Source organism: Podarcis vaucheri (assembly GCF_965113315.1).
Source record: "Podarcis vaucheri genome assembly, chromosome: 9".
NCBI lineage: Eukaryota > Metazoa > Chordata > Lepidosauria > Squamata > Lacertidae > Podarcis > Podarcis vaucheri.
The window spans coordinates 62484107-62540814 of NC_138767.1; the positions used below are offsets into that span (position 1 = coordinate 62484107).

Sequence of the window (56708 nt, forward strand, 5' to 3'; positions counted from 1 at the left end):
GATGGAAAAAGTTACTAGAAGTTAATGACAAAGGCAAACTCAGTTTGGAAACATATGATAGTATATGGGCAGATAGAACTGGAGAAGTGCTTTTGTGCTTAGACCGAAGTGGTGAATTTATTTGGATTCCTGGCAAGGCTGGCCCTTTCTTCCCCCCAAAAAATCACTGTATAGCAGAAAAGTATGCAGAAGCTTTTGTGAGTCCTTCCATTTGTCTATTAAGCTAAAAGAAATTATCTCACTTATTAAATACTGCTGAGAAATGTGAAGGATCTGAAGCTGCTGGTTTGAAGATAATTTACAGTAAGGATCTGGATGCTTTCTGCCTTTATCTGCCCATTTCAAATTGTGAGGGAGAAAGAGGATTCTCCAAGTTGTCTTTAATTACAGTCAACAATGCTGTATCTGTTCTCTGTACAGAACGCTATCTTACAAGAGAAATGTCTTTTGATAATCTCTTATCAGAATTTGCCGGCAAGAAAAGTAGAGAAGAAAGCAGATACAACTTTTACAATAATCTGAATGTAGTTAGCTACTGGATGCAAACATTGTCTTTAGCTTTATTGATGTTTATATTAGTTGATAAAACATGAAAGGAGAATCCCATATGCAGGATGCAATAAGCGCTACACATCATAAGAGATTTTTTTTTTAAAAAAATTGTCTGTGAATTTTAGCAACATAAAATCAACATACTGCTTCCGGTGCAAAATACCAATTTTTAGAAATGATTATATGCACATACTTTTCAGGGGAGAAAATGACATTTGTCAATAAGTTGGGTAGATGAGGACTCAAGCAAACAATCTGCCCTTGGACCTTTTTTTTTTTTAAAAAAAGGTCATGTTTAACAAAATGATAGCTCATTATTCAATAGGATTAATGGAAGGCACCATCCTCGCTAGTAAGTTTGGTTTTCTGAATAGCCTCGTCTAAACCAGAGACTGGACTTCTACCATAAATAATCCACTGGTTTGGCATATGACAGCAGCACTCCACTTTGAGGCAGCAAACACTATTGCTGTGTCTACAGTAGTGATAAATCACAATTTTCCACAAAGACCCTGAAGTCAATAGTAATGGCAGAGTAGCATGTGGAAATTGGTGGACTTCACTACTTGGCAGCCACAAACACTTACTGATGTTGCGAATTGTCAGTGTGCTTATTTTGCACACATTCATGCCTTAATTGAATTTTCAGACAGCACATTTTGCATTTCATTGTTTGACCCCACTGTCAACCTTTTCTGTCATCTAAACACCATCACATATCTGATGAAGTAGTATATAGTCCATTAAAGCTTATGCTATAATAAATTTGTCAATCTTTACAGTGCCGCTGTCATTTCTGCAGCAACAAACTAGCACGGCTACCCTTCTAAAAAGCACTTACACATTGGAGATTGCCACTGGGGAGAAGCAGCAGTAGAAAGCTTGGACCAGACCAGGAAGTGCAGACAATCTCATGATGCATTCTGCACAATGGCTGTCATACAAGCATGAATGGGTGCTATCATTGATTCATGCTGGCCTCTGAATGAATCAGCAATCTAAATGACGAGGTTGTGACTTTGTATCTATGAAAGAAGCACTGTCATTAGTTCATGATTCCGTTAAGGCATGAAAACGTATGTTACATTTAAGCTACGTGAAACTGTTGATATGGGAAAAGTGCCGTTGAACTTAAATAAGGGGATGCTGCCTCACCTTCATGCATGCAGAGAACAGCTACCCTACTAGGTGCTGAATCCCCAGACTACTTAGTTTGGAGTGTAACAAACTGTGCCTCAGTTCTTTACACTGATTTTGGATCAGGAGACTTCATTCTGGCACCCTGGGCAAATAGGCCAGTGCAAATGTTTCAAAATGGGATGCAGGTTAGTACAGCAATATCCCAAAATAAAGTTCAACCAATAAAACAGAAATAAACACGTTTTACCTTAAATTAATACAAAGAATATGACAGTTTCCACCCCTATTATGAAACTGTATGTTTAAATAGGTTTACCTAAATACAAGAGTATTACTCATTCTGCATGTGCAAAATTGCATTTAGTGTCTTTTAAAGGCATCAGACATATTTTTGAACTGTAAACACAACCAAGAGATTATTAGGCTGATGGTTCTTTTAAATGCAAAGTGGTCATTGTAGTGTTTTTGAACAGTCATTCTGGAGATGAGAGATCTGGAGAACTGGAAGCAATAACTGGAAAGCATCTTGTATGTAAGTGGTGCTGTTACAACCCTAAGGAGGAAAGAAAATGTATGTTAATATTGCAGTGTGTTTCATATTGCAGTGCCTTTCAACCCCACTTATCTTGAAATCAGTGCAGCCTGCTTCCAGCTTGGCGGGGAGATACATGCATTATGCACTGCCGCAGGAAGCACATAATATGATGATGCCATAAACATGTCCAAATGGGAAATCTAATCTGGATGAGGCTCCAAAACACAAGCACACAGTTATTTGAACATGTGTACATGTGTATGTGACATTACGTATTTGCTTAAGGAACACTGGCATTTGCTGCAAAATAATTGGGTTGGTTTTCTTCTTCAGAAAACAGTGTGAGGGAAATGGTATGGATGAAGACTGTGGTTTGTGGCTCAGGAAATTCCAACGATTTCTCCGCAATGTCACAGTCCGAATCCAAATTCCTTTCCCAGAGCAAGTAATATCTGTGGAGGAGAACACTTGTGGGCACGACTCCTCTCTCGTGCCCATTTTCGGGATATGAGAGAGTTCAATCTGGTTAATCCTTCCTCCCCCTGTGCCACAGCTCTGATACAAATCCCTACCCCACACCAGCAGGGGCATTTTGAAGAAGAAAAGTATGCTGAGAGTGCTGTTCAACTAACTGTTATTCAGACTTGATCAACTGAAATTAATGAACACGATAACCTAAGTTTCAATAATTTCAGTGTGGCTACTTATCGAGTAACACTTAGTTGAATAAAGGTAAAGGGACCCCTGACCATTAGGTCCAGTCATGGCCGACTCTGGGGTTGTGGCGCTCATCTCGCTTTACTGGCCGAGGGAGCCGGCGTACAGCTTCCGGGTCATGTGGCCAGCATGACTAAGCCGCTTCTGGCGAACTAGAGCAGCGCACGGAAATGCCGTTTACCTTTCCACTGGAGCAGTACCTATTTATTTACTTGCACTTTGCTGTGCTTTTGAACTGCTAGGTTGGCAGGAGCAGGGACTGAGCAACGGGAGCTCACCCAATTGAACCGCCAACCTTCTGCTTGGCAAGTCCTAGGCTCTGTGGTTTAACCCACAGCACCAACCGCGTCCCCACTTAGTTGAATACCACCCTTTAATTACTAGGAATGCTGCCCATCTGAATAATAAACTCCTGAGTCACAGACAGACAAAAAAAAAAAAAGCCTTCAAAACAGAGCACAGAAAGTAGGTACGAAGGATTGTCTTGCTTTCTATATATATATTTATAAAAACTTTAAGAAAACTAGCCAATCCTACCCAAGAATTTGCAGATACATGTCCTACATTGTAGACACTCCTGAAGTTGACACAGGAGCGGCTGATGGCCATTTCCTAGCAACAACCAATAGTGAATTACAGCCGGGGAATACAATATATATATATATATATATATATATATATATATATATATATATATATGCTTTCGTAGATTTTCACGGGTACAGGAATGCAGGTTTTGGTGTCTTCGGGTGTCTCTTACACGGGAAGACACCCGAAGACACCAAAACCTGCATATATATATATATATATATATATATATATATATGCTTTCGTAGATTTTCACGGGTACAGGAATGCAGGTTTTGGTGTCTTCGGGTGTCTTCCCGTGTAAGAGTCGGGGTGTCTGTGCGACGTTTCGACGAGGTCTCACTCGTCATCTTCAGGCTGGTGCTTTCGGCTTCTTGTTACTGGAACAAGAAGCCGAAAGCACCAGCCTGAAGATGACGAGTGAGACCTCGTCGAAACGTCGCACAGACACCCCGACTCTTACACGGGAAGACACCCGAAGACACCAAAACCTGCATATATATATATATATATATATATATATATGCAGGTTTTGGTGTCTTCGGGTGTCTTCCCGTGTAAGAGTCGGGGTGTCTGTGCGACGTTTCGACGAGGTCTCACTCGTCATCTTCAGACCTCGTCGAAACGTCGCACAGACACCCCGACTCTTACACGGGAAGACACCCGAAGACACCAAAACCTGCATTCCTGTACCCGTGAAAATCTACGAAAGCAAATATATATATATATATATATATATAATGGAAACTTTAGTTTGGCTCTGTTTGGATCTTTTGGCAATGGAAATGCCGGTTATCTGCTGTCAGAATTCTGAGAGTACCAACATTTGTAGGGACCATAGTTTTCTAGAGGCAAAATAATGCAAAAGGCCCATACAATGCAATCATTGTTTCACATGGAATTTCAAATTCCTTTGCATACCACTCTGAAATTTATTTCTAGAAGAATATTGATATATAAATTTTAACATGAATAAATAGGCACAGCCTACTGAGAACCTTGTCTATGCAAGCTCCATTGAACTGAATGGCACATCCGCCAGCATTCATCTTAGTTCAGAGATTATATTTATTGATTTATGCGCAGCAGAAACTTTATTAAGGTGCAGAGTCTATTCCTAGGCATTTTTTTTTGGAATGGAAAGCAAAGCTACCTTACTGAACTAACTGTAAATTGTCCAGCAAGTTCTTTCCAATGCATTATGGTAAGCGGTAGGAAGAAGCGTTTCACCCGTGTCTTACAAATGTTCCTAGACAAAGCAGCACGGCTGTTATGGCTAAGCTCTCACAGATGAGTGATTAAAGCACAATGACACTGTTTATGAAATGGCACGGAATTACAGTGATAACCATTACTTTTTATGGTTCTTCATAGGGACATAAATGTATGCTAGCTTCATTTGAAAAAGACAGCAAAGTGGTTCCTTATGTAAAATAGCGGCACACTTACCTCTAATAGTACGCTGTTGACCATTGGGTTAAGGACTTCGGCTTTTTTGTCACTCTGCTCAGATGAAAACAGAGGCAAGGTTTAATGCTAGGGATACATCGAGAAAGTGGTAATAAAACATTTCTTTGCTTTAGTAATACATTTGTTTTGAAGAGTGAGATTCTGAAGGTGCTGGCTTACTGTATAGACAAAATATGCACATGTTCAGTGTCAAATACAAAATACCATTTTCATTGATGCAAAAATACAGAAAGGGCAATTTTTTTTAAAGACTAGACAAAAATATGCTAGAGGCTTTGTGAAGACAGTGGAACAAGTCCGAGGAATTCAGTCTTGCTTAAATCATGGCGATATTCAGCAATCTCAACTGGTTTTCAACACAACCAACTTTCTTTGGATCCCAGAAAGCGAGCTGTATTTATTTTTCCAATGGTGAGGTTGTGGGTAGAAATTGCTTCATCAGCCTCTTCCCCACTCTTCTTCTCTGGCCCACTGCTGGTAGTCTCCCTCCTTTAAATCCAGCAGTGGGGCAATAGTGTTCACCTGACCTCCTGATAGCTGAGTGGCTGCTGCTAACCAGGAAGGAGAGAGGCAAAACAGCAGGGAGGCTGATGTGATGAAAATGCACCAAGAGGAGCGTAGGATTAGCTCTGGTAGGACCGCTTCAATTTCCCTTCATTCGTACCCCATGCTACCCCAAACCACCACCCACCACTGTTCGAATCTCCACAATGGTTTCTTGTTCACTCCCAGATCCAACACAAGTTCCTTGTCCTTACTTTCAAAAGATGTGGCCTCATCCTGTTGCTACCTCTTGTGCTGGGCACTGCCTTCCAGAACACCTACCTGGTGACATCTGCCTCCCTTCAAATCTACCTTGTCCATGATGGAACACCCTGTGGAATGCCATCCCATCAGATGTCAAGGAGATAAAGAACTACACAACTCTTTGAAGACATCTTAAGGCAGTCCTGATTCAGGAAGTTTTTAATGTTTGATGTTATATTAAGTTTTTATATGTGTTGGAAGCCGCCCAGAGTGGCTGGGGCAACCCAGCTGGATGGGTGGGGTATAAATAATAAAGTTATTATTAAAATATTATTATAAAGTCTTATTTTTCATCCACTACTGAAACTAAGGCTAAATATGTGTGAATGGAACACATATTCTTTTTATTTACATTCCCACCAGTTCTTTCCCCCTTTATTTATTGTTTTCCCTAGTCAAATTTTAAGCCCCTCAGGGTTCAGATATATCTTTTTACCATTATTCTATAAAGCACTATGCACAGCAAGTGTTAAGCAAACATTATTATTATTACTACTGCTGCTGTTGTGATGATTATTACTAAAAATAATGCCAGCCCCAAAGAGATTGTAAAAAGAGATGGGGGGGAGCCCTGAAATAATAAAAACAACAATACTGTTTCAAAGTCAGTAATTAAAAAAACCACTACCCATCCCCTTGTTTATTTCAGCATATACAAGCCCCTGAAACATAAAGAAATGATTGCCTGTTAAACAATATTGATTTATATAATCAATAGTTAGTGCAAACACTGTGAAGGAGATCTATAGCGATAAAGAATAAAAATATTTATTGTTTCTCAATAACTGCTGTCATGAAGTGAGAAGGACAGAGTTACAATGTGGTTATTAAATGACTGCATTGTTTAGCAGTTGTGTGGAGATGCTATTAATCTGGGGAGCCTCATCTGCTCTAAATCTACATAATGACTAGTTTATATGGTCCTCTTGCAGCTATTCCTTGGCCTTGCTATCTGACTTAAAATTAGTTCAGTAAGAGCAATCACATCTGTAAACAACCACCGCCAACAGTTTTGGCCTCAGTTGTATACAGGGCCTTCCCTACCATTGGGCCACCGCAAGCAGCAAATGCTGGGGATCAGGGAGTGGTGGTGAGATGTTGAAGGACAGAGGAGTGTTTGCCATGTGAACTGCCCACCACCTTCTAAGCCAGCCTTCTGCTCTCAGATGCAGTAAATGCTGCTGCCCCATTGCCAGTGTTGAAGTACTATAGCTGCAACTCTGGTTGCTATATACAGGTGAAACTCGAAAAATTAGAATATCGTGGAAAAGTTCATTTATTTCAGTAATTCGGCTTAAAAGGTGAAACTAATATTCCACCTAAACATTAGAAGATTCCACCTAAACATTAGGAAGAACTTCCTGAAAGTAAGAGCTGTTCGACAGTGGAATTTGCTGCCAAGGAGTGTGGTGGAGTCTCCTTCTTTGGAGGTCTTTAAGCAGAGGCTTGACAACCATATGTCAGGAGTGCTCTGATGGTGTTTCCTGCTTGGCAGGGGGTTGGACTCGATGGCCCTTGTGGTCTCTTCCAACTCTATGATTCTATGATTCTATATATGAGATAGACTCATGACATGCAAAGTGAGATATGTAAAACCTTTATTTGTTATCATTGTGATGATCATGGCGTACAGCTGATGAAAACCCCAAATTAACCAACTCAGAAAATTAGAATATTCAATGAAATCAGCAAAACAAAGACTGCAAATAGAGCAATATTGGACCTCTGAGAAGTAGAAGCATGCATATGCTCAGTACTTGGTTTGGGCCCCTTTTGCATCAATTACTGCCTCAATGCGGCATGGCATGGATGCTATCAGCCTGCAGCCTTCAGCTCTTCTGCATTGCTTGGTCTCATGCCTCTCATCTTTCTCTTGGCAATGCCCCATAGATTCTCTATGGGGTTCAGGTCAGGCGAGTTTGCTGGCCAACCAAGCACAGTAATCCCATAGGTATTGAACCAGGTATTGGTACTTTTGGCAGTGTGGGCAGGTGCCAAAGTCCTGCTGGAAAATGAAGTCAGCATCCCCATAAAGCTCGTCTGTGGAAGGAAGCTTGAAGTGCTCCAAAATCTCATGGGAGACGGCTGCGTTGACCCTGGACTTAATGAAGCACAGTGGACCAACACCAGCTGATGACATGGCTCCCAAATCAACACAGACTGTGGAAACTTCACACTGGACTTCAAGCATCTGGCATTGTGTGCCTCCCCATTCTTCCTCCAGACTCTGGGTCCTTGGTTTCCAAATGAGATGCAAAAACTGCTCTCATCAGACAAGAGATTTGGGGAGCCATGTCATCAGCTGGTGTTGGTCCACTGTGCTTGGACAATGGGGCAGCAGCTTTTACTGCTTTTCCACGATATTCTAATTTTTCGAGTTTCACTTGTATAGAATAGGAGAGATGCCATCCTGTCCTTTGCAGTCCCAGCTGTATGTCTGGTTATGAATGTGGTAACGGCATTAATTTCAACGTGACCAAGGTGGATCTCTACTCACTTTGCGTTAAAATTCAAATACTGATATCTAAGTACAAAATATATGTACACCTGTAAAATGTGCATCACTTGGTGTCTTTCAGAGGGCTAGTAAACATACGCTCTAACTAGAGAGGAAATTTCACATTAAAAGGCACATTCACATCAGAAAGAAGTTGCCCAACTTCCAGGGCTAAAGCTTTTGCTGCTCAGCACCAACTTCCAGTCTGGTAGCATAGCTATATATGGACTTGTTTGCTATGAACACATAGCAAGTCAGAGCTGAATCTCTTTTAAATTATGTGCTTAAATCAAGCAAAACTGTTGAAGTGCAGAGGCACCAAGGTCAAAACTAAAAGTCATGTAAGATGCCTAGTTCTGAAGTTGGATCAGATTAATATTTCACGCTGGATTTTTGGGTTTGATATAAATATTTATCAAGACTGCCTCGGAGAAATATGATAAAACACGGGGAGAAAATGCAGAAATAGACAAATTCCTGTAACTTGCCACCAGCATCAATTATTCAGAGTGAAAGCAATATGATTAAATTATGTTATTTTAAAAGAAACTCTGAAAAGATGCTTGCTGATGCAAGGAAGATGAAAATGGCTCACAGGAGTCTTGTTTAAAATTCCACCATCAAACAAAAATGAAGCATGTTGAAATTCTGCACTGGAATTACTATTTTTTAAACAAAAGTTTCCCTGCTTCGCTTTTCATCTTTTTGAGAGATGGTCCCTTTCAAGCACTAATATGTTTGAAATCGTGTTGATAGTCCAGACTTGATCTTTAGTTGCAGTCTTGGAAGTTTGCATTTCTCAGGGTCCGTCCCGCCCCCCGCTCCCCCCCCCCCCCGTTCCAGAAGAACCTGCTCTTTTTTCAATCCACTCCCTGGGCTCACCTTCTCGTTTTGTCCCATAATATCTATCACAATCTAGGGCTCATTCACACTTCGCTTGCCCAGCACCTAGAGACCACAGAAAATGAAGACCTAGAACTTGGGCAAAAATAGTAGAGGACATAGTTAAAATAGATCCCCAAGTATTTTTATGCTTATGGCTCTGTGGTGAAATTCAATAATCAATGGAAATAGGATTTCTGTGTACCTACTTTCTGGTTCTCTCACTCAACCAAGGAATAAGACTTCAAGACAAAGTGACTTGTAAATAAATAAAAATGCATAATAACTTACCCCAACTGAAGTTAAGAAATCAGCAAAATTTTTCGACAGGGAAGAAACTTCATTACACATTGTACTTGTTAAACTGTTAAAGAAACAAAGGAAATATCACTAATACATTTATTTCACTACAGCACAGATGAATTAACTGCTACTGCTGTAATCAATATATGCACCATGTTACATCTCTATAAGAGTATTGTACTGTCAAGGGCATACCAACATAAGCATGTTTATTGCTACTGAAACAATAGCGGTAACAGCAACATCATTTATGCAGTAGGAGAAATGTTATATTGAGTGTAAAAGACTGAAAATTTCTGCAATGGTACACAAGAGTTGCTTGCAGAAACTTCCAGATGCAATCCCTGCAATCTCCAGATAGGACTGGGAAACATCCCAGTCTGAAACTCTTGTGATCCACTGCCAGTCACTCTAGACCAGGGTTTTCCAAACTTGGGTCTCCAGCTGTTTTTGGACTACAACTCCCATCATCCTTGGCTAGCAAGACCAGTGGTCATTGGTGATGGGAATTGTAGTCCAAAAAGCAGCTGGAGACCCAAGTTTGGGAAACACTGCTCTAGACAACACTTAGCTAAACACACACACACACACACACACACACACACACACACACAGGTTTAACTTGGTACAAGGCCGTTTCCTTTGTTCTTAGATTTGAAATGAATGGCAGCTGTAATGAATATAGGGATTGCTCGTGCGTAAGTTGCTGCCACTCCTGGCTATGTTGCCTTGTTAAACCTTTTCTGTCTGGACAGCCCTTCACTTCGTGGCTGCCTCAGTCGCTAGCAGAATCCGTCAGTGGGCGTTTCTTAAACCTTTTCCAGCATAAAAGCTGTTTGATGCCAAGTCTCCTCCTACTCTCCCTGCGCGGAAGTCTTCTGCGCAGGGAGGGTGTGGGTAGCGGAGGACCCGTGCTCTCCCCGCTGGTGTCCGGCGAGGAGTCCTGGAGCCCTCTCGCCGATTCCCCCATCTGCCCCCCTTTATCCCTGGTGTTGCGCTGATTTCCTTCCCCAGCTGATGAGCTGCCTCTCTCCCTGCTGGGTCCTTCTCCAGCATCACTTGGGAGCCTTCCCTCTGCCTCTAGCTCCGATGTCAGTTCCCTGACAGCAGCTTATGTAAGAAGGCATTCTAGGGGCATTCTCATACTGCTATGACAATGCAAGGATGTAGATAAATAGACACTACTGCGGCGGGAAGGTAAACAGAGTTTTCGTGTGCTCTGAATTCCATCATCCCATAGTCACCTTGGACTGGATTTAACCATCTAGTACACTGAAAAGCGAAACTCTTTGAAGGAGGTTAGAAGAGCCTCTTAACAGAATTTTGAGCATCTAAGCAATTTCAGTTCCTAGGATTCTATTAGGTTTCCTGGTCAATCTAAAGATACTCTTTTGAGTATCTTCCCTGATGAGACTAATAAATCTATTACCAAACGGCTGGCAAAAACAGCTGAATGTTGCCACATCTCTGTCCTGATATGATTGTTAGTTTCTAGATTGTTGGTGTTAATAATTAACAATTGAGTCATTTCATGATGTGATTTGGTATTTTATAGTTTTTGTACTTTCTATTACCGTATTTTTCGCCCTATAGGACGCACTTTCCCCCCTCCAAAAATGATGGGGAAATGTGTGTGCGTCCTATGGGGCGAATGCAGACTTTCGCTGAAGCCTGAAGAGCGAGAGGGCTCAGTGCGCACCGACCCCTCTTGCTCTCCAGGCTTCGCGCAGCTCTCCGCAAGCCGTGGCAGCCCACGCTGGGCTCCCACGGCTTGCGGAGAGTTGCCTGCATGCTGAAGCCTGGGCGCGCTGAGCTCAGCACACCCAGACTTCGCGCAGCTCTTGGCAAGGCGCGGGAGCCCGGCGCTGGGCTCCCATGGCTTGCGGAGAGTTGCCTGTTCTGGGGGCTGGGGTCGGGGGAAGCTCGGGCTTCCCCCGCCCCAGCCCCGTGCCTGGGGGGGAAATAATATTTTTTTCCTTTATTTCCCCCCAAAAAAACTAGGTGCGCCTTATGGGACAGTGCGTCTTATAGGGCGAAAAATACGGTGGTTACTACTTTCTAACAAACACTTGATTAATTCCTAGGATTGTTTGCATTTCCTGACATCTGGCAGATCCAAGGACCTGGGTACGTGATTTAGAGATGTGCTGCACCAGCAGAAATGTGTTTAAAATAGGATTTTCCACCTGCAACACCTGCAAAACTCCTCCACTGATGATACAGTAGTGGAAGTATTCTTGCAGCAGAAAGACAAAACAATACTGAATGTCATCTTCTGCAAGGAGCATCATTCAATAAGCACTGCACACACATTGAAAGAATCAGAATGACAATATATTCACTTTGTTAGAACTTTTGCTTGATCCAAGGCAGGCTTCTCAACTTCTTGTCCATGAAGGATTAATTCTGCTAATTTGTGGAGCTGTTCGATACAACGGGCTGTTACCTCAGCAAGGCTTTCAATAGACAACATGTAAATTTCCTGGAAAGAAAAACAAAAGGCTCAGGATGATGAATTGCATTGTTCAACGAAGAAAAGGAGGAGGAGAGAAGGTAGTGGTGGGAAATACCATTGGAAAGGTGAAGTCAGATCCTACCTTGGTTTGCAGAATTTCCATGTGTATGCATTTTAGAAAGGTCCAACTACCACTGTTCGGTGCAGCCTTCCCTAACCTGGTGCCCTCCAGAAGTTTTGGACTACTACTTCATTCACCCCAGTCAGAACAGCTTGTAGGACCTGCAGTCCAAAACATCTGGAAGGGACATTTCAAACGGATCTGCATGTGCCTTGCAATATGAATATGCACAGGACACACACCCCTTATCTGTATGTGCATTAAGTCTGCTATGTGCATGAATCTTCCTTGCTGATTTGTGGAAAACGTATTTTAATCCCAATTACTTAAGTCCATAATAGGCACAGTATTTCAAGCGAAATGTGATGCATGTGACCCAGCTGATTTGAAATCATATTCAGATGGGACAGAGACAGTTTTCATTCCTGGAAATAGTCAAACTATGTATCACACAGATACAACTTAATCAGCTCAAGTCAGTACTATGGTTACTTATGTGTAATAACAAAATATGATGATAGGCAGACAAACTGAAATCTGCTCACCTCTACAGTTTTGTTCTTTGTTTCTTCTGTGTCTCCAGATTCACCTGTTTGAGGCTTTTCTTCACCTTCTTGGTTCGCTTCATCTACTTTTGTTTTCTCTTCTCTGTTCTCTTCCATTTTTTCTGTAGATTCGGGGAGTCTAGCTTCTTCCAGGTAATCATAAGCTTTCTTTCTAGCCTGCAAAAGAATCAGAACAAAAGAGAATCTAGCATGAAGAATGACATGCTCTTTCAATATGCATTAGAATGACATATTTTGAGTACTGTGTGAAAGAGGCTGCCTGATTTTTTTCACTGGCCAAAACCGTCTCATGGAAGCATGAAACTACGGCATCCATTGTTTTAGCAGTGCATGAATATTTCTGCAAGTGTTTGTACAAGCATTTGCAGAACAATGCTAGTGGCTATTTTCCTTCCTTCATTGTTTTGAACATCTTTCACATCCCCAAACGTCTCACCATCCTTGCCCGATTTCACCCCTTGTTATGACCTGCATAATTTTGAATAAAGAATTTGGGTTTGCTTGACTTAGGCTTTTTGGGCCTCAAACATTAGCAGCTTTATGTCACATTCCGAAGAAACAGGCTATAAGGATTCACAAACTTGAAATGTGCAATTAATATCTCTTTTTCTAAGAAATCCTATTTTCTGAATGTGAACAATATGTGGACATATTAATTACAGTGCAGGCAGATAACCTCTTTTTCCAATTATGTTTGGTTTAACTCATAATTCTTCATTACAACTCTCTCTGCTTACAGCCACCACTTTACCAAAGCTGCAATTGCACTACTGCTCTGCCTCCTAGTGTGCTACACTAGCTATTTAAAACTAGTATGCTCCCTGTGTTGGTGAAGAAGGGCAGAATCCTTTCCCCCCCAAAGGCAAACAAAGTCACCCACCTTGTTAAGTTTGTCAGGAGTGGCAGCAACATGTAATTCAAAGAGCAATTCTGTAAGCATGGTCACAAACTCATCTCCCGCATCTGCTGCAAAAGTAAAAAGGAAACAAGAAAAAACGACCCTTGAAATATTTTGATAGTTATATTCTGTTCCCAAAAAACATGAATCCTATTTTTTTTATAAAGGCATTTCTTCTTGCTCTCTTCCTTAAATCTTAGCAAATAAGTAAGTTTCCTCATCACATTATTCTACCTTCTAAGCCATTCTTCAATAGATGTAGTTTCCACTTTCCACTTGGAAGCAATTTCAGTTCTTGTCGTAAGTAATAGATTGGTTACCAGTTTTCTATTTTCCTGTCTTACAACATTTCTGATATAGCTTTATATAGAGAGAGTGGCACCAACCCAGCTATAAGCATGAGGCATTGGCTTCTTAACTGTCAGGTGCTGCTCGCACTGGGGAATAAATGGCTGCCCCAAGGCCCCCAAGATGATGTGAAAGCCCTTGAGATGACTTCTCAGTAGCAAATGAGGGGAGCACTTGCCAGTTAAGAAGCACTGCCTTGCGCCTGCCATGGGGGTTGGGCAACATCAGAATGTGCCTAGATCTAACCCATCAGTGAGTTGCTGCTGATCTGATCTATAATTCCTAGTTTTGCTATTCCTAACCCTAGAGACTGCTAATAGTTGGTACACTCTTCTACTAAGGTATGCATGTGTAAGTCTCTTTGATTTTGTGCCACATATATTCTTTATGATAATGTTTTGCCCTTTTTGAGTGGTTTTTTTTAAACAATCAGGCGGTATATGTTTTATGAAACAAACAAATAAATATTGACTTGGACACCAGTATCTTCAGTGGGAAGGTTTTTCAGAAACGTCACTTTGAGGATTGGGTCATTCATAACTGATCTAATTGTTTTTAATTAAACATGTAGACTCCTTTATCACGCATGTGCTGCACTGACAATTCTGCAGCTACCTTTCTTTCCTTCGTTGTCTTCATTTTCTGACTCTTCTGGAAGAAAGATTGCTTTAATAGCAATTAAAGCATCTTTTGTTTGTTCCAATTCCTCTCCTTCAAGGGATGTTAAATATGATTGTATCTAAAAGAAGAATAACTAGATAAATAAATAAACACACACACATACATGAGCCTGAGCATTTCAGTGTATCTGCAGCACATAATGTGCAATAAAAATGGAGCAAGACAGTTTCAGTGTCCTGTTGCACCTGTCAGCCCTATTCTGCGCTGAAAAACATTTTGTACCATACATCCAACTGCGTCTACATCATCCATGCCATTGGCCAACCTAAACTGCTGCACTAATACAACACTGTGGGACTGTCTTCAATGGCAATGTGATGCCGACTGTAGCATTACATAGCATAGTGCTGGAGTAATGGAACATGAGAAGGAGTTAATTTCCTTCGTGAGCGTAAATCAACCTATGGATGAGCTAATCACAGGTACAAGGTCCGCCAAGCCAGTTACTATGGTAACGGCTCAGTGCCCTGACTATATCTGTAAGTAACGCATTTCAGCTCAGTAGTCTGCAGTTATTCTATCTGTCTGTTAGTCAGTGTTACTGGTCCAGTGTTGTGTCTTGAATTGCTGAACTTATTTAGAGCAATAGAAATGCTTTGTACTTGTATGTATCTATATCTGCAAAAGCCTACAAGCTCCATATATCTACATCCAGAAATGTTTTACTTATTTATTGGAAGCAATGAGCACAGCTGTTAGAAATATAGGGGGAATGGAGTGTTGGTGGCTGTGGGGCACAATGTACCAGAGATGGTGTAGAAATTTCAAATATTGTAAGGCACCCTGAGCCTTCAGGCTAGGACAGGGTATAAATTCAAATGACTACATAAATAAGTGCAAACTGTTGCTCCTAAGGAGCTTGCTAGAGATAAGGTTTCAATCTTACGGGGAGATATTCTTGAGAAATATGTCCCAGAAAGCATTCCTGTTATCTTGATTTATAAAGTCAACATACTGTACCTTGGCTTCACTTTCATTAGACAGAATTTCTAGAGCTTCCAGATGAGACAGACCCTGAAACTCATCAAACAGCAGCCCATAATGTGCCGTCCTTTCAAATGTCACTTGCTGGGCCAGCCTCTGCTTCTCTTTCTCTTTGGCTTCTCGCAACAGCTGTGGAAAATTAGATCATAGCTGCTGGTTAATTGGTTGCATGGCAGATTTGACAAATTTTATCACCTTCAGTCCCAGCTCCTCTGGGCAATAAGAATAAAAATTGGAGTTAGATCTTACCAGCAGAGGTAAAATGCTTCATTGTATTACAACAGGTCTAATAAAACATTTTAAACAGTATTCTCTGTACGACTTTTGCAATTAGTGGTGATTATAGCTTGCTTCTTCTTGTTGTTTTTTTTTTTTTTAAGGGGCTTGCACTTTTTTTTGTCTGCGATTTTGCTTTCTGGTAGTTAAACTGCAGATTATTCTAGCTGTCTCTCTAGTGGATTTTGGTTTCTGTTCTTTTTTTTGAAGGGTCTGTCTGCTTGGGACAGTTGACTTTGGAGAGCAAAAATTCCAACCCTTACCCCAACTTAACAGCTGCTTACTACACTGTTTCTCTTTGTAGCCCATTCTCAGTATAATACACAACTGCATCATCAGAAGCTAGTTTGACACTTTGGGACTAAATTCTTTGGTCATATTTTGTAACATTGATTTGGAACAGCAGCAGGTACCCTCCCAACTAAAAACTCTGTTTATTTCAGCAGTTAGTTAGCTCTTGATTTTATGACGAAACATTGTTAGAATAGCTCAAAAACTATTTTGACATTGAATCAAAACACCATACAGTGGTACCTCGGGTTATATACGCTTCAGATTACAGACGTTTCAGGTTACATACGCTTCAGGTTACAGACTCCGCTAACCCAGAAATAGTACCTCGGGTTAAGAACTTTGCTTCAGGATGAGAACAGAAATTGTGCTCCAGCGGCGCGGCGCAGCAGGAGGCCCCATTAGCTAAAGTGGTGCTTCAGGTTAAGAACAGTTTCAGGTTAAGAACGGACCTCCGGAACGAATTAAGTACGTAACCAGAGGTACTACTGTATTTAAAAATACTTATTTATTTATTTCATTTTTATTTATTAGATTTATTCAAAAGGTCTCAGGGCAGTTCACAAAATAAAAATATGAGATAAGAACACAAAAAAACAGTTAAAAAACAGCAACAAAGCAACAAATCTACCATGAATTACTAAATGAAGCATGATTATAACATGCTGCATGGTCGTTCTTGAAAAAGATGCTTCACCGAAGAACACAGCAAATTAATGCCACTGAGGAAGTAAGACATGAAACTGTGTATTACATGCAAACCCCTGAAAACATATAGTGGGTCTCCATACCAGTTTTGGATATCACAGGAGACATCTATCACTTTGACTGGTGTGGAAAGTGCAAAGTTCAAATATGACAGATAGTAATATATATTGCAACCCCTTGTGTTCACACAGTGAGCTATTGCTGGGGGAGAGGAGGTCAGATAAAAGCAAAGCTGGATGGCAGCATGATGAAGAAAACATGGCGTGTTCAACACTGTTCTGGGTGAATTCCTGCCTGGCATACTTTGGTAGGTATTATTTATTACATTTGTTCGTTGTCCCAAGCAACAGCTTCTAGGCGATGCATAAATATACAGGTGTAAACAGGGCAACAGAACCGGCGCAGATTTCCCCTCTCCTCAAATGGGAGGTTTCTTTTTTTCTTAAGTGTTTAAAGGTAGCTGCACTGATTTGTTACGTAATTTATGAACAATAGTTTAGCCCACCTCTGTGGAATCATAGAACTGTAGAGCTGGAAGGGACCCTGAGGATCATCTAGTCCAACCCCCTAAGAGAAACTTGTGTGAAAATTTGCCACATAGAATATAGCCTATTGAGCAACCCTCACTCATTCCTACTGATGGTGAATAACCCTCTGGAGGTTTTTAAGCAGAGGTTGTATGGGCATCTGTCATGAGTGCTTTAGTTGAGATTCCTGCATTGCAGGGGGCTGGACTAGATGACCGATAGGATCCCTTCCAACTCTACAATTCTATGATTTTATGTGGCTCTTCGAAACTCCAAGAGCCTTCCTCTAAAAATCAAAATCACAGTCAATTATACAGTCGTCGTAATTGTCTACACCACTTTCTAACACTGCATTATTATTAAAATAGACTTATTTCACCTGGGATAAGGAAACAGTTCGTTCCATCAATGTTTTGGTTTTTTTAAATCCAGGATCACTTTCTGCAAGGACGTTCATAGTTTTCTTGCCAATGAACTCCAAAGCATCAAGGCCACCAGTTAAGACGCTCTTGCCCTGCATGAAACAGAGAAGAAATAATCTTATTTATGGACACCTTAAACACAATTATACGTAAGTAAGCAAATCCCATTAATTTTAACGGCTTTTGCTCCTAAATAAGTTTGCTTTGTGTTCCAAACACCTTTTAAGTATGTAGCTATAAAGCTATATAGGAACACTGAATCCGCAGCTCATAACTGCTCAGCCCTCTGCTTTTTCTCCCCTTGCAAATAGCAGGATTTATGACTTCATTAGTCATCTCTCATATTGAATATGGATTCCAGGTGAAAAAGTACCAGCTAAACACATTAAGTTAATTAAAAGAAAAGCATTCTGTGGAATAAAATAGAACAAGGGAGCACTAACACAGGCATGAAAAAATTATTAATATAATTTTTGTTTTAGGCAGCGGCTCGTTTTTTGTTCTTCGGTGAGAAGATCAGTAATGGAAAATAAACTTATTTGAAAGACAGCTTGCTTTCCATGACTGATCATCCCTTTCAATGCACAGGGGAGCTTTGGCCATTTTATTGGGTGACATCTCAGCTCACGTGAGACAATAGTGAGACCCATCAGAGCTGACTAATGTTTCAGTTGAACAGAGGGTACACCCTAGAACCTTTCCCCCTTCCTGAGAATCCTCTGCCATGATGTGGTGAGGCTGCATGGCAGAAAACATGACGTGGAAAGAAATTCCCTGAAGGCAAAATGTGTTAGGGAAAGCAGTGGGGAGTAAATATAGGCATTTTAAATTTCCATCTTTAAATAACGTATTTTTCACCCTATAGGACGCACTTAGTTTTTTTGGGGGGGAATAAAGAAAAAAAATTATTCCCCCCCCCTCCCAGCTGCGGCTTCAGCGCGCCAGGCAGCAGGCTGCTATTCGCAGCCTAGGGAGCCCTGCAGGAACTCCCACGGGCTCCCCAGGCTTGCTGATAGCTTCCTGAAGCCTGGAGAGCGAGAGGGGTTGGTGTGCACGACCCCTCTCGCTCTCCAAGCTTCACCGAAAGCCTGCATTTGCCCCATAGGATGCACACAGATTTCCCCTTCATTTTTGGAGGGGAAAAAGTGCGTCCTATAGGGCGAAAAATACAGTAATATTCACTGGATCACACAAGGTTCTGCAAGATATCTCCAAAGCAAGCAAGCAAACAAACAAACAAACAAATCCATAGCATTTGAGAGGGACGAGGCAACGCATGCCATCTTTGATTTTGACGGATTGGCAGCACTAAGCGTTTGGTCTGTTCACACAGAGCCAGCCTTTGTTTGGCCAATTCTGCAAGCAAGCAGACTTTGTATAATAAATTGCTTGCACTGCCCTAAGGCTGTCTTTGTTTGAGGCCGAGATGATCAATCCCATGCCTTGCATACATATAGCCTGACAAGGTGTTATAGAAACATCTGCATTATTCACAGATATGACAGCTTCTATTGCTATCAATATGGTTTGGGAGTTTGTGAATCTCTGAAGCATTTATAACACATAGTCAGTCAAAACAAAGCTCTAGCATCTGCTACTTTGGATAAGAGACTCAGATCAGGCTGAGTCCAGCTGCTTTTGGCTTTGGATATGAAACTCCAAAGTCGTCCGCAGGGTAGATTAGGGAGCTTGAATTGTCCCACAAGGGGGGGGGGGAGAACTGCCTAACAGGATTTTTTTTTGCTTTGAAGTTGGCATATCCTGCCCATAAAGCCCATGGTGTTATATTTTTTAAAATAAAAAAACAAGCAGGAAGAGTCAATTACTAGGCACGCAGATTCTCAAGGCTGTACATGCCACTTTTTGGTGAGCTGCCCATTCTATCCCTGAAGATATTAAGAGATACTTGGAATAGATTGGATTTTCATTAGGGTACGACAATCATTCATGCCATCATGGTATGCTAGGTTTCCAGGAACTTAAAATTTTCTGCCAAGTTCTCACTTATAAAATCATGCTACAAACCCTTATGAGAAAAGCTGTCTTACATTGAAATGGTATCAGCTCTTTTAGGATATAAATAAATTCTACTTCAAATCTTTCCTTCTCCATCACAGTATTTTTTTTTAAAGAGAGAGACTGGGTGGCATAATTGGAAGATGACAAGTAATAAGAAGAAGATCATATTCTGAACTCTTGACACAAAGAACATTGCTCAGCATCATCATTCCACAATAGGGTACCAGTCTATGGTTGAATCAAAATATTTCCCTCCAAATACCTGAACTCTGGATGCAGAGTGGGAAAGATCTCAATACTGAAACCAAACACAATGCAAATTACAGCAGCTTAATGTTTTGCTAGTGTTATGCCCTACGTACACATGTGAGGTATAAGAAATAAATACATTATAGGTTGGATCCAGCTAAGATCTACTCAAGAGTAATTAATGGACCTAATCTAGCTATGGCTGTTCATTTCAGCAGATCTCCTCCGAGCAGGACTAGAATCGGCTACAATTCTATATTTGCCAAAGGCAATCCAATCCAATCCAAAAGAATTATCTCCAAAACATATACTGAAAAACATATTAAATTGTGAGTTTTGCAGGTAACGCTTTTGGACAGAATTTTAAAATACTGGATCACTTTGAAAAATATATTGTATACAGTGGTGCCTCGCAAGACGAAATTAATTCATTCCGCAAGTCTCTTCGTCTTGCGAGTTTTTCGTCTTGCGAAGCACGGTTTCCCATAGGAATGCATTGAAAATCAATTAATGTGTTCCTAGGGAAACCGCCTTCAGACCAGGTCCGGGGACAGTCTGTCCCCCGACCTCTTCTGAAGGCTGGGGGGGGGGGGGAGACAAGGGCTTTTCTTCCCACTGCCAGCCTTCAGAAGGCTGTTCTGAAGGCTGGCGGTGGGAAGAAAAGCCCTTCTTCCCACCTCCCGCCCCACAGGCTCCGGGGACAGGAGGGCTTTGCTGCCGACCACCAGCATTTTAAAAGCCCCTGCTGTCCCGGGGCGATTTTAAAATGCTGGCGGGCGGGAGCGAAGCCTCCACTGTCCCAGGGAGATTTTAAAATGCTGGGGGTTCGCTGCCGACCCCCAGCATTTTAAAATCTCCCCGGGACAGCAGAGATTTCTTTTTTTAAAATGCTGGGGGTCGGGAGCGAAGCGTTTGCTGCCGACCCCCAGCATTTTAAAATCTCCCCGGGACAGCAGAGAAGTCTCTGCTGTCCCGGGAAGGCAGGCGGGGGGGGGGGGAGCAAAGACTTTTGCCCCCCACCGGCCTTCAGAAGAGGTCCAGGACCTCTTCTGAAGGCCGGCTGTGGGCGAAAGTCTTTGCTCCCGACCGCCAGCAATTTAAAACAGGTCCCCGGAGATTTCCCTATGGGCTTTCGTCTTGCGAAGCAAGCCCATAGGGAAATTCGTCTTGCGAAGCGCCTCCAAAACAGAAAACCCTTTCGTCTTGCGGGTTTTCCGTCTTGCGAGGCATTCGTCTTGCGGGGTACCACTGTATATCATACTTTTTCCATAGTGTGTTTTCTTGGGCTTCCTTAATTGTAGCTTTCAAAAAACACACACACACACAAAAACACACCTTTCTATAACAAGTACACTCCTTTCCCCTCTTTTTGTAACTAGAATTGCTTACGGTGTTCTGTACGGCACTACTGATGGTTGAAAACATTCCACGTGATGCAGAAGGAGATGAAGGCAAAGGTATGTTCTCTGAAGAGCTGTCTTGTGTGGTCTCGTCTATGTCTTCAAGAAAGAAGAAGAAAGGCCAAATGAAAACAATGCCGGTATGTGACCTCAAACTTCAAGTTTGTACTAGGTTAAAACAATAGTATTGTGTTCCTATTAATAATATTTTGCCAAGGCAAGGTATGTTTATCACCTGGGATGGGGCTTTCTGCTGGGTCAGAAGGATGTACATCTTCTGACGTTCCTGGGACATGAATTCTGAGAGTGGCTGCTTTTTCCTTAACTGCTGTTAGCCCATGGCCTGCAATGACACAAATACTTCATACACAGCAGTTCTGCAAAATGAGCTAAATAACCCAGTTACATGCCGTGAATTTCATTCCGGTGGTCCATAACCTTTCCCAGTCCTCAAACATAATGTTATACCCAATATCCTGCGCCCATTTTATCATGGCTGATTTGACAGTCTCATCCTGAGTGTTCCATTTAAGCAGCAAGTTATACATTCTCGAAAGTACCTTAGTCTTTGGTTCAAGCAGTTCTGTCTCCAGTTTCGATTTTTCCACCTGGAATCCTATTTTTCAAAGTGTTGGTGTTGACCTTTGAAGCCCTAACGGCCTTGGCCCTATATACCTGAAGAAGCATCTCCACCTCCATCATTCAGCCTGGACACTGAGGTCCAGCCCCGATAGTCTTCTGATGGTTCCCTCACTGCGAGCTGTGAAACTACAGGGAACCAGCAAGAGGGGCTGCTCGGTGGTGGCGCCCGCTCTGTGGAATACTCTCATATCAGATGTCAAACAGATAAACAACTAGTTGACTTTTAGAAGACAAGCGAAGGCAGCCCTGTTCAGAGAAGTTTTTAACGGTGGATGCTTTATTGTGTTTTTAATGTTTTGTTGGCAACCGTCCAGAGTGGTTGGGGCAACCCAGTCAGGTGGGCAGCATGTAAATACTAAAACTTGTTGTTGTTGTCATGCTGGTATAGAATTATTCCTGTTTGGCCAGTCATACATATAGATAGAAGAACATAAATCAATGCTAGGATTTCTTGCGGGCACAATACATCCAAATGTCAGCACTTTTCAAGCAACTTAAGAATACTTACTCGCAAGTAAACTGAGTAAATACACACGGGATCGTGTTGCCCACTGCATTGTCTTTAACTGGAGAGCGTTAAGTTTGACTTCGCTAGTTCACTCCCTTTATTGCTATCAACAAGATGTGGTTAATTGAGTGGAGTTTATAAATCAAAATATAAGTAAGCATTTTATGAGGAACTGCCATGGTGGTAAAATAGATTGTTATTGGTTTGGAACAAACTATTTATATTTTTACGCTTCAGCGAAATCCAATTAGAACAAGATGCAATAAAGGGCTAGGAATATGGATGAGAAGAAAGGTTCCGGTAATGCTTCAAGGTTTTGCGATCACTAGCGAAAATACTCATGAGATGTACCAATGAATTCAATAATAACTATCCACCAAACATCATTCCATTACATAAGATATTGCAACATTATAAAACAGAACTGCTGAGAAATTGCACCTAAGGGTAAAAACATATATTGGGGTGGGGGGATGATGACTCAAAGGAGCCAAACTGAGAAGTCAGTTTAGAAGCAGAATTTCACCTTGCTGGCTGCTTGAAAGAAACATGTTTACCAATTTGCTTTACACTATGCTAGGCAGGGGTTTAGCTCAGATACTAGGCTCACTTACAAGTTGGTCCCACCTCGAATCATAGTGCCACATTCTGCCAGCAAAATACTTTTTAAAACTCCCACTGGCATTAATGGAGAATCCCAAATGTCTGTGCAGGAGCAGCCAATCAGAGCACTTGGAGGAATATAGAAGCCTCAGCAAGGATGCTTAACAAAGGTTTGCAAACTGCTGCTGGTTGTGTTTTAACTGTGAAGACATCCGAACCATTGTCAGAGGGAAGCTCTGGAAATTGTGGCTATCATGGGTTACTTGCTGTCCTCCTAAACTGGACCATGAGGTGCTTCATGTGCTGGAGGAAGTATGGATTAGTTCCATCATAATCATAGCATCCTTGTAGCTAGGAACTGACAATCTCTTATTTGCATGGGTACTAATGGAGTATCGCCATCACTGCCATTGTGATACACTGGCACCAGAAAGTCAATCTACAATGGGGCTGGGTGTTATGCACTGAAACCATGATGCCTGGCAGGCAAGCATTTTTGGTCTGCTCACAAGAATGTGACTGAAAGTGCCTCTTCTGGCTTGCTTCTCCCAGTCAAACAAAGCAATTACAAGATTTTTGAAAGTATTAATTTTGGTAGCTATGTTACTAGTTTACAAAGGAGAGTAAAACTTTTTTTTAAATCTTAACCATAGCACCTCCATGGTCCATCTTAAGCTACAACACACCTAGATGGCAGTTGCTATGCTGCTGGTTAGCAGACTATGCAGTCCACCTTAGACCAGGTTGCAACCCTTCAATGGGTCATGATTCACCAATCGAAGACCAAATATTTAGATGGCAAGTACATTAGATCACCAACGGAGCAACCCAGTGCTTCAGGTTTCTATGTTTAAAAGACAATGCTTGCCTCACACAGCAATCCTAAATGTCTGTGTTGCAGAATTTATGAGAGCTGCAGTTTTCCTACGTGCTAGTATAATGTCATGCTTCATGACGACTAGTGGGACAGCTCTTGAGTGCTGATGAAGTGCCTAAGTAATTAAATTGTGGAGGCAGAGGCCCACAGTTCAAAACTGCTCTCTAAAAAGAACTCACAAGGTGGCCTTAGGTAAGCCACTGGATGCATTCAGACAATCATTTTTCACCTTAATAAGCCAAGATATAAACTCACATGCAACTGCTGCAGTCCTCTACACAAGTCAGGAAGTCTCAGTAAACTAGTTTCCTTTTGAGTCTGTACTGGAAAACAATATGTAATGGTTTCTGAACAAATTAGGATATGAAGCCTTGACTTAAAGTTGGCTTAATATCCTGGCATGTTTGGAAAACTATAGCAATCCCGAAAGGATTGTGGGTGCCCACCACCGCAACACAGATGTGCGACATCACATGCAAACTTGGCCTACAGCTGATTTTGGGCAATTCCCTCTTCCCACCGCAGCCCATCACTCCTCATCACATGTTCTTCAGACGGGGCCACTGGCCCTCTAGAGACTTTCCTGGAAGCAGGTGAATCCCATTCAGGTTTAGTTCTTCCACTCAATAACCAAGCAATATACTGCTATTTCTGAGGAGTAGTCTTACTAATCCAAGTTATCTTTGCTGTGTACATGAACCTAATTAAGAACCCACCCTCAAAAGATAAAGCAGATTGGATTTCTTTTCTAATGTGCATCACTTCAGAGTCATTGACATTAAATTCTATTTTTAATTTAACTGTCTTGTCTCAGGTGTTATGAAAACCGTTTGGATTCCCTCAGAATCTATTTTAATCATCTAGAAATTGCTTTGAATCATTAACAAACATCACCATTTCAATATTCACTTCCTCTAGGTCTTTGGGTTGGCTTCCTGGGGATTTAATTACTTCAGATTAACTTCAGCAAATTCATAAACATTTGTGTTGCTTGTACTGACCCGCTTTCTGAGCTTCATTTAATTCTGAACCCACCAACTAATTTCATATTCCTCACATTCCAATATTCTTAAGTATACTTTGAAGAGATAATCTAATAGCAATTTCAATTACTCATTTCCTCAGGGATGTACCTTTTCAGATTCTGACAACATATTACAAGTAAATCAATATCTAATAGAAGCACAAATCCTTAATTGATTGCAACACTGGTTTGTGTGTGTGTGTGTGTGTGAGAGAGAGAGAGAGAGAGAGAGAGAGAGCGCAAATGTATGTGTATACAGTGGTGCCTCACAAGACGAAATTAATCCGTTCCGCGAGTCTCTTCGTCTTGCGGTTTTTTCGTCTTGTGAAGCATGGCTATTAGCGGCTTAGCGGCTATTAACGGCTTAGTGGCTTTAAGAAAAAGGAAACGAACTCGCAAGAACTCGCAAGACGTTTCATCTTGCGAAGCAAGCCCATAGGGAAATTCGTCTTGCGGAACGACTCAAAAAACGGAAAACTCTTTCGTCTTGCGAGGCATTCGTCTTGCGAGGCACCACTGTATATGAACTCCCACATTACTGATATAAATCCTGGATTTCCTATATAATATACCATAGCCTGAAATACGTTATTACGTTTCATGGCAACAAGAGAAAACCATAAAATATGTTTTAAAACACAGCTTCTTTTTTCATGGCTATTCTTCTTCCACAAGACTTTCCAGAGAGAACAATGTCTCTCCCACGCAGCCCACTCCACCCATTACTTTCTGTTACTGCAGTTCTCTTGTTCCTTAGCTATTTTCTTTTAAAAATCCATGCATGCTCTCATTTTCAAGAAAATCTATGTACCAATAACTTTACTAATCATTCATTTTTTCTGGCACCTCAACATTTTTTAAAGCATGAAACAATATATTAGGATTTTTGCCTGCTTTTCTGATGAGAAAGATTAATTTGTTGGGTTTATAATAAAGGTTGTTAACCAGAGGACAATAATAAGATGAATACAAATCTTGCTTGAAAATACTGAAGATGAAATTGCTTCTCAGTTGAAAAAGAAAAGAAATTCTTAAAATAAAAAATAACCTGATTGAAAGAGAAACGGGGCATTGCAATATCAATTTTGAACAAGCATTTCAGTTTTACCTTGAAGAAATTTAATCCTTTTAAGAATTACTTTAAATCTGATTGATCGCGCATAGCTGCAAATACAGTTCTTCTAGGACATGGAGTTTTAACAAATAAAGCAAGATGCAGCAAATATTTGTCATGCTTGAGTGGGCAAGCAGCAATCTGGTGGTAAAATGATTACTAAGTAATAGGGACAAGGAACAGAACTGAAACTCTATTGCCTGTTCTAGTGGATGTGCTTTGATTATTACTGCTGAATCATGGAGAGAATCTGTCACAAAACCATTTGGATTTAAATCCACATACTTTATACTTTAACTGGTTTATGGACCAAGCTGTGAGGGGGCGAGTTTAACTCTAGCATATGGCTATGGCACCACTTCTCTTATGTGGCAGAGTAAACCAGATTTTGCAGGCCACACAAGATGAATACTGCAACAGAATAATTGTAAGGTAACAGTGATATTTGATTCCCTGGGATGGGGAAGCCCGATCCACTTTCTGTCTCTCAGGGGGGAACTGAGGCCTCAAGAGATGACTTGATGAGCCATCAAAGATCAAGAACTGCAGACAGAGTTTTCATATCCCATATAGCATGTACAAATACTATGTTTTCGTGCACTCTGGTTTCTGTCACGGTGTTCTGTTGCGCCAGAAGCAGTTTAGTCATGCTGGCCACATGACCCGGAAAGCTGTCTGTGGACAAACGCCGGCTCCCTCAGCCTGAAAGTGAGATAAGCACCACAACCTCATCATCGCCTTTGACTGGACTTAACCGTCCAGGGGTCCTTTACCTTTTTACCTTTACCTTACAAACACAATGCTTTTTAATACAGAGTTCACACATTTCAGATGAGAAGCACCAAGCAATCAACCACCATATAATATGCCTTATTGGCCTATGTACATACACACAAGAATCAGCCTATATTTGATGGAACTATTCCTCTTGCCATCCTTTTAGGGCCAAACCAAGCATTAATTACAACATAGCTGAGTCTAGTTTTGGCCCAGTGACATATTTTTCCTCATAAAGGATCTTTGGGGAAAGGGTGACTTGCAATAGAGGGATGGCATGGAAGGGAGTAATTAGCTCATTTCCTGGCAACATATTTCCTTTGAAAGCTTTTCCCATGAATTTTTCCTAGCCCTGTGTTTATTTGCAAACACGGGTCTGAATCTCTGCAGAAAGAAAAGTGGCTGGGAGAGCAGGGGTTTCAGGGGAAACATGCTAACAAGAAGTCTTAAGGAGTTGCCAGACTGATGTTATATTCATCTCGGTTATCATTTTTACTTTGTCCCAAAAAGGAAGGGGGAGAAGTGTATTACAGTACCTGCTGATGTCAAAGGCTCATTTATACCTTTTAGATATCAAATCAATTACTTTAAAATATTTTATATATTCATGGTTTGGATACTTAACAACTGTAGCAGAAGCTGTTGAAAGCAGAGATTTGCCCCATGATCCCCAGGTTGTCCATCCACTCCCTTTAGGAGAAGAATCCATGTCCTGCAGAAATATATGTTAAGGATACTGTCAGCACAATTTGTATTTTTCCAATATAGATACTTCTATTTTTAGAAAAAGAATAATGGGGGTGATATGTCCCCACTCACCTTAATTAGGCTGCTTCACACATGATGCTAGGCTAGAGACAGAAATAAACCAGTTTGAGGGTTTTCTAATGGCAGGATAAGCAGTGACAGACAACCTTCACCAAAGGACCACTTGCCTGCCATTAACATTTACCTCCAGAATGTACAGCTGCAGAAGCGTGTGAGGTATGTAAAGGTAAAGGTAAAGGGACCTCTGACCATTAGGTCTAGTTGTGGCCGACTCTGGGGTTGCGGTGCTCATCTCGCTTTATTGGCCGAGGGAGCCGGCGTACAACTTCCGGGTCATGTGGCCAGCATGACTAAGCCACTTCTGGAGAACCAGAGCAGTGCCGTTTACCTTCCCACCAGAGTGGTACCTATTTATCTACTTGCACTTTGACGTGCTTTTGAGCTGCTAGGTTGGCAGGAGCAGGGACTGAGCAACGGGAGCTCACACCGTCACAGGGATTCGAACAGCCGACCTTCTGATCGGCAAGTCCTAGACTCTGTGGTTTAACCCACAGCGCCAGCCGCGTCCCTTGTGAGGTATGTAGTAAGGCATATATTCTGTTGACATAGCATGTTGGTGAGGCTCAACAGGCCTGGCTCATGCTCTTCAGCAGCTACAAGCGATGCTGAACACATTCCTTAGTATCCCCTGCAGCGCACAGGGGTTCTAAGCAAATCAAAATAGAAGGGGTACTGTGAATTCGGAAGCGTAACTGCACCAGAGTATTAAGGAAGCTAAAAATCCTAGAGCGCTTTTAGATCTTTTCCCACATTTTAAGTATGCCAGCCTTAACAGGGACCAGGTGCTTTGGCTGAAACAAAACTGGAATGCTGGGTGGCAGGTGGGAAGGGAAGTTATTTAGATGTATGATTCTCACTGTCAGATGGAGTGAATGAATAATCTCCTCTTGCAGGCTTTGGTTTATATCCCTTTCACCTGAAATCAATCAAGCATCTTTTCAGCTTACACGAAGAATTAGCTGAATGCAATCTGATTGAAAATTGATTAAATTCTGCTGACTGGAGAAAAAGCAGCTATTGCTGCTATAGTTTTATTATTTATTATAGGCACACAAGAAATAATGATGTTGCTGCCAGTTCTATGCTTCCATCTACAGACATACTCTTAACTTTTGTGAAACTTTAGCACCAAGGAAAGTTCAATCATACATATCATACATGAAGTTTAGCTTTTCCCTTTCAGCTTTTGACCATTCTGGGCTCTCAGTGTAGTGTACATTGCTTATTCTTGGTTTGCCAGAGGCAAGCTAGCTATCTTAGGATGTTTTATCTTCCCTTAAAAAATCTGAATTACTGCCTCTGGAATCTCTTACTACAGGCAAGATAGTCTCTAAACATGCTGAAACATGGCAGGAAGGAAGCCAACATGGTTTTGTTCCAGGAGCACAACAGCACTCTGCCTTTGCTGCCCCACCAACTGCTGCTGACTTGGAACGCTGATAACCAAAGACAGAAACTATTGTGCATTCCCAAACATATCTTCACAGAAACCAAAGGCATACAGTAACCCACACTTGGAAGAATGCAAGAATATTATGCAAACACACATTACAGGGACAAAAGCATAGTCTGTTGTTTCTGTTTGAACTGATTTTTATATAATGCCAACCACAGTAATCGATGGCAATGCACATTCCTTTAGCATGCTATATGGGAGTGCACAACTAACAACAGCAGCCAGAAAAAGGGCTGGCAAGGCACATTAAGAAGGATTGGCTACTAGGAGAACAAGGCAACCCCACTTGTGTTACCCTGTTCCTGAAAATGGCAGCCCTGAGTCACTGTCTCCCACCTCTCTCTATAACCAGCAACTGTGTGTATGGTCATCTAGGGACTCTGCATCACTGTTCTAATTATGACACATCTTTGTATACTGCATGAACAAAATAAATAAGAGATTTAAAAAAAATCTTACTGGGCCATTATTTTTGTTCAGTTCTTCAGATCCAGGTTCTGGTTCAAGGCTCACAGATTCACTGCAATCAGTAGGAACATCTGTAGTTATGCCTCCGCTGGAATGTTCCACATTTGAAGGATGCCCTGAAGACATTTGGTCCCCTTCCTGTTCATTGCTAGAGCTTTCAGAATGTTGCCTCTTATCATCTTGTATTTGTTCTGTCTTTTCATTCTGCATTGCTCTCTCAGAAGCTGAAACATTGCTGCCATGTTCCAATATTTTCTCTTGCGTAAACACTTCACTTCCGTCACCTGACATTTTAAAAAGAAAATTCTGCAGGAAAAGAAATCAACATGTTTGTAATACAATGTTGTGAGTATATGAAAACTTAAAAAAAAAAAATCTCCTATTTGAACATATTTGTGTCTCCTCTCATCTAGACCGGGATGAAAGCATGGCTAAGAGGGGCTCAGAAAGATTTGCCTCCAAATTGGCACCAGCTGCAATGCCCCCTTACAACGTGCTTCAGCAGTTTTTGAAGCTTTGCATAAGGTAGAATTCTACTCCTGTGCATTATGTGTGGTGAGGTCAATCCTGCTTGGTCTGGGCACACAACATTGCTGTGAAGGAAAGTCTCTTGTGCACCTGAACCTGCTCAATTTGGCTGAGCTTTGAGGCCCCAAAGTTGGGACTTTAAAGCACCATGCAGATAGCAAGGTGCTGCTAAAATGAAGGTTCCCTCCTTTATTTCAGCAATTGTTTCAATGCAACACCCTTCAAACTACCGTACTTTTCTGTCCATAAGACGCGCCCTATTTTTGGGGAGTCAAATTTAAGAAAATGGGGGGAGATGACACAGAGTTGTTGAGCTTTTTTGGGGGGGATTGTCGAAAATCACTCACCAACACGCGTTGCTAAATCCACCTCCTGTCTGATAGCTGCTGACAGCCGTGGCAGCAACCAATCAAATATTCACCCTATGCACTACCCATGTATAAGACGACCCCCACTTTTTAGCATGATTTTTAAAGAAAAAAACATAGTCTTATACACAGAAAAGTACAGTAATTTTTTTGTTTTAATTTTAAAGCACTTACATGGTGGTGCAAAGGCTTCGACAGCTCTTCTTTTCAAGAACAATTTGCAACTGCTTGGAGCAGCTAGAAGCATGGTGCTTGCTGCACATTGAAACATTTTGAATGGAAGAAGAAGAAAGAAGAAGAAGTGACTCCTTCCTGCATAATAGTATAGAAAAAAATATAGCTGTCCCAATTTACCTAAAGGGCCAGCCATCTTTTATTCCATATACTGTCCTGTAAGGCTGCTGTATTATCATAATAAGGAAAATACAAAGCCACTTGGTAGAATTTGGCTCATTCAATTAAACTGACCTAAAATGTAGAACTCTTTGACATTGCAATGTCTGACTTTTGATTTATTACAGACTTTTTTTTTAGATTTCTTTTACCATCAATATGGTTTGACAGCCCCTAACAGCCACTCACAACATAATAAATTAAAGTTACATAAATATGCTACATATCTTATCATGCACCTGCCCAAGTGGACTTGAGTCCATGAAAGTTTATGCCATAATAAATCCCTTAAGTGTTTAAGGTGCTACAATACTTTTATTTTGTTTAGTTCTTGCAACCCTCTGAAATATCTTATGCCATAACACAAACAGCAAAATAACAAACCAAACTATCTTTACAGGTAATTAGTTCCAACCAGACGTGTGATGGGTAATTGGTTCACATGACTGCTCTATACAGTGTTTGTGTGTGTCCATGTACATGAAACACATTTTACAACAAAGAGACATTTTACAACAGAAAGTGTATGCAGGTAATGCAAACTGAACCCTCCTTCCTGTCCAACTTAGCTTCCCACACTACAAATAACTGGTACCTATTCTAGAAGTGAGCTGTCTTTGGGGGAAAGTGTCAGAAGCCATTCAGCTTCTGCTGTTAAAATGATAAATCCCTTCCCTGTGTTATACATGAATGGGATAGACACATGAATAACAAGCATGGCTGTTCATGTTATGTCTAGTTTGCCGCCCAGTTTACCTTTATGCTATGAACAGGTATAAATTAAACAAGCCTATGCCTGGGATTAGACTGACATCTGCTGAGAGCGAACGCCTTAACGCAGTGTTCTTCAATACTTAATCCACACTTCAAAAGGAATGGCCGATTCACACATTACAAGAAAGAAGCGTGCATTTTACAGACATGCACACGTGGCAGGGAGCACAGGTCAGTCACCAGTGCCTTGTTGTGCATACACACACACAAACACCTTTTACATCAGTGGATACAGACTCATCAAATTGTAGAGTTGGAAAGGACCCTAAGGGCCATCTAGTCTAACCCCTTGCAATGCAGGAAGCACACTTTTCTACCTCTCATGGGCACAGCCAGGATTTATTTTAGTGGAGGGATAGGAAGCCAGGATGGTGTGGGAGCAGGACACCCTGTCACCTGTCTAGCAGATCTGGAAGGAACTGCCTCCGCAACAGTTGTTTTAAATTACTTTATTTGGACCCCAAATGCTCAGGAAAAAAATCTTCCTACAATTTCTACTTTCAGTTATGTATTTTTATTTATTTACTTGATGGGAAGGCGACAGCCCCACTGCCCTCTTGCCCGTTCCCCTTTTGTGTGCGCACAGCATCTATTTTCCCAGGGAGGCGCCACCGAAAGGCGTCCTCGGGATGGCACACAGGGTCTGCCTTCCTTAAAACAAACCGATTTGCAAGCAGTTCTCGCGAATCGCTTTAGGGGAAGCCTCCCACGCCTCCATCCATCCAACGGTTGCTGCCCTTTGGAGATGTCTCCCCTAAGTGGGCCCATATAAACTTGTGGCTGGAGACGACAGTGAGCCCCCCGTACCCACCCTTCCCCTTCCCCGGGACAAAGGCTTGAGTTATGGTTGCGGCGAGTTTCACTGCTCCCGCTTGCAAACTTCTCGCAGGCAGAAGATTACGCCGGGCTCTTCCTCGCCCATCAATACTGAACACCATCGCCAAGGGAAAGGAAGGAAACTTTTCGGCGCGAGTAGCGCTTCAAAAGTCCCCTAGTCGCCGAGGGGAGCAAAAGACAAGGAGGAGAAGCCGCGTCGCCCCTTACCGCTGAGCCGCTGCCTGCTTGGCGCACCCCGGGCGCCTTCCGCTCTCCGCCCGGCCACGTCGGCACAGGCCGGGAGAGGGAGAGGAGCCGAGGGGCGGGAGCGGAGGGCCGGGCCGGGGGGCAGAGCTTTCTCCGGCCTGGTCCTCCCACCGCCAGGCTTGCGGCTCTTCCGGAGGAGCAGGGCGGCGCGACACGAAGCGGTTACCGCCTGCCGGCAGGCTCGGATTTTACCCTGCTCGGAAAAGGGAGGGAAGCCCGGACTATGCCCTCTGGCGCGAGGAACGGAGCAGGCAGAGAAAGCTGCCCGCTGGCGTCTCAGTTTGGAGGCAATTCCCAAACTTTTCGCTTCTTTCCCTACTCTGCCTTCTTCCAAACGGCAACAAGGCTCGCTGTGAAGCTCTGGACAGCTTTTGGCTATGTCCTCCAACATTTCTCAGATGAAAACAGGGACTTCCTATTCCATCATCATCATCGTTATTATTTATACCCCACCCATCTGACCGGGTTGCCCCAGCCACTCTGGGCGACTTCCAACAGATATAAAAACGTAACAAAACATTAATTTTTTTTTAAAAAAAACTTGCCTATAGAAAAAGATGCCTTCTAAAGTTTGTTTAGTTTATTTATCTCATTGGCTCCACGGTCACATAATTCCATACCCTTCAACATTTCTCCGATGAAAATAGGGACGTCCTAAGGAAAAGCGGGACATTCCCGGATCAAATCAGAAACTGGGATGCAGAGGTTTTCTAGACAAATAGGTGCCAGCACTCATCAGTTGTTACAGTAAGTGCCACACTTTTTAACAACAACAACAATTTATTATTTATACCCCGCCCATCTGGCTGGGTTTCCCCAGCTACTCTGGGCGGCTTCCAACAAAACACCCAAATACAATAACCTATTAAACATTAAAAGTTTCCCTAAACAGGGCTGCCTTCAGATGTCTTCTAGAAGTTTGGTAGTTATTTTTCTCTTTGACATCTAGTGGGAGGGCGTTCCACAGGGTGGGTGCCACTACCGAGAAGGCCCTCTGCCTGGTTCCCTGTAAGAGCTGCTGGTACTGCGTACTCTTGACTACCCCCTGAAAAAAAAAGAAAGGACTGCTGGGACAGCTTTTGTAAATTTGGAGCTGTCCCTGGAAAATAGGGACCTTTGGAGGGTCTGTTGGCGACAGTGCAGGGATGGTGGGGTGAGGGGGTATATTTTCAGCATCTCATATGGCACTGCCCTAAGAATGTTTCTTCAATAAGTGAATTCCTCGTAAGTTTTGAGGGGCTTGGGCTTTAGTCCTATATCTGCATACCTCATGGGACTTGCCACAGAGTGGACTGCTGGCCAGAGATATTTTGGCACCTGTAGCAGACCTCCAAATGGCACCTCCCTCTTCTCCAGGGAAGAAGGGGTGAGGGAAGATCTACATCAGGAATGAGGGGGGAATAATGATCTGCATCAGGATCTGCTGTCCCTGTGGATCCTGTTGCTTGAGGTGGTGGCCTCACCTTGCCTCATGGGTGGACTGGTGCTAGCTGAGTATAAGGATTGCACAGTGATTCTCCACCTCCTGCCCTGCGTGGTTCTGTATAACTGATCACTTTTGATTTCTTGAGATACTTAAATGTTTAGAAATGGGGTTTTAGAGATGGGAGGTGCACATTTACTCCCTTGAAAAGTACATTGCATTCAAGGAGGAAAGTTGATGACCGAAGCTTTTTACTCCTTCCTCTTCTATGTGGCTTTGTACTTAATCTGACTTTTACCCAAATCACTTAGAAAAGTGAAAGATGAGTGGTGCTTCCCACCTCCGTATCTTGAGTGGGGGATGTCAGGGGACAGGAGAAAGAAGTGACTCAAAGGGATGATGTCCATGGAACTCAGAAATCCAGATGTATCATGGTTGTAAAATGCTTTGTGACTCCTGCCTCAGCTTAAATTCTCCAGCTCCCTCCAAAATACTATAAGGTTAGCTATCAGGGTCTGAGCCAGGCCATTCCTCTTCCTCTTCCCTGCTCCCGCTTTCCTTTTTAACTGATGCTCAGCCGCCTTCATCTTCTGTGTCTCTTCCCCAGAACCATACTCATTTTGTTTGTTTGTTTTTTTAATTCACAGTCTAATATTTTCTTTCTCCAAAGCTGGGGAATAAGAAGCCCTTAATTGTCTGTGGTGGTGGCCCCATTTCACTGTCCTACTGATCACAGGACCACCCTATTTAGTGTTGGGAGAAGTGGGGGAATGCCCCAAAATGTTGCAGTGAACTGCGGGATAGCTACGTGACGGTCCTGTTCAGGACTCCAGCCAGCATCAGGAACATTGCAGTACTACTGGTTCAGGTTTAACAGGGGGTGTAAGAAGACTTTTATTTATTTATTTATTTATTATTCACTCCTGAAATCTTCCATGGACAATTTACAAGTGCTCCACAGTTAATATTGTTAATACTAATTTAATATAACTAACCACCACCTTGTCCTATAATTAACCAAATAGCACCACCTTTGGGTCTTAGGGAAGAATAAATCCAGTTTATGTTTGTTACAAAATGAAGCACTTTTCCTGATTATAAACAGTGTTAGGTCAGGACATCACAGGTCTTGGACTAGGGTCTCAGGCCAAAACACCCAGATGGCCTGCTGTTGGCACCACCAGGGCAGCTCATAGGCACAAGGAGCTCCCAGCGTGATCTCTCTTGCACTGCAGGAATGCTGCTGTAATGGTGAAATACTACTATGACTCTGTCAGCCCAGCAAAACCAAGTGACCTAAGAAACAAATAGGAACTTGGTTTATCCTACAGAACCTAACCCAGCTGGAAAACACTTGGAGTGTCACACTTTCAACTTCTTCCTTTAGCTATAATTAATTTTCAAGGGAGGAAAAGGTAACTATGCTCACCACCTTATGCTCAAGAGGGCACTGTGTGTGTGTGTGTGTGTGCTTAAAGGCTTTGTGGACACCAGGAGAAGACCTCAGCGCAGCCATTGTACCCATGGGTGTCATATTGGCGACTTGTATTTTTTATGTAAATAATCTCATAATCATGTTTACATACCCATTCTTTATCAAACATGTTAACACCCATGCTTTCCTTTCTTTTCCATTGATTTTTTTACTTATAATTCCAAATTGCCATTTTTTCAATAGAGATGTAAAACATTTCTGTGCATTTTACTGTCTTCTGTTAATTGCAGACTAATTCCAACCTAGTAAGATGTGATATTGTTATATTTCTGTACATTTGAAGAACCTAGTGCCTTTCAAATACAGAAAAAGTGATGGGTGATATCATCGTTATCACCATCTATTAATTTATACATTTCCTTTTACATGTGTGTCTTAATGTGATTTACAAACATACCATCAAACAGCTAAAAATAGTTTGGAAAATAACTACTAAGGATAGGTTTAAAAACAATACAGAATGAACAGCTAAGGCAAATAACTTTTCGTACTCCTGAAAAAGCTTGTTGAAACAAAAATGTCTTCCATCATTTTCAGAAAGTAACGCTAGGGAGGGGTTGTCATATCTCAGATGCAATGCTGTTCTACAAAATGGGCAGCCATGCTGAAAACCCTGTTCTGAGTTGCTATTGAGAGGACCTCTCGTATTTTAGAAATTCTCCTGCAAATCAGTGACCTGCTGGGTCTATAAGGGATAAGGGCAGTATCTCAAGTAACTTAGTCCCAAACTCTATAGGGTCATGCATGTTAGTATTATGAGTTTGTGAATGCCTTGACTCCCCTAAATTACTGGGTCTAGTGAGTGTTGGAGTTTAAGTAATGCTTAGATTATTAAGATGGGCTGGTAGAGGCTGAATTTAGCAGTGTCAAAATACAGACCAAACCAGTTTTTCCATGCCCATGAAGTTGCCTAGGAGAAGAGCCATCAAGAAGAACAAAATGAAGGTAATGAGCTATTAACAAAGCGAATACTATATACTGGACAGCTGAGAGATAGTTAGCAGAGAAAAAGCAGAATGGAGTTTTTAGGATTGCAGTTGCCTGGGTTGTGAGCTAGAGAGAAAAAGTGTCAGTCTGTTAAACACAGCAAGCTAAGCAGAGGGACAAAGAGCCACATTTTATTTCTTTTTGAATCCAAGACTGCAGCAATGGGAGGAACAAGACCCTCTTGGAGTGTAATGCTTTGAACCTGCCAATCATAGGGTCAGGTTGTATAGATGTATAAATATCCCATGTATCATAAAGATACCCGTTGTGCCTCATTTTCAAAGGAAACACAAAACACCGGGATCCTGGGAATCTCACATTGGGATGAGATTTGGGGATTTATAACAGTATCAAAACCTTAACCCAGCAGCAAATTGGCAGCCAATGCAAATCCCTCAAACAAGATGTTGCATGCTGGAGGTGGTTTACTCCCCCAAGCAACCTAGCCACCAGGTGCTGCTCTAGCTGCAGCCTCCAGACCAACCTCAAGGGTACATTGAGTGCATGCTGGTAATCCAGCCTTGAAGTTACCAGTGCTGTGAACAAGCTATTTGTTGTTGTTGTTTAGTCGTTTAGTCGTGTCCGACTCTTTGTGACCCCATGGAGCAGAGCACGCCAGGCACTTCTGTCCTCCACTGCCTCCCGCAGTTTGGTCAAACTCATGCTGGTAGCTTCAAGAACACTGTCCAACCATCTCATCCTCTGTCGTCCCCTTCTCCTTGTGCCCTCCATCTTTCCCAACATCAGGGTCTTTTCCAGGGAGTCTTCTCTTCTCATGAGGTGGCCAAAGTATTGGAGCCTCAGCTTCAGGATCTGTCCTTCTAGTGAGTTCTCAGGGCTGATTTCCTTCAGAATGGATAGGTTTGATCTTCTTTCAGTCCATGGGACTCTCAAGAGTCTCCTCCAGCACCATAATTCAAAAGCATCAATTCTTCAGCGATCAGCCTTCTTTATGTTCCAGCTCTCACTTCCATACATCACTACTGGGAAAACCATAGCTTTTACTATGTTGGCAAGGTGATGTCTCTACTTTTTAAGATGCTGTCTAGGTTTGTCATTGCTTTTCTCCCAAGAAGCAGGCGTCTTTTAATTTCGTAGCTGCTGTCACCATCTGCAGTGATCATGGAGCCCAAGAAAGTAAAATCTTTCACTGCCTCCATTTCTTCCCCTTCTATTTGCCAGGAGGTGATGGGACCAGTGGCCATGATCTTTGTTTTTTTGATGTTGAGCTTCAGACCATATTTTGCGCTCGTACCAATCCAGAAATGGCTGTAGCTTTTTTATCTGCCAAAACTGGTAAAAGGCACTCCTGGCACTCCACAGGAGATGCAGTCTAACATCTAGAGGGCATCAGGTTGGCAAAGGTTGCTGTTCAGTCTCTCCCACTCTTATCCATGATCTAGTCTCCATCACTCTTATCACCACTGCCACCTGTGGGGATGGGGTTCTCTCTCAAGCAAGCACCTCAAACAAGGGAGGAGTAGACTATTCTTTGAGCCAGACTGATTCCTGCTCTTAAGGAGCGTCGGATGTTTCTCAAAAGCAAGAATGAACACAGCCTTCTCAGTAAGTAGCATATTTCAAAATAAACAAAAGGGTGTTTAAAAAGAACAGCTATGAATTGAAACCGGGAATGCCATTTGAACAGGCAACACTGTCTTTTCCTTAACAGGCGTGGGGAACTCCTGGATGGTATATTGACCAGGCATGTCCAAAGTCCGTTTCGGGGACCTAATGTGGCCCGCCGGTTGGTTTAACCCAGCCCCTGTGGCAGTTTATTTCCTGGGGTAAAATAACTTTGGGGTAAAATAATTTTAAGAAGCTCAACAACTTCAATCCTTATTTTAGGTTAACAACTTTGGTTGGCCCTCACAGCCCTTCACTTAATCAAATCTGGCCCTCTTTGAAAAAAGTTTGGACACCACTGGATCAGAGCGGAGAAAGAATAAATATGGGGAGGTGACGACAACAACCAAATCAGTAGAGAGCTAGTGACAGATAGTGCAAAAGCAACAGCAGTTGTATTTTAATAGGAAGCAGGAAAACAAACAAATACATATTTTATTACTTCTGGGCAAGTGTTCTTGTTGTTGAATCACAGAATTGTAGAGTTGGAAAGGATCCCCTAGGGTCATTTAGTCCTGCAATGCAGGAATCTTAGCTAAATCCTCTATGACAGATAGCCATCCAACCTCTTCTTCAAAACCTCCCAAGGCCCCCAGTCACTGAGCTTGCGCGCTGCTCCGCGCTTTCTTCCTCCCTTCTCTGACGGAAAGCGGGGGTGGAGAGGAGATGTGGGGAGGCAATGGGGCCGGACAAGTACAGAGTGGGCGGGGCTCTTTTTCTAGCTCCGTCCCCAACAAATCTGAAGCAGGCAGACTTCACAGCAGCAGCAGCAGGAGGAGGAGGCGAGCCGCGGTAGCTCACGCTACGCTCCCGTGCGCTTCGGCGGCCAGAAGTGAACTCCGTCTCGACTGTTTCCCACGGTGAACAAAGCAGGCAGTGAGAGCAGGAGACCACCGTGGTGGAGCGTGGTGCTGGTTTTCTTTGCATCACGCGCCTTCCCTTCTTGAGTGCCCTGCGATCCTGTGCAACGCCCCTCTACTCGGATGCAAGCCCCCTCGAACTCAATGGGACTTACTCCCAAGTAGGTGAGTCTGGATTTCTGCCTTAGTTTCACTTCCCTTTTCCCCACCACCCGGAAGAGAGGGGCTCCTTCAGCTTTTGTTTCTGTTGCTGGAACTGACGAAAACGTCAAGTTCCCTCAACATAACTTGTCAGATGTCAAAAACTTGAATCATAACTTGAACATGTCAAGTTCCTTGGACAGTGCAGCCCAGTACACGTGTACTCAAAAGTAAGTCTACTTGTTTCCAATACATACATAATACATATTTGTACTTCACCTATCCACAGTTCAGACCATGATCAAGGCGGCTTACAACATTAAAAAATACATAACCACAACAGTAGTCGTAACAGTAGTGTACTCAAAAGTAGTCATAAACAATAAATGAAACATTAAAAAATACAAAACCAAACTGAACAATTTCCACATATATCACAACCAAATCTAAAATAAAGATACAAAAACAACAATGCTGTCCTTGAGGGACATCAAGGCTTCAAAGGAGTCACAGAATCATAGAACTGTTGAGTTGGAAGGGACCACAAGGGTCATCTAGTCCAACCCCCTGCAAGGCAGGAATCTTGTGCCCACGACTATGAGATTAAGAGTCTCATGCTCCATCCGAGTCAAATTTTCCCATCTCCTCTTTCTCATCCCCTAGGCACCCATACCAGGGTAGTGTGTATCCTGGTTGTCCAGGACTGTTAACCCAGTCCTATAGGCAATGCACATCCATTTAGTCGCACATTTGCAAACAACAAATTCATATAATTTCTGAGTTAACATGCAAAGGATTGAATTGTTAATGAATTGAAAAAAACAAACAGTAATAGTTTCCAATCCCTTTACAACAATATAACTTACTGGGCCAGTCAGTCTATTTTAGCCTGACCCAATGCACAAAGTTGTGAAGGAACCATGTGCAGTACTGTCCTGAGCCCCTAGCAGGAAGTGTGTGATAAATAAACTGGTGTAGCCTAGTGGTGAGAATGTCACATTAAGTCTGGAGGGGTCTGGGGTCAAATCCCTACTTAAGGGAGCAATCCGTCCTTCCACATGTCAAATGGTTGGATGGAAGTGTCACTGTTTGCATCCCTGCTGGCAGTAGCCAGCAAAAAGGGGGTGGGACTGGGGTCCACTGGATCCCCTTGCTGCTGTCACACAAAAGCATTGGGCCCAATGTGGGCCTGATGGTTGGGCCAAGTTCTACTGCCCCACCTTCCAACCCAGGCACCATGTATGGCAGGTCGATTCTAGGCTCTGCATGAGCTGTGAACTCACTGGGAGAGTTCTGGGCCTCAATTTCCAAAGGTAAAATGGTCATGAGCAGTGCTTTGTAAGGATGACTGAAATGCACCACAGAAGCAATAACTGACATAGCTCGATGGAGTCAAAGCTGAAATCATTTAACTATTTGGCATGAGATACAGGCTGTAAGATGTAAACAAGACAGTTTCACTTGATTCTATTCTCAGTATTCGAGAATAGAACTGAGGGATACACACCAAATTTTACGATTAAAGGTAAATACTAGTAATCCTCCCTGCTCCCCAAAACCAATGTTAATTCCCTTTTAACTGTTAGGACGGGCCCTCAAATAACAAGTCCCAGTTGGCATTGCCTAAGCTCTGGGTAACAAATCTTACGAATTCTGTATCATTTCCAATTCACATTCCTGTAGCTCAGAGCACGCAAAACAATTGTATTCTGATAGAATACAGTGACTGTTATTTCTGGAAAGGAAGAAATTCCCTCTCATGTTACAATAGCGGGAACTAATTAGGAAAGGATCAGCAAAATGAGAGCTAAATCAAGCTTCAGAATTGATGGCACAATTATTTCTCAAAAGGAAAGCTTTTATTAAGTAGAACTCAGAATATTTAATCAGAATATTTTTCTTCAAAACATGTGTCTGCTTGTGTGTGCATGCACATACATCTTCATGGTTCTCATCAACTAAAACAAATAGGAAATAAGAGTCCAAGGCATCCAGGAATTATAGCTGCTATAATTCATTTTGAACTACTTGATGTGATTTCATTAACATGCTGCTGCATTTCTCCTCCTACAGGCCTGTGGTCAATGTGGAGTGATGAAAGTCACCAGTAAAAACATTTAAAGTATCTTCATGCATGATGGTAGATGAAAGAAGTTCAGTCACCAACCATTTCCTTAGTGCCTTCTTCCTTGGAATAATCTTCTGGAATAACATCCAATGTTCTGCGGGGAAAGGATTGATTATGGACTTTTCCAACAGATTTTTAGTTAAAGTACCTAAGAACCTTCCAGCACAAATGACAGTGTTGGATTTGTCATATAACAGTATCTCTGAACTTCAGATTTCAGATTTCAGTTCTTCTTCTAAGCTCCAGGTACTAATTCTTTCTCATAATCTCATTGGAAAGCTGAACTTCAGTGTCTTCCAGTACAATGAAGACTTAGAACATCTAGATCTATCCTATAACAACTTGCAAAGTCTTTCTTGTCATCCTGTTACAAGTCTCAGGCATCTAGATCTCTCTTACAATAACTATGTAGACATGCCCACATGCCCGGAATTTAGCAAAATGTTGAAGCTGGAATATCTTGGCCTCAGTGCTAGAAGAATTCAGAAATCAGATTTCAGTGTTCTTGCACATTTACAACTGGAAACTCTGTTCTTGGGCCTAGAAGACCTCTCTGAATATATCCATGGAAATCTTCCAGTGTTCAATACAAGGAGCCTTCAGATTATATTCCCACCAAACAATGATTATCAAGTATTGCCAGATCTAGAAATCAATGTAACAGAAAGTTTAGAGCTGTCAAATATCCAAGAAGCACAAGTCAATGACTTAAGAACTTTCCTGCTGAAACTTAACAAAAACTCAACATTACTAAACCTAACACTGAACAATATACAATGTGACTGGGAAGACTTCATTGAAATTCTTCAGACTGTATGGGAATCAACCATTGAATATTTTGTTATAGCCAATGCATCACAGTTGGAAGCTCCAAATTCAATAGAGTTTAAGTATACAAAAACTTCACTCAAAGCTTTGACAATTAAGCAGACTACATTGACTACGTTTCGTTCTGATGCAAAATATCTGTTGGAATTGTTTTCGGAGATGAACCTTACAGCCTTGACCATTTCTGATGCAGGTTTGATACACATGCTTTGCCCCTCAAACCCTAGTCATTTTACTTACTTATGCTTTTCAAATAACAGTTTTACAGACACCGTTTTTCAAAATTGCAAGGACTTAATGTTCCTTGAAAAGCTCATTTTAAAAAGCAATCAGTTCAAAAAACTTGTCAGAGTAAGTTTAATGACCAGTCACATGGCATCTTTGAAATATTTGGATATGAGCCTGAATTTATTGCAATATGAAGACCATGAGAATAAGTGTGACTGGGGTAAAAATCTGGTTGAATTAGATTTGTCATTTAATAAGTTGTCTGAATCAGTCTTTCGATGTCTGCCAGTCAATATTCAAATGATTGATCTTCAAAACAACCAGATTTCAAGTATTTCCAAAGAGATTATAGAGCTGAATGCTTTAGAAGAAATAAATTTGGCATCCAATAAACTAGCTAGTCTGCCTGAATGTGGTCAGTTTAGAAATCTGAGGTTCCTGAATATAGAAATGAACTCTGTTGTCTCACCATCTTCTGAATTCTACCAGACGTGTCAAGGCATCAAACAGCTAAAAGCAGGACACAATCCATTCACATGTACCTGTGAATTAAGACAGTTCATCAGTCTTCAAAAGCAAGGATCTATGGAGTTGGTTGGCTGGCCTGACGCTTATGTGTGCGAGTACCCAGATTACTTAAGGGGGACCCTTTTAAAGGACTTTCACGTCTCTGAAGTTGTTTGCAACGTGAGTCTTCTGATTACGATAGTTATAATTATTACCGTGGTCTTAGTAGCCACTGTTTCCTTCCTCTGCATCCGTTTTGACGTTCCATGGTATTTGAAGATGATGTGGAAGTGGACTCAAGCAAAACACAGGATTCGGAAGAGTAATCCTGAAGACCTGCTCCCCAACATAGAGTTCCATGCTTTTATCTCCTACAGTGAACATGATTCTGAGTGGGTGAAAAACGTATTGATTCCAAACTTGGAGAAGGAGGATGGCTCCATACGGATCTGCCAGCACGAGAGGAACTTTGTTGCAGGCAAGAGCATTGTGGAGAATATCATAGACTGCATTGAGAAAAGTTACAAGTCGATCTTTGTGTTGTCTCCTTACTTTGTGCAGAGCGAATGGTGTCATTATGAGCTTTACTTTGCCCATCACAAGTTATTCAGTGAAAATGCTGACAGTTTAATCCTGATTGTGCTTGAACCAATCCCTGCATACATCATTCCTACCAGGTACCACAAACTGAAAGCTCTCATGGCCAAGAGAACGTACTTGGAGTGGCCAAAGGAGAAAAGCAAGCATGGACTTTTCTGGTCTAATCTTCGGGCAGCTATTTACGTTAAACTGTCCAGCAACGAAGAAGAGAGAGCATTTTCACTTATTTAAATTTATATTAAAATAATCATATGCAGATTTCATTATATCAGTAATGTTCATGTTGTATGGCATGGGTAGGCAAACTAAGGCCTGGGGGGCCAGATGCGGCCCAATTGCCTTCTAAATCCAGCCCGCGGACGGTCCAAGAATCAGCGTGTTTTTCCATGAGTAGAATGTGCCCTTTTATTTAAAATGCATCTCTGGGTTATTTGTGGGGACTGCCTCGTGTTTTTACATGAATAGAATGTGTGCTTTTATTTAAAATACATCTCTGGGTTATTTGTGGGGCATAGGAATTCGTTCATTTCCCCCACCCCCCAATATAGTCTGGCCCCCCACAAGGGCTGAGGGACAGTGGACTGGCCCCTTGCTGAAAAAAATTGCTAACCCCTGTTGTATGGTTGAATAATCATGTTTAGCTTCCAAACAATGAAGAAGTCGTTTAGAGTTGTAGCATTAAAGTCAGTTTTCATTGAGCTGAATTTATATAAAAATAAACAGATCTGCTGGTATGAGAGGAACTTTTGTGCACCCATGTATTGTTGAAAACATCAGAGACTGCTTTGTGAATAGTTAGTCTTTGTGCTGTCTTCCAATTTTGTGCATTGTGAATGCCTATCAAAAAAGTACCGGTATTTACTGAAAACACTCATTTTGTTAGAACGTATCCCTACATATATAATTCCTGCCAGGTATCACATACTAAAAGCTGACATTGCAAAGGGAGCCCACTTAGACCAAGCAAGGGAGAATAGGAAGCATAGAGTTTTATTCGTACATATTAAGACAGGAATTCATATTAAGCTTGCTGTATTTATGCTTTCATAGTTATTATACCTATAATAACCTTAATATAGCCTAGCTGTAGGAAACCAGCTATTTTGAAAAATATGAAGGTGTCATATAATGGTCTATCTACCCCAGTATTGTCTACTCTGACAGCCTTTGGCTCTCCAGGGTCCCAGGCAGATACTCTTTCCTATTATCCACTGCTTGATCCTTTTAGCTGGCAATGCCAGGGACTGATTCTGGGGCTTTCTGCAGGCAAAATATTTATTTATTTAATGCATTTCTATATTACTCTTCCATTAAAAATCTTCATACCATTTTACAATCACCAATAAAATCTAATAAATAAAAAAAAGGCAGCACTAAAAACAACCACAGCAGGCTAAAAGCCTGGTAAACTTTAAGTCTTTACCCTTGCACTTAAACTCATTTGAGCTCACTTACGCATTCTCGAAGGAGAGACTCAGCTACCTTTTGGAAAATTGTTGCAAAGGGATGGCAAGACTCCCCCTCCAAAGTGGAATACTCCATCCCTGTTGGGGCATGGGAGTCATACTTCCAATCCCTATACACAAAAAACATCTACAGGCTCAGTCCCTACCTCTTAAGTGATACCAGGGCTGAGTGGCCCCCGGTGTCAACTGAAGAAGCCTGCAGGCTTATTCAGTCTCTTAAACCTGGCAAAGCTCTTGGCACAGACAATATTTCCCTTGAGCTCCTCAAGGCCAATGCTGAATGGTGGGCCCAGTGCTTGCTGCCGTTTACCAGCATAGATCAATCGGCTACTATCCCAGAGGATTGGGGACTAGCAATCATCTTCCCAATATACAAGAAAGGGAGCAGGTTTGACCCTGCTAATTACAGACCAATTAGTCTCCTAAGCATTATTAGTAAACTCTGTGCTGCCCACTTATGTAATAAACCTGAGGATTGGATGTAGCGAGAATATGTCCTTTCAGAAGCACAAGCTGGTTTCAAGGCAAACCAACCACTTTAGACCAAGGCCTAGTACTCCAACATCTTGCGGAAAAATATACCTCAAGAAAAGGATCCCTCTATGCAGCTTTCATCTGCCTTTGATTTAATATCACAAGATAGGCTTTGGGAAAAACTAAGTGCCTCAAACATAGACAGACATCTACTGCGTCTCATCCACAGCTTATACGAAAACATTCGGGCCCAGGTTGGGTGTGACCGACAGGGCCATTTATCTAAGGAAATACAAACCTACCATGGTGTTAAACAAAGCTGTGTCCTTGCTCCCATTTTATTCAACTTCTATATTTACTCCTTAGTAGGAAACATGGAGAAAGAAAATGCCCACCCCCCTAAATTGGCTGGTACGCCCCTCCCGGTTCTCTTGTACGCAGATGACACAGTTCTGATTTCCTTCTCCTGTGTGGGCCTAAGAAAACTTTTAAGATCTCTCACAGCCCATTGAAAAGCCAAACAATTAACAATCAGCTACACTAAATCCAAAGTCATGGTGTTCTCTAAAAAAAGAATGAGACACAAATGGAGAATCGATAATTGACCCATAGAACAGGTATCGTCTTTTAAATACCTGGGCATAACCTTTCAGGATATTACCAGCATTACCAGGTTAAAAATACTATTGCAAATGCCCAAAGATCTACCAAAGCTCTTATAAAGTATTTATATGGAAAAGGGGGCCAATATATTCAGGCAGCCTCTCAGGTCTTTGTTACGAAAGTATTAACACAGCTGACATACAGCTCCCAGATTTGCAGCTTCCTAAATCTTGATCCCTTAGAATCCTTCCAAACTAAGTTGTATCACTGTGTGTTAGGGATCCCTTCTTGCATGTCTAACATAGCTGTCCGCTAGGAGGTTGGGCAAATCCCTGTCAGTGCTTGGATATGGACCCTGAAGATCCATTATTGGGTAAAACTTTTTCCCCCCTGTCGGGTTGGCACCTGTAACCCTATTGGATTCCTACCAATCCAAATGGAAAGCTACACTTCACGAAAAGCGAAGAGGCTTGAGGTTTTCCTCACAGGCCCTGATAGCTGTAGGTTATGAGAAAGCTAGAGCAATAATCCGCCAATGAATTTGGGATGTGGAACTACAATGCCATGTGAGTGAGATGAATAAACACCCAGCAATAAAAGACAATGGGAGAGGGTTCACCTCAGCAATATATCTGTCCAAATTACAAATACCTAAATACAGACGGTCGTTTACCCTTGCCAGGTTCAACGTGCTGCCATCTGCCTTATTGCAGGACAGATTCAAGGGCAAACCATACGTGGAACGAGTCTTCCCCTGCGGCTTGATGGAGGTAGAAACTGTCTCTCATGTCTTGTTACACTGCCGTTTCTCTGGGGATATATGCTCGGTATTTATCACCCCTGTTATACAAAAATCTCCAAATGGGTCCAAACTTCAATGTCTAAAACTCCTGGTAGAGGACAAGGATCCAAAGATCACGCTAAGGGTGGGCCAATTCTGTGCGTCTGCCCTAAAACTTAGGGAACAAGCTGTACAGTGGATGCTCGGGTTGCGAACGTGATCCGTACGGGATGCACGTTCGCAACCCGCAGCATTTGCAACCCACAGCGGTGCATATGCGCACGTGTGTGTTGTGTTTCGGCGCTTCTGCGCATGCACAAAGCGCAATTTAGCGCTTCTGCGCATGCACGACTGCTGAAACCCGGAAGTAACCTGCTCCGGTACTTCCGAGTTTGGGCAGTCTGTAACCTGAAAAAACACAACCTGAAGCGTCTGTAACCCGAGGTATGACTGTATTACCAAAATGATTAAGGTTTTAAATAACAATTTTAGGTTATATTTTAGTGATTAAGATTTAACTTATATATTTTTAACTGCTGCTATATCTGTATTGTCCCTGTTATACCCAATTGCAATTCAATGTATCCCTATCGTGCTTTATGATTTTCCTGATATTGTAAGTGAGTCAGAACTAGTCTGTGACCATAATAATAAATTCATTCATTGATTCATTCACTTACGCATGTTCGTTGCCTTGTTTTATATTCTGAGATGTTGCAGTGTATAGTTCTGGTTGCCACATGACCTGGGGAAGAAAAATATTACCTGTACTTGGAAAAAGCAGTCATATGAGCATAGGTCTAGAAACTGTTCTATACATTACTGACCTATGAAAGTAATACACCCAAGCCTTATTTCCTACACCAAACCTTTCTTGAATGAGAGCCAGTGCATATTATTTTGTATAATTCCTATTTTGAATATAAGAATGTCAGAAAGTAGGGGGCAAGTAGTATAATTTATACAGTAGGTTGGGAAGCCAGACCAAAGAACCCAGGTCATAATCCTGTTTTCACTAGCCTGTGAGATATAGTTCCTTGCTCAAGACCAGGGGTGTGGAACTTGCGGCTCTTTGGACATTGCTGGGCTCCAACTGCCTTTTGTTCCAGCCAGCACGACCAATGGTTAGGGACCGACAGGAGTTGTAGTCCAATTACATTCAGGGGATCACAAGTTGCCCATCTCTGTGGCATGGCAAAGTGGAGATTTTGACCCTTCTCTTCCTGACCCGAACCCAACACTTTACTATATTTGGTTACTGAAATTTGTTTTTTAATAAGTCAGATTGGCTAGTAGTGATGATCCACACTTTACCATCCTGTATGTTTGTGGCATGTAGCCAGACTTTTGCAATGTACTCTTGTGTTTTCCACTGTGTGATAAAAGCTTCTGTATTGGGGAGGGAGCTTTCAGCCCCTTTCATCTATATGACTTTACATTTTGGACATCCATTTCTAAAGTACACACTAGGAATCATATTATTGAAGTCAGTGGGTTTACTTCCAGGTAAATGGCTTATAAATGTTTGTAGGGCTGCCTGCCAGTAAAATAATGTTTAGCTGATTAGTCACAGGAGTAAGAGAAGAATGAAATAATAATACTATTTTATTAACACTTTGAAACACTTCCCATGCTTAAGAACTGCTGCCTGAATTCCCCCCCCCCTTCTTTCTGCCAGTGGCTTCTCCTTTTGTGTCTTATTGTGTTATGGTTAAAGAAGAGAGCTTAACCATGATCTCAGGTTTGGATCATTAACTTCTCATTGCTTTCAATTAGAAAAATGTAAGCAAGTATGTTCACTCGGATGTAAGCTCCTTACTGTCCTGGGTACTGTAGTTTGGTATGGGAACTGAAATTGTAGTTCTTTGAGGAGTAAACTACACTTCTCCCAGGTTTTTTTTGGGGGGGGCCGGATGTGCTTTAAATGTGTCATATGTACATGTTTAGGCTTGCAGCCATGACTGTGATTAAATATTCCTATATAGGGGGTCCAAGTTGGTGTGTACAGTATATAGGGGAACGGGTGGAGAGGGTGGCGGAATTCAGGTTTTTGGGAGTGACTATGGATCAGGGCATGACTTGGAGCGCAAATACCACTGCTCTGGTGAAGAAGGCCCAGCAGAGAATTTATTTCCTCAGACTTTTAAAAAAGAACAATCTGAGTGAGAGACTGCTGGTGTCCTTCTACCGAGGCTCCATAGAGAGCATACTTACATACTGTATTTGTGCTTGGTTCTCCAGTTGTACAGCGAGGGAGAGGAAGGTGCTCCAGAAGGTCATAACCACAGCCCAAAGGATTATTGGTCACCCTCTCCCACCTTTGGAAGAACTGTACGATTCCCGTTGCCTTAGGAAAGCAAACAACATCCTGCAGGATCCATCTCACCCGGGATACAGTCTGTTTGCACTACTGCCTTCTGGCAGGAGGTATAGAAACATCAAGTCTAGGACAAATAGACTGAAAAACAGTTTCTATCCAAGAGCTGTGGCCTTTTTGAATGCTGTAACTCGATAGTGAGACCTGGGAGTTTGATGGGTGTGGGTGTGGTTGGAAGGTGGTTTGTTTGGTTGTTGCTGTTGTTTTGCTTTTGTTGTTTTTAAGGGATGGCATCCAATTTCGTTGCACTTGTGCAATGTTGCACTAGTGTAATGACAATAAAGAATCTATCTATCTATCTATCTATCTATCTAGTTTGTTTAGCCAAAGCGGAATTACAAATTCGTATTTATTACTGCGAGGTCCGCAAATAAGCAGCAGCACTCCACTCAGCAGCTTAGGGTGGTTTTTTGCTCTCCATAAAATCACCAGGCAACCCTGTATCGGGAGATTTTTAATGTCTAATATTTTACCATTTTTTATGTGCTGGGGGAAACCCAGCCGAATGGGCGGGGTATAAATAAATAAAATATCACTATTATTATTAGACAAAATAAATTTGAGTGCAGCTGTTGCTGTTTTGGGTTTTATTGCGGTAATTTTTTTTGGACTGGCATTTTTTGCCTTGCACACAATTATCACCACTTATCCAGAGAACCAAGCCCCTACCTACTTGCTTTCCAGGTTTCTTTGGGTTTCGTAACTGGGATCACCATGAACACGAAGCGCATCATGGGCAGGAACAATACTTTCAACAGCCCAAAACCAAACCAGGGACTGAGGTGCTTTTGCTTCACTTCCTCTAAAAGCCCAAAAACACACCCCGTAACTTCTTCCTTGTAACTGAAGTGGGGGAAACCCGTATTTCACGTCCCCGTGACGATGCCCCGTGGGGGGCAAGTGGGCAGAGTTCATTTGGTCCGCCCTCCCCTCAAGTCGACCGAGGGGAGGCCGCTAAAACGGGTTCTCTTCCTGTGGGGAAATCTGTCGCCACCGCCTGCGGCTTCGCTTGTCCTTCTTTAGCCCCGAGAGGCCCCTCACGCGACCAGCGACTTATCTTTGCCGCCAAGCAGGTAAACGGTTTCAAAAAGGCGGGAAAGGAGCCGGCGCTTCGGGTCGCGCGCACAGTTTCAAGCCGCCTTTTGGGTTTTTTCCCCCTTCGCCCCTGCCTCTTAAAAAAAATGGCGCCTAAAAAAACCCCAAACCAACTTTCTCCGTCGTTTGGGACTTGGGCCACTCTCCAGGGGCGCGAGTTCTTCTCCGTCTCTCCGCTTGCTTTTCTTAGGGGATTGCAAGCTTGCCCTCGAAAGAAAGAAAGAAAGAAAGAGAGAGAGAGAGAGAGAGAAAGAAAGAAAGAAAGAGAGAGAGAGAGAGAGAGAGAGAGAAAGAAAGAAAGAAAGAAAGAGAGAGAAAGAAAGAAAGAGAGAGAGAGAGAGAGAAAGAGAAAGAAAGAAAGAAAGAGAGAGAGAGAGAGAAAGAATGAAAGAAAGAGAGAGAGAGAGAAAGAGAAAGAAAGAAAGAGAGAGAGAAAGAAAGAAAGAGAGAGAGAGAGAGAAAGAAAGAGAGAGAGAGAGAGAGAGAAAGAAAGAAAGAAAGAAAGAAAAGTGCAAGGGCATTTTCGTCTCCAAAAAATGTCCGCTATGTCACGCACTTGCTTCTCCCTTTGCAACTAAAAGGACTTTGCAGGACTGGATCCTGCAAAGCGATTTCGTGGAGATCTGGGTTTCAGATCCTCTCAGGCAGCTTTGAAAAACAACATGAAGGGTTGAGGTTTGGCAGGTGGAGGAATAGAAAAAGGGGAAGGCAGGAATCTCTCTCACTTTTGATCTTTGTGCAGAAGAGGGCATTATAACAGCTGCTACTCATCCTGCAGGGGCAAATATATATACTCTCGTGTGTGTGTGTGTGTGTGTGTGTGATGCAACGTCCGCCATTGCCAGAAAAGCCAAGTCTTACCCAGTAGCATGTGTGTGTGTTGATGTTTTTAAATCCCATTGTGTAATGATGGTGGGCTGGATCCTTGCACATGTCATCTAACATTAAAAAAATAAATCCTTCCCCTTTCTATGTTGAAGAACACAATGTAACTTTAAAAAGGCAAAATATATTCATATGCGGGGGGGGGGGGTTTAACACCCACATAGAAATCAAATCAGTAATACAAACCACACAATCCAGATCATGTCATTTAAATCACGGCTGCAAACACTCCCCCCCCCCTTGGTACTTAGAGGGACGTGTAGCAGTAACATCTCTAGGTTGTAACCGGGAATCTTTGCGTAGAGGCTGTCTGAGGAATTTTGATATCTCAAACATTAACGACAAAGCAAACAGATTGTTATTGCATCTCTAAATCGTGCCAAGTTGCCAACGGCAACTTTAAAACAAATCAACATAAAATTATTAAAACAGAACTAAAACCAGCAGTTTTAAAACATGCACCATCAGGTTACATGTTGAAACTACCATTTTGGGTAAAGAGGAAGTCTTGACAGTGGCATAGATTTCCTGTAAATTACGCCAAGTTAATGTTTATTTTTAGCTTGTGACCAAGTTGTAACTTCAGTTCCTCATTCCTTTTCTTTTAGTTGAGTTTGTGATCTCCTCTGAACATACTATAGTTTTCTCCCACTGTTAATTCATTTTGTTGTTGTTGTTGTCTACCTTTTACTGCAAAGGCTGACAAATTTGATTGTGTTAAAAGTGGGGCGGAGAATCTTCTGCCCCATCTTTAAGGCAACAGCATTCTTCCTCTTAAGACACTCTGTTTAGAAACACACTCTTTCCTGCTGCTGAAAGGCATAAGGTAGGTGTTATGATTTTAAAACATGTAACATGAGAAAGTTTTGAATACTTTTTTGCCAAGAGAGTACTCTTCACTTAACTTTTATTGCGAATGGTGAATGGGTCCAAAGTTTCGTGGGGTGGGGTGGGGCAGAACCTCACTTAATTGAGTACTTTCAATGCTTTTCAGTAATTTTTGTGGATCTAGGGGGACCAGTTGCCCGCACCTGGCTACACCCATGACTGGGTCCAATATTGTGAAAACACAGCATCTGCTTTTCTGTCCTTTTGGCTGAACTTGGTATCTAGCCATAAGCGTGGCTTTGGTAGCCCCTGACTGCTGAACAGTTATAAAGCCTTAGGGTGTGTGCTGGCTGAAGACATGGCTGCTTAAACTTTCTCTTACCCGCTGTTTTTCCCCTGCAAGATCCCTCTCATCCAGCTAAGATTCCTGGACGTGCATTTTGTGTATCCCATGAAAAGTGAGGAGGGGCTTGCAGAGAAAGCATCCAAGATGGCTGTTCTTCAGAACCCATTCCCCACCCCTAAACCAACCCTCATTCTCCCTTTGCTGCTTTAGCAGACATCTGTTTAACAGTGTTGGTTAAATATAATCACTTATTCTATCTAATACCACTTTTTGGCAAAGGGTTTTGGAAAGATTATCTTGTGAACCTTCCTGAGACCTGTGGGTATATGGTGGCATACAAATTTTAATAATAATAATAATATTATATCAACGATAAGGATTTTGTGGCCTTCCATATGTTAGATTCAAAAGTCCTATCAATGCCAGCTAGATGGCTAGTGGTGTGGGAGGATGAGTTGTACTCCCAACAACATCTGGGAGCTGTAGATACTGCAGGTATGTATGGTACAGGATGCTTTAGCTGAGATACTACATTGCAGGGGTTTGGACTAGCTGACCCTTGGTGTCCCTTCCAATGCTACAGTTCTGTGATTCTATAATTGTATATTGCCACAACATCTCATTTGGCCCCAGGTGAGAAAGAAATGGGGATAACAAGCAATTCACAAGAAATCGGTGGTGGAGACCCAAAATATGCAAATATATATATATCCACGCAACTGAATTCCTTTCAGAGTCACAGTGGTTCATCCTTTTTCAAACTTCCAGAGAGATATCTCACTAACTCCTGGATCTGTGTAAGGCTTTCAGTATCTTAAACTGCAAAAAACACATATGGCCATCATGAAATCTCTTCATAACTATATTTTAAATTGTCATTTGATTCTGTTTTTCTGCTAAATTATGAAGTGTCTTCTATTGCCGTAATAAGAATGAATATTGGGAGAGCTAATGTTTCCATTAGAGTACTTAATATTTTAATGTGAACTCTTTTTGCAGGAGTTTGAGGCTAATACAGAGTACAAGAACACCAAGCACATTTTGAAGATCTTTATATGCCATGGCAGAAATGAACGGTCCAGACAGGAATGGTTTCCTTTGTATTTGCATCTTTACAATAACTTTCTGGAACAATACCTATACCTCTGCAGAAAATGGATTTAAAGCAAACTACTCAAAGAGTGGCTTAGATGCTGTTCCTAAGAATCTTCCAGCACAAATGACAGACTTGGATTTGTCATACAACAGTATCTCTGAACCTCAGATTTCTGATTTTAGTTCTCTTTCCAAACTCAGGGTACTAAATCTTTCTCATAACCTGATTAGAGAGCTTGACTTCAGCATTTTCCAATACAATAAAGACTTAGAACTTCTGGATCTATCCCACAACAAACTGCAGACTCTTTCTTGCATTCCTGTTACAAGTCTCAGGCATCTAGATCTCTCTTACAATAACTTCATGGACATGCCCACCTGCCAGGCATTTGGCAAAATGGTGAAGCTGGAATATCTTGGCCTCAGCGCTAGAAGAATACAGAAATCAGATTTCAGTGTTCTTGCTAATTTACAACTGGATACTCTCTTCTTGGGCTTAGAACACCTCACTGAATCTGTCCCTGGAAGTCTTCCAGCATTTAACACAAAGAAGCTTCAGATTGCACTCCCTGAAAATTCAGAATTTGTGTCTCTAGAACTCAATGTTACTGAAAGCTTAGAACTTTCAAATATCCAAGGTAAGCAAGTCACTGACTTGATAACATTGTTGTCACAACCCAGCAAAAATGGGAAATTGCTAAACTTAACATTGAATAATATACAACTATCCTGGCTAAGCCTTACAGCTCTTCTTCAGAAGGTGTGGGAATCCTCCATTGAATATTTCAACATCTACTATGTGAACATTTTAATATTTGAAGACACAAGTCAATCTCTCAATTACGTTGATACCTCACTAAAAGCATTGACAATTAAACATGCTGTTGCAGTTTCAGAGATGTTTAACCAGGAAGATGTATACAGAACATTTTCAGAAATGAATATTGCATCATTGACAATTTCTCATTCGGGGATACTAATCATGTTTTGTCCTTTAAAACCCAGTGATTTTACTTATTTAAGTTTTTCACATAATTCATTGACTGACAAAATTTTTGAAAATTGCAAGAACTTAGCCCTCCTAGAAACACTCATTTTACAAAACAATCAACTTAAACAACTTGCCAAAATGAGTTTAATGACAAGTCACATGAACTCACTGAAATACTTGGACTTGAGTCAGAATCTGTTGCAATACGAAGATAACATGAATGACTGCCACTGGGGTAAAAATATGATTAAATTGAATTTGGCATCTAATCAATTGTCGGAGTCAGTATTTAGATGTTTACCAGCAAATATTCAAATTCTTCATCTTCAAAACAATCCCATTTCAAGCATTCCCAAAGAGATTACTGAGCTGACGGCTTTAGAAGAAATAAATTTGGCATCCAATAAACTAGCTAGTCTGCCTGAATGTGGTCAGTTTAGAAATCTGAGGTTCCTGAATATAGAAATGAACTCTGTTGTCTCACCATCTTCTGAATTCTATCAGACATGTCAAGGCATCAAACAGCTAAAAGCAGGACACAATCCATTCACATGTACCTGTGAATTAAGACAGTTCATCAATCTTCAAAAGCAAGGATCTATGGAGTTGGTTGGCTGGCCTGACGCTTATGTGTGCGAGTACCCAGACTACTTAAGGGGAACCCTTTTAAAGGACTTTCACGTCTCTGAAGTTGTTTGCAACGTGAGTCTTCTGATTACGATAGTTATAATTATTACCGTGGTCTTAGTAGCCACTGTTTCCTTCCTCTGCATCCACTTTGACGTTCCATGGTATTTGAAAATGATGTGGAAGTGGACTCAAGCAAAACACAGGATTCGGAAGAGTAATCCTGAAGACCTGCTCCCCAACATAGAGTTCCATGCTTTTATCTCCTATAGTGAACATGATTCTGAGTGGGTGAAAAACGTATTGATTCCAAACTTGGAGAAGGAGGATGGTTCCATACGGATCTGCCAGCACGAGAGGAACTTTGTTGCAGGCAAGAGCATTGTGGAGAATATCATAGACTGCATTGAGAAAAGTTACAAGTCGATCTTTGTGTTGTCTCCTTACTTTGTGCAGAGCGAATGGTGTCATTATGAGCTCTACTTTGCCCATCACAAGTTATTCAGTGAAAATGCCGACAGTTTAATCCTGATTGTGCTGGAATCAATCCCTGCATACATCATTCCTGCCAGGTACCACAAACTGAAAGCTCTCATGGCCAAGAGAACGTACTTGGAGTGGCCAAAGGAGAAAAGCAAGCATGGACTTTTCTGGTCTAATCTTCGGGCAGCCATTTACGTTAAACTGTCCAGCAACGAAGAAGAGAGAGCATTTTCACTGAGTTAAATTTATATTAAAATAATCATATTGTGATTTTATTATATCAGTAACGTTCATGTTGTATGGCTGAATATTGTATATGAGACTTTCAGTGTAAATGGCTCAGAATTACAATACGTATTTTTTGAATTCAGGGAAAGTTTGATGAAGCTGGAAGACTGGTAAGATAACTGGAAAACAAGCTATGTTGCTGTAATGCTGTACTATAATATTTCTGGAGAAAGGACAAGTATAATTTTGCTATATACAAGTGCAGGGGAAAAATACATTAGGAAAAGAAACAGATTGACTGCATTGATCCTGTTCCAAGCCCTGAATTCCTGAACCAAAGGATTCAAAATTAAGTCATTAGATGAAGAATCAGTATCAACCTTGCAGTGTAAGACTTCCTGCTTCTTGTAAGCCTCCTTGACATTCATTTGATTGAAAGGCAGCATGGTATAATTTTTTATAATAATGAATTAAATGCTGTATTCTGCTTAGGCAATCCACCTGAGGATATTATTATATTCTCAATATAATTTAATTAAGCACGAGAATAATACATGGTGCACACCTAAGAGGGGTTGGGCACATCTGGGACATCTGTAGAGCATGAGACTCTTAATCTCAGGGTCATGGGTTTGAGCCCCACATTGGGCAAAAGATTCCTGCATTGCAAGGGGCTTGGACTGGATGACACTCATGGTCCCTTCCAACTCTTCAATTTTATGACTGC

General features: G+C 41.8%; 2 protein-coding genes and 1 pseudogene across 9 annotated transcripts; 2 read left to right on the forward strand and 1 right to left on the reverse strand.

The window, feature by feature from the left end:
- Nucleotides 1-536: 536 nt before the first annotated feature.
- Nucleotides 537-51384, reverse strand: FAM114A1 (family with sequence similarity 114 member A1). Of its 5 annotated transcripts, none has more exons than XM_082238182.1 (15): nucleotides 51360-51384; nucleotides 47707-47771; nucleotides 29725-30039; nucleotides 27606-27693; nucleotides 21672-21779; nucleotides 21426-21535; nucleotides 17726-17860; nucleotides 15521-15673; nucleotides 14495-14618; nucleotides 13514-13599; nucleotides 12613-12789; nucleotides 11834-11973; nucleotides 9480-9552; nucleotides 4982-5035; nucleotides 537-2245 (listed from the first exon to the last, which is right to left on the reverse strand). In XM_082238182.1, exons 1-15 carry the CDS (start codon nucleotides 51367-51369, stop codon nucleotides 2144-2146), a joined length of 1740 nt encoding a protein of 579 aa, XP_082094308.1. In that variant the 5' UTR covers nucleotides 51370-51384; the 3' UTR covers nucleotides 537-2143. The 5 variants fall into 5 exon arrangements, with proteins under 5 accessions (XP_082094308.1, XP_082094307.1, XP_082094306.1 ...); XM_082238181.1 differs by lacking the exon at nucleotides 51360-51384 and adding an exon at nucleotides 50077-50198 and having other exon boundaries at nucleotides 13514-13596; XM_082238180.1 differs by lacking the exon at nucleotides 51360-51384 and adding an exon at nucleotides 50077-50197.
- LOC309540834 (toll-like receptor 6) lies at nucleotides 38885-44436 on the forward strand. 2 transcript variants are annotated; one of them, XM_082238118.1, is made up of 2 exons: nucleotides 38885-39435; nucleotides 41485-44436. In XM_082238118.1, the coding sequence occupies exon 2, from the start codon at nucleotides 41546-41548 to the stop codon at nucleotides 43931-43933; it is 2388 nt and encodes a 795-aa protein (XP_082094244.1). In that variant the 5' UTR covers nucleotides 38885-39435; nucleotides 41485-41545; the 3' UTR covers nucleotides 43934-44436. The 2 variants fall into 2 exon arrangements, with proteins under 2 accessions (XP_082094244.1, XP_082094245.1); XM_082238119.1 differs by having other exon boundaries at nucleotides 38885-39431.
- LOC309540835 (toll-like receptor 6 pseudogene) lies at nucleotides 50228-56477 on the forward strand (annotated as a pseudogene). Of its 2 annotated transcripts, none has more exons than XR_014224548.1 (2): nucleotides 50228-50476; nucleotides 53557-56477. The product of XR_014224548.1 is annotated as a toll-like receptor 6 pseudogene (transcript). The 2 variants fall into 2 exon arrangements; XR_014224549.1 differs by lacking the exon at nucleotides 50228-50476 and adding an exon at nucleotides 51684-52209.
- The last annotated feature ends 231 nt before the right edge of the window (nucleotides 56478-56708 follow it).

What these genes read in the sequence shown, in the direction of transcription:
- FAM114A1 (XM_082238180.1), bottom strand. Translation starts at nt 50,137, where the DNA reads ATGATGCGCTTCGTGTTCATGGTGATCCCAGTTACGAAACCCAAAGAA. An exon ending in AAACAAGGCAACGAACATGC is followed by an intron (nt 30,040 to 47,706) that starts GTAAGTGAATGA and finishes CTTTTCCTGCAG; the next exon opens with AATTTTCTTTTTAAAATGTC. An exon ending in AGACAACGAAGGAAAGAAAG is followed by an intron (nt 13,600 to 14,494) that starts GTAGCTGCAGAA and finishes TTACTTTTGCAG; the next exon opens with CAGATGCGGGAGATGAGTTT.
- LOC309540834 (XM_082238118.1), top strand. Translation starts at nt 41,546, where the DNA reads ATGATGGTAGATGAAAGAAGTTCAGTCACCAACCATTTCCTTAGTGCC.